Here is a 72089-nt window from a genome sequence, read left to right as displayed (position 1 = left end):
ATAGAAACGCCAGATCTGGCATTTTCGATCATGGATCTGTTACATAGACCGAAAAGGCCTTACTGACGCATAACCGGCAAGATCCCGCTAATCATGACATTAGGTGAGATGGCTATGGGCATTTTGTTAACTTTTAAACTTTTTTGTGACTGAGCTGTTTTAGTTAATCTTCAAATAGTAGGGGTGGGTAATTGTTATTTGGTAAACATTTTAGGGCAATTATGTCCGAATGGGTTTTAATTAAGGGAAAATGGGTAGAAAAATCAGTACTCGGTACTACCCCTGTTATCTTATATACTCCCGATCCAAACAGCCCCTAAAGGTAAATTGATTTAAGTTTTCATGATTGAATTGACAGTTTTTTAAAGGGTAATATTGTCTATGTACACCAGATTATGGATGAGTAATTGTTCTGTCAACTAAAATTTCAAAAACATTGTCCTCGATTGAGTTGAGCAAAGCACGCGGATGAAAAAGGAATCAACCTTCAAAAAATGTAAAATGGAAACGATGGAAAGGAAATATCTCTATCCTATCATTCCAACATTTGGCAATTGTTGTGTGAACCCAACTTCACATCCATCCCACCCTGACCCACTGCCACTGCCACTGCCACTGCCACCGCACACCGCCATTTTCACTTTCACTTTCTTTTTTGTCCAACCATCTGATGTAGATGTTTGCAACTACCAAATGGATAGCTATGTACGTTGAGATATTTATGATTTGAAGGAGAATAATAAACTAGAGTTATGAAACCAAAAGTTTCAAAATACCATTTTTTCACTCAAAGTTTATATTCGTTAATACTCAAAACACACTTCACTTTCTCAGCCGGTGATCTTTTCCAATAAAATCATCATGTAGTAATTCAACAAAGTTTGACGAGTTAGTAGGAGTTAGAATAAGGGGGTTTTTATAGAGTGGAGGCCATTGATCGAATCTTTTGTAAAACTAATTAAAAATTAAGCGATGAGCTGCGTATATCACCAAGTAGGCATGAAATCATAGAATTAAGTTTACTTCAAGTCCATTTTCCTTGAACAAGGTTCATTTTGACAGTAACATGCCATTTTCTTATTCTCTAGGGACATACCTTGGCATTTCCAGCCTTGTGATAGTACTGAAGTTGAAGTTCAGAAGTCTAGATTCATATCATATCTAAAATGCATCGACAATTGTTCTTTTTGAGATGAACATAATCTACAAGCGAACTTATATTCCACAGGTTTCATATCTATGCTCCACCGGAAGAATAGAAGCAAGCTTAGAGGAAATGTAATACCCCATTCAGAAATATGATAGGGTTATTCTATGTCATAGTGAATATATTAACTAGTTTTATAGTGGAATTCCATAAAATTTTGATAGGGCAAAATGGTCATTTCACATAGAATCACGTGTTCAAGTGGAAAGTGAGGATGATAAATATAATGTATTAGTGTGCTAGCCAGAGAATAGAGTGGTAGAAAGGTTATGGCATTACACGTGTGTGATGCCAGATAAATACATGTTTGTAAGTATGAAAGTTAGTAAGGGTAAATGGTCTTTTCACTCACCACTAGATGAAAAAATGGTGAGTGTAAGGGAGCAAAATAATGTGAAGAGATGATACAATGGGGTATAGGTAAATGATTAAAGGACATGATGAAATTTCTTAGAAAGTGCAAGGGACATGGGATATTATATATATAATATAATTATATATATTATATATATAATTATATATATATATATATATATTTTTTTTTTTTTTTTATTAGTTATAAGGCTTCAATGACAAAACCTAGCCATTCTCACCTTGGGCACGCCACCTCTATCCATTTTCTCTCAAGCTTCTTCATCAAATTTCAAAGAGAATTCATAGGGTTTAGCTTAAATTTTTGTAGTTTTCAATCCTAAAGCATCCAAGGTAAGATTCTAGCACAGAGGTGTGTATTTATTTTAAATTTTTGAATTCTTATGTTTTACATGATTTAGGTCCAAGAGAAAATAATTTTAGCAAAGGAAGGTTGAATCATTAGTGTTGTGCAAATTCAAGGTAAGTAACACAATGTAAGCTTTAATTTGAGTAGTATATGTGTATGTTGATTCTTGAGTGTTTGTGTATGATGTATGATGAGAAAGTATGGCTATTCAGATGCTTGTTTGATGGAGAATAATGTGTAGAAGTTCAGCCAGATGAGTAGTTATGTAGATGTTATGTTTTGGTGAACTTTGGATGAAATTTTGAAGTGTTGATGTTGGAATTTGAAATGTTGACATCGGCCAGAATTGAAGTTAGTTTGGTGAGTTTTTGCTCCAATTTTGGTAGAATTGGAGAGATGTGGAAGTGTGACCAACCAAGTATTGCATGTGCATATGAATTGTTTGATGAAAATTCAAAGAGAAATGCATGTGCATGAGTTTGTTAATCTTGTTGAAGAAATTGTTTGAGAAAAGAAAGAATTGGAGTGAAAGGTTAGTTAGGCTTTACCAAGTGTAAGTTTAGTATTCAAGAGTGCGATTTGTTATGCCAAATTTGAATAACATTGTTATGTTAGTTCAATGAAAGAATGACTTTTAGTGGATGGTTCAAGTTGCTGAATTTTAGCATTAGTTTGAATGAAATATTGTATTTAGTCATCAATTATGAGTTTTGAAACTTATGACTTAGAAAATGATGAAGAGTTGCATATAAATTGTTACAATAGTGTAGTATTGATGATGTAAAAGATGGGTGTTATATTATATATTACAATATGCACCGTAATTGTCAAGCTTGTATGCTTGAAATTAGAAAGACCATTCAAGAATGGCTTGGCCAAACGAGTTATGTTGTTTCTTGTTTTGAGATTAGTTATAAATAATAAGTGATTTATTGTATAAAGAATAGAAAAGCTTTCCCAAGTATAATATCAAAGATATAGAAGTTAGTTTATGTATTAAATACATGACCATTTTAGAAATTGATTGGTAGAGTATAGTTCATATCTTATATATATTACAAGCTATAGAATGTTACTAGAAGATATTGAGAATTGTTGTCTTGGCTAAAGTTTAGTTAATAATGTTAGAAAGAACTTAGAATTTAGCCAAAATATATATGTTGTGACCTATGTTAGATTAGATTTAAGATTAATATGTCAATATAGATTAATGTCTAGAATGTAGCCAAAGAAAAAGAAGAAAGAGGGCTGTATAACAATGTTGTTGGTCATGTTAAGAGAATGAAAATTTATGGCATTAAGATTGTATTTAAAAGTTGTACAAAGCATGTTTGTTCATTGAAAATATTAGAGAGTAGAATTTGTGAGGGTTAATGTACTTGTTAGTGAATTTACATGTAGCAGATAGAATGAAGAATACAGAATTAGGTAGAAATTATAAATTGCATAAGTACACACAATGCATGAATTTAGAAATAAAGAATAAAATAGAAATGTTTATTAAGGAGTTAGTAGAATAGAACTTTGGGCTTTTTAGAAAAGTATAGAATAAATGCCTTAGAATTAATAGAATAATGCTAGAGTCAGACATATTTGGGATAAATGCATGACATAACATAACATATATTTAGAAATTTTATAATAGGAAATGTCTAGCTAGTTATTTTACAGATTACAGAGCAGTGTTTCAGAGGGCTGTTGCGATGTGGAACCTGTGAGCATTCGCGGCGTTAGCTAGTGGCGATAGGATGCAAAAGTTTCCACAGCAGGCCGCCATCAGTGAGCGGCCTTAGAATAGAAAACAGAATTGTACAGTCCGCTAGAAATGCATGTGGATGAGGACTGTGCCCAGAAAGAATTTCAGAATACGCTCACACGGCCAAGGTTCCAAATCCACGCCTCAGCTTGTCCGTCGGCAAACCAGAACAGAATACAGAAAGAATTTTAGAAAGAAGAAGATAATAAGAAATAGAATATAGAAAGAATTTCAGAAAGAAAGAAAACTAGAATAAGAAATAGAAAACATAAAGATTTCAGAAAGAAAGGAAAAGAATTTCAGAAAGAATACAACCATGATCATTTGCATATGTATCAACATTTTAGTGCATTGCATCTTAGATTTATGCATAGATTAAACAGTTATTTTATTATTGTGTGTCTGACTAGTCAAGAAAGAAAATAGAAACCCATGAGAATAAGAAGTAAAGAAAATGAAGCCCGTGAGATAGAGAAGAAAAGAAAATAAACCCATGAGAATAGGAAGAAAAGAAAATATAAACCCAAGAGAATAGAGAAGAAAGAAAAAGAAGCACATGAAAAATGAGAAGAAAAGAAAATAGAAGCCTACGAGATAGAAAGAAATTAGATGTACAAGAAATAATAGAAATTGGATACATGTAGAAAAGAACAAAAAATTCAGAAAACAGACACAATGCAAGGAACTTAGTGAGTGTGAGTAGACCAAGAAACAGAAAGTATAATCTAATAGAGAAGAGAATAAATGATAAAGAATAGCACAACACTAGAAGGATTTAGAAAGATTTGTGGAAAATAGAAGACGCTAAGTAGTACACCTGGGATACAGAGAGAAAGCAAGAAATTTAGAAACAGTACAACGAAAACGGGATGACGGAGTAAGAACATAGTTAGATTTGGTTTACTTACTGAGCATTTATAGCCAACCGTTGGTTTCTTATTTTGTAGATATTAGATTGTAGTGTCGGGAGACGTCAAACTAGCAAATGATTACACATACGTCTTAGTGAAAAATTTTAATGTGGATTGATATATGTGAGAAATAGTCATTGTGTAAGTAGTTATAACTAGATTAAGATAAAAAATTTATACGAACACTTTTTTAAGCTAGTAATTTCTAGATTCTTTCTATAAGATATTCAGTGAATACTTACCTAGTGAGATATACACGAATCAAGTGTAAGTCTTTAAAGCACAGCAAAGCTACAACACCCTATCCATGACTGCTTTGTTTTGCGATGTAGCAGGTCTGGTACGTTCTACAACACCTTATCCATGACTGCTTTGTTTTGCGATGTTAGCAGGTGCTGGTACATTTTGCTGGTGAGAAAACTAACTAATAGGTGATGTTTATTTGCATCTGGTTTCAGCATCAGAAGTTTTGCAATTAGATGCGTGTGCCTTGAAGAGGTAAATTTTCAATTCCACTCAGTTCTTCATATGTATAAAGGGGTTGTTTTAGTATTCTAAAGGATTCCTCCAGAGAGCGAATCGTTTGATTTATCTTAACGTAAAATCAAAGGACAATTTTATGCTTCTAGACTTGAAATAATTTTGTAGACAACATAAATTGTGACTTGGGAATGACTTGACATTTGTGTTAGTTATGCCTGGGAAATCAAGGGTTGACGTGGAAGTCAGGATGAAGTGTGACATGCTCCATCAGAATGGTAAGCGCACATCAGGCCTGCCAGACTCTATGGAGCTCCACGTGTCCATTTCCCTGCTCAAATCGCGTGAAATCAGCTTGGGACGTGGGCAATGTGACGTAAAGCCGGATTATGTCTGACATCACACCAAACCATGGATTTAATGATGATTACATGCATTCATCTCATTATAAAAAGAGGAAGACCCCTATTAAGGGGATTCGGCCATTTTACACTTGAACTCTCTCTCTCTTGCAAACTTTGTATTTACTTCCTAATCATTTGCAAGTCAGACCGCTGTTGCGACCTGAGCCACTATACTAATACAAATCAGTGGAGTAGGACTTGCTACCTTAGCATCCGAACTACTTTAAAAAGCTCTCATTGCATTTATTCTACATTCTCTCCATAATACGTGTGTCCTGATAATCAACGTTACGCACATGTCGATTAGTGGTGTTAAAATCAAGCATCAACAGTTTGGCAAGAAGGAGGGCCTGATTTAGCATTCATCCTTCATCAGAAGAATCTCTAACCTACTGGTCACAGCAGCAAATGGCCCGCCATCTGAACCTAAGCAAGCCAACCAGCGCGCTGAGGGAGTCCCCTTGACCCAAGGGGATACCTCTTCCAGAATCTTCCAGTTCCGCAAAATTTGCGGTAGATACCCAGTAGCTTCGCAGCTTGACCCTGCCATCAGAAGCTACCTGGAGGGTTGACAACACCCTCCAAACGGTCACCAAAGGTGGACGTTTGGACCAAGGCGTGCCATCCAGAACAGTTGGGCGGTACAACCGCCAAAAACGCCTGCAGGTCACGCGAAAGAGCGGAAAGGAAAATAGCGTGCCGCAGAGCACTACAGCACGTAGACGTAAGAGTAAGCAAGTGGCAAAAAGCAAGCTACGGGCTTCAAAGGGTCAGCGAACACAAACCATGCTCCAAGCAGGGTGCCAACAAAGCTGAGACTCGGCGAAAAAGTGAATCTTGAGCTGTCCCACACCACGTCGCAGATGAACCCAAGCAAAAGTGCCGAGCGGGACGATTTATCACTGCAACAGAGCGATCCTGATCGCTATCATGGGAGGTCCCCACACCTTGCGGGGCGTTCATACCACGCGAGGGTTGTGAAAGTACCCCGCACCATCCATCACCTTACACGCCTCTAGTCAGCGTGTGTGAGAGCAGCCAGAAATGTTGGCCGGGCGAAGAGGAGTCTGACTCCGGACTTTCCTGAACCGTAATCGCGAAGGCCGGACTCACCTGGGTGAAAGCAATCCCCAATTGGCTCCGTTACGTAGATGAGGAGCTACAGCGAGTCTGGATAGGCTGAGGAGCGGCACAAACGAGCAGGCCCAGGTCGCCTCTGCATCCCCTTCTCTCCGAAGTGCTAGCTGCTCCACTCCCACTAGGGTTCAGAATGCCCGACATGCGACCGTTTGATAGGAACCATGACCTGCAGGATCATGTGATGAGTTCATCGACCTGATGGAGCTCCACCAGGTATCGGATCTTGCAAAATGCAGCTGTTTGGCCGTGACGCTGCTTCTCATGCCAAGCGGTGGTTAAGGTCGCTCCCAGCGGGATCGATCAGTCGTGGCCTTAGATGAGCATGACGTTCCGCGATTTCCAAGCAAATCGGAAGTTTTCGTGCCTTTGAGCTACCTCAGTAATATAAGGTAGAAAGAGAGAATCCTGCAATCTACATCGACCGTTTCCACAGGGAACCCACAAGGTGGCTCATGCCCCCGAAGAGTCCATCCGAACACTATAATAGCTGGAGTTCGCCGCAAACCGACCTGTGGAAAGAACTACAGGCTGAGGACAATGTTTCCCTCACCAGATTTTACAATTTGAGAAAAATATCTCCGAATAGAGAATTCATTGGCGGCACTCGCGTCGCGTCACCGACTTCAAGCAGTATGTTTGGTCGGGGAGAAAATAGGAGAGCTGATCGCAAGGAGACATTGATGATCAGCGAAAAGGGAAGAAACCCGCTACGAACACAAAAAGTCCTATGCTCCTTTCCTCGTCGCGACGGATAGAGTCATTACACTCCGCTAAACGTGTCATATCTGCAATCTGATAAATCCGAGGAGGCCAGCCTGCTTGGTGAGCCAGAACCCATGAAACCCTGCTACGGCCAGAAACAGCAAAAGTACTGCCATTTCCATCGGGATAAGGGCAAACACTGATGAATGCGAGCTCTAAAGCAGGCCATCGAAGAGCTCACCAAGAAAGGGCACTTTAAGGAGTAATGATGACTCGTCCGAAAGAGAAACCAAAGAGAGCAAAAGAAAAAGGTCGTGTGATCGCAGTGGATACAGAGTGTTAACATAATCTCGAGGCCTGCACCTCGCGAGAAATACGCGAGGTGCGTAGGAAAGGTACGCTCGTGAAGCATATCACGACCCAATCAGGGTAATGAACACTTGGCAGACCGCAAAGGCTCGAAAGGAGGAACTGATCACTTCTATGAAAAGGAAGTAGCTGCTTGCCCCCCATCACGAGGACGCCCCTGTGATCACGCCCCTGATAGGGTGAACCAAATGTCGCAGAATGCTTGTGGACAACGGAAGCGCTGTGAACATCCTGTTCAAGACCGCTTTCGAAAGAATGAACCTAGACGAGGCCGACTGAGGAGCGCCTCAAACCTCTTTACGGTTTATAGGGGACCACCTGATCCCCAAAGGAACGATCCAGCCACCAGTCACGCTCGGTGTACTACGACAAGGTGACTAGGGTTACCGATTTTTGGTCGTGGATTGCCGTCGGCCTTCAATGGATCTTGGGGGACCTCTGTTGGAAGCTTCAAGGCAGTCACTTCCATATATCACTCAAAGATGAGTTTCCCATTCCAACAGGGATAGGGAAGTGAGCGGATCGCAGAACGCCTCTCGCGAATGCTATGTAAAAGCGGGTAGATGGCAGGCAGGGCATTTGCGAGTGGGCCTCGCCAGGCTATGGCAATTAGCGGATCGAGCCACAGCTGGTCCAGCAGAGGAAACAGACCCGCGAATCCAGGAAATCCCTCCCAGCAGCCCGGTTGAAGATCTTCCAAGATTTCGATGATCCAAAAGAGCTGAGCCGAGTGTTAAGGATGGAAGCTGTCTCAACCTCAGCGCTTCCGAACGATAAGCTTCTTAAGGGAAAACATTGACGTGTTTGCCTGGTCGCATGCAGAAATGGTCGGGATCAGCCAGACATATTTTGCCATGCATTAAACGTAACAGTGAGGCCAAACGGTTCGCCAGAAAAGAGAGTAAGGATCCGGAAGCGGTACGCTGCCACTAAAATCAGAAGTGGAAAACCTCCTCCGAAATGGGTCCATCCGAGAGGCACTCTACCCGACCTGGGTTGCCACCTGGTCCTGGTAAAAAGGCCAAACGGCAAGTGGGGGACCTGCGTTGACTTTAGCGACCTCAACAAGGCTTGCCCGAAAAGATAGCTCCCTATGTCGAGAATCGACCAGCTCGTTGATGCACCTCGGGGCACAAGCTGCTAAGCTTCAGGATGCATACTGGGATACATCAAATCTGATGTATGGGCCCAAACGAGGAGCATACGTCCTTCATTAACAGACCGGGGGCTGTACTGTTACAAAGTTATGCCTTTCGGTCTCAAGAATGCCGGCGCAACCTACTATGGCTAGTTAACCGAATGTTCTCGACCAGATCGGAAAGACAATGGATGTATGTGGATGAATGCTGGTCAAATCCCAGGTCGCCCAGAACACATGCACATCTCGGAGATGTTGACATCCTCCGACTGTACATAATGAAGCTGAACCCTATCTCAGTGTTTCGTTTGGGGTATCGTCAGGAAAGTCCTAGGGTATATGGTTAATCAGCGGGGGATAGAAATAAACCCTGAGAAAATCCAAGCTCTGCTCGATATGGGGAGCCCGACAGCAAAAGCGAGGTCATGAGTCAAATAGGCGAATAGCGGCACTTAGTGCTTCATATCGAGGCTAACAGACCGCTGCTTACCATTTTATGTTCTGAGGCCAATAAGAAATTCAAATGGACTCCCGAATAAGAACAGGCGTTCCGAGTAAAAAGAACACCCGGGAAGCCACCTCTCTCTCTAAGCCTCTCCACAGGAAATCCTGCTATCTACCTGTCCGTCTCTAGGTCGTGGTCAGTGCAGCTTAGACGGGAAGAGAAAAAGGCGCAATGGTAGGTACTATGCTGACTTATCTCAGAATTTTCCTATCCCAAGCGAGCAACAGCCTAGGAAGTCATGCAGAAGTATTCAGACCTGTCGACTGGAAACTTACGTCGAAGAGTCATCGAAAGAAAAGAATGGTGCGGGTCTTTCCTTGTAAGCCCGAGGGGGCTCGAGTCATGTATGCTCCGATTCGAGTTTAAGGCGACCACAATGAGCTGAGTATTAAGCCCTCCTCGTCGGGTTGCGACTTGCCAAAGAAATGGGCGTAAAAGATTAATGTCTAGAGACCCATGCTGGTCTGTCAACCAAATTTTACGGGAATATCAAGCAAAGGAAGAAAAACATGGTCCGCTAATGAAAGAGCTAAGACCGCTCTTGGTCGTTCAAACCACTTTGAAATCACTCAGATTCCCAGAGATAGCAATTCTATAGCGGATGCCCTGCAAAGATAGCCTCATCGTTGGATCAGGGATCCAGATAACATTCCTGTTCATTTCGTTGATGCTCTAACTTCAGCTCAGCCGAAAAGGTCGTAAATGTGAACTCAACCGTTCCTGGATGCCCCATTCCAGTACCTCAAGGATGAGACTTGCCAAGCGACCAGGTCGAGGCAAGAGTCATGCGGGCAAGATCTGCTCGTTAAACATCACGGGACCAACTGTACAGGAGAGGATTCAGTGCCTTCTCCTCCGATGTGAACCAGTGAAGAAGAGAATACATCATGAGGGAAATTACGAAGGGATGCGGCAATCACACAGCTGCTCGATCTCCTGCGAAAAAGGTTGTTCGAGGGATATTATTGGCCCCGGATCCAAGAAGATAGCACAATTTGTCAAGAAATGTGACAGTGCCAGCGGTTCGTGAACATTCTACGAGCCCCTCACGAGCTGATAATGATGTCTAGCCCTGGCCATTTTCCATGTGGGGATCGACCTTAGGTCCATGCCCGTCGGAAAAGGAGGGGTCAAGTATGCCGGTCGTGGTAGATTATTTCACGAAATGGGTGGAAGCTGAACCGCTGGCCGCGATCACGACTAGAAACCTGAAAGACTTCGTTTTCAAGAACATAGTGTGCCGCTACGAAATTCCCCACACCCTCATCTCGGATAATGAAAGCAATCGATAACAAGGAGTTCAAGTAGTTCTGCGATGAGGTGGCATCATAAAAAATCACTCAGTCATCAGGCCGCAAGCAAATGGCCAAGTTGAGATGTCAACAAGACCATCAAGCACACTCTAAAGGCAAACTTGGGGCAGCCAGAGGAAATTGGGCGACGATTCTCCCAAAGTTATGGGCAAAGGACAACTCCAAGAACCTCTACTCAGACCAAACCCTTTTTGCTAGCCTATGGTGCGAAGCAATGATTCCTATAGAGGTGGGAACTGGTTCTCTTCGGAGAGATTATACACGAGGTTGAAAACGAAGCATTATGAGGGCAAGTCTGGATCTTGTGAAGAGACTGCAGCAAGGCTTCGCTAAGGATAGCAGCCATAAGCAAGTGCGAAGAGGTTCTTCGATTCAAAGGTCAAGCGAAGAGACTTCTAGGTCGGAGACCTTGTGCTAAAAGAAGTTCTCCTTGGAACCAGGGAGCCAAGTGCGGGGTACTCGGACCAACGGAAGGTCCGTACCGGGTCGACAGGTGATCAGACCGGGGACTACATCTCAAAAGTTGAACGGTTCCAAAGTACCGAGCTTGGAATGTCGAGCACCTCGCCATACTATCAGTAATGACCCGAACTCAGCTCTCAAATTAGTTTTGATTTGTTAGTTCCATCTTTGTTGTAAAGTAATTCTGTTCGCTGAAATAGTTCGCATTTATTCTGTTCGCTTGTAACAATTCGCATGTATGCCTATGTAAAAAAGAATTGTAACTGCACTTATGTATGTTTAAAGCGAACAGCAATTGAAGCAAAATGTATTTCATTTATTTACAACAAAAAATTAAGACCTATTCTAATGGAGTCGGTCTCATTGCACTATGGGCTGGTCGGGGGGATCCTTCGAAGCAAGACCCAAACCCTCTGCCTGGTCGGATCTTCAGGTGGCCGCCGCTGCTTGATCATCTTCCTCCGCCAAGATCCGCAAAGTCTCTTACCACCCCTCTGGGAGGTCGGAAATATCCAGATTGGGTTCTTTGGTCGCAGGGTATAAAGGACCTGATTGCTAGTCGAGGCCTTATCCTCGATCTCCTCTACTGGATCCACATTTCTTCAGTCAGTGAAGCACTTTTTTCCTGACTCTCATGGGTTTGGCCTCGAGAGCTAGCCTTTCCTTTTCGGAGGCCTCCCCTTTTGTTAGATCGCTGAACATAGGAGGTCGTCTGGAGCTCCTGGTCCTTTTCTCTAACCTCTAGAGAGCCTAGCGGTTGTCCTCTGAAGCTCCTTTACTTCCTCGCACGTCGTTCAACTCGCCTTTGGAAGTCTACTGTCCGCAAAGCGGCATCCTTTTGGTTCAGGTACCTATTCGCTGCTTTGAATGCTTGCATTCTTTCTGCTCTCGACGGTCTCCAGGTGTTTAAGCTTCGCGACCTCCTCCTTTAGATCACTTGCCCCCTTCGCAGTCCCCAGCGAGTCTTCTCCCATGGACATCCCATCGCAAGCAAAGCCTGCGAGCAAGAAGTGAATTAGAATGAAATGGCGTACAAACTTGAGAACAGTTCGTTTACCTTACTTAGATGTGGAACGAGTGGTCAGCAGGTCAGCTCGTATCGGCGAACTCATCATATGACTCCGATAGCCCCACATCGAGCAGAGAATAGACTATCGGCTGCAGGTATTCGGGCAGGCTCCCCAACGAGTCTAGCACTGGTGCGCCCTTCGCTTGTCGGCAGCAATCGCCTCGTCTGCGGGTTCCTTGCCCGACCTCCTTCTTAGTCCTGTCGACTTAAGGGCTCTTCCTCAGATGCGTCTCTGACTCGTCGACTGAATCTGCTTCCTCTTCTTCGACAGTTGGGTCGGAGCCTTCCGCCTCAGGCGAGCGGTGGTGGCTGAGCAACCTGTTCTGTCCTGGTCGTCCTTGTCGGGCGGGGCTGGGAAGGCGGGGTGTTCGAACCGATTGTGCCTTATGGGGTGAGCGCTTCAGCCGCCCTTTCTCTCCTTGATATCGAGGAAGACGAACGCGTGCTCGCGGGGCGGCTCAGACTTTTTCGGAGGCTATGGTCGCTGCATGCAAGTACATTAGTAAATAGACAAAAGTTATTCTGGACCAGAAGGGAGATCAGTGTAACTTACTCTGGGGGTCCAAAGACACGTTGTTACTAATGAAACCGTACTTTCGCAGTTCGCGGTCGTCACGAGCTTCCTCGCGTCCCGACTTTCCTCGGGAAGGACTCAAAAAGACACAAGCCCTGGGTCAGACGAGACGGTCTTGGTGGTCGTCTTGTTACTGCAAAAGAAGGCAGGTCGTTAAATAAAGGAACGTAAAGACAATGAACCTAGCGAAGAAGAACCTACTGGTTTCTGAAAGTGGCGTAGCCGTCTATAACAGAAAAAGAAGAACTTTGTCTCGTGGCCTCGCGTTGCTGGGATGCTATGTATCCCTTTGGCGATGGGTAGGTCGCTGGGACAAGTAAATAGGAATCCTTGTCCTTACTCTTTAAGAGAATAGGCGATACCGAGCTCCACGCCGTTAGCGCCCAAGCCATTCACGGCACGCGATGTACAGCCGACGGCGAGGACATACGCGTTGACGTCAACTGCATTGGTGCGATCCGAAGTGTCCAGGACCGACTAATGAAAGATGGAAAGAAATCATCCTCTACCCTCGAGATCTTCGGAGATCGCAGCTAGGCCTCGGAAGGATGCCGCGACGACGGGGTGTTGTCGAGGAACACCTCTGGTGGACTTCGAACTGTTTTTTATCCTATCGAACTCTTCCGGGTGAGACCGAGAAGACCTCAAAGGGATGCGTCCGCGGGGAAACGTCGCGAAGACGAACTGGCTCTTCTTTCGGGTCTGGACTGTGACGGTTCCATTTCAGAGTCTGTAACACCGACAGACAGGTCATTTAGCCATCGCCTTGTTGTCCTGATGGCGGCATGGGACAAATTCCTAAACCTAACAGTAACTGAGCCACCATCCACGGCTCGAAACCGACGACAGCGTCGGTCTCTAATGAAACACCAGGAGACCCAACGCCATGCCCACCAACCAAACACAAAAAAAAAAAAGGAGGAAGAAGGAAAAGGACCTACCTTCTGGGGCGCGGTGACTGAGGACGGATCTTGTTTGGATACCGGAGGAGATGCCAATCGGAAAAGAAGAGCTTCCGGTTTGCAAAGATTTTTTGCTCGAGGCAGAAGGGATTCTGGTGGCATATCATCTAAAATTTGGGCTTTTATAGGACTGCAAACTGCGGTTACCACCCATCGGAATCGAACAGACAGCTTCTCTCTCTCCCACATTAAATGCGCCCCGTCGCATTCAATGTTGTGATGGGGTCGTTGTTTGAATGTGTCGTGCAATTTATGCTGTCAAAACAACGCCAGGTCAGCAACAACGCAATTTTAATGCGCCTGCAGACGCTTTAAACCGTGCAGAGCGCCTGACAGCAGCGGGGAGGAATGGGCTCATGAATCTCAACAGTAAGGCACGGTAAGAAAAGTTCGATGAATCCAGGCCGCTAGGCATGATGATGTCCAGGTCATTGGGCAAAGATTGTGCGAGGTCGTGTTCGCACAAAGGCCCTGTCCGCGCTTCTTCGCATTCAGGTCGAAATTGCCAAAACTCAATCGCTGGCAGATTAGTTCCAAGGTTCGATCCTCAACCTTAAAAACTAGGGGAACTTTGTTATGCCTGGGAAATCAAGGGCTGAGTGGAAGTCACGTGATGAGAGTGTGTCGCTGCTCCGTGTCAGAAACGATAGTTAGTCAGGCCTACCAGATGCTAGAGCTCCCCAGTGTCTATTTCCCTGCTCCACAAATCGCGGATATCAGCTTGGGGGACGTGGGCAATGGTGAGTAAGGGCCGGATTGTCCTGACAATTCACCAGAACCAACCATGGATAATGATGGATACGGAGCAGTCTCTCGTTATAAAAAGGAGGAAAACCCCTTCATGTAAGGGAATGGCGAGACACGATTTTACAGCTGTGAATCTCTCTCGTTTGCAAACTTTGTATTTACTTTATCCTAATCATTGTAAGTAATGAGACTTGCTACGCTAGCTGCCGAACCACATGTAAAAAGCTCTCATTGCAGTTTATTACGACATGTGATCGTCCATAATCACCAATGTGGGTCCTCGATCAATAACGTTCGCACGTGTCGAGTTAGTTGTGTTAAAATCACCGCATCAACATGTATTAGTGATGCGTTAATAGCCAAGTGTGATTGTTTTATGCTTCGCCAACACCCATTTAATTATCGTATCGGGATGTATATCTCCTTCATGTGGAGGACAAGAGCTGAGTTGTCATCAAAAAAGTTACTCTCCGTGGGGCCAAATCGATTGGTATTGAAAAATGAGAGAATGCTACAAGTTTTATAAGAGTTCTAGAAAGTTTGTATGAACTTTGTTGGATCAGATTTAGCTATGGGATTGGCCGCATTTGAGTAGCCCATTATAAGGTGGCCCATGATGTTAAGCTTGGGCATGCTATTGGCAGCTGTTCTTGAAGCACTGCGCTGGTTGGGTGGGTCATTCCACTTGAAAAACAGGTGTTAATAGTCAAAATCCTTCTAATGTCAAATCATTTCAACTCAGCCTGTCAATTCGTAGCAATTCATTGCGCAAGTCATTCGGCGGTAAAGATCTGTTAGATTATTCTGGAGACACCTAATGGCTAGCCTAAGTTTAATTTTTGTGCCTGGTTGTATGCATGCTGGTCATTAACTGCCAACCAGGTGTCGTGGCTTCGGCTGGTCGCCGGGGTGGATCGATAAAACTGGCTGCCCATGCCTTGTAAACTGGGAGAGAGATGGTCTAATGGTTCTGTGCCGCGGCACGGTGAGTATGCTGCGCGGAGTCAATCCTAATACACTGCCCAGACCACGACCAGCGGCTCAAATATTGAAGGCTCAATGCTTCAAAACCGTCACCACTAATCAAATGGTATCAGACTATATACTACGACTGAAGCGCATTTCACCAATGTGGACTCAAGTGTCACCCCTACTTATGACCTTTTCCTTTCCCCATTTTTTCATCTCGTCACCTTACACTGGCGCACCACCACAGCCATTGCCATCTCCCAGTCCCTCTTCTAAATCTTATTAAAGAACCGAATCTAAAACCAGACAAATCACCATAAATAAGAGAATACACAAGCAAATAAATCAGCACATTTTTTATTTCTTTTCCAAAGTCAGAATTTTTGTATTTTAACTCTTCCCAAGTCTTAATGGCAAGCGTTGGGAAGTGAACACGTTTCAAACCAGCCGTGACATGACACGTTGCTAGGCAGCTAAGCGAACTGATTGATGCAACCTAATCCTCACAAACACAGAATCGCATCACAACTCTTCAACTCACAATTCACAGCCGGGTTGGAGTTGGACCAGGGCGCTGCATGGGGGTTCGATTGCGTCGAGGGGGCGGTGGCGAATGGGCGTGGAGTTTGGTTGTGCCGCCGGGTGGTGTGGGGACAAGATGGCTGGGCCAAACCGGCTTAGCGCAAGATTCTATTTAGTGAATTCAAAATATGTAAGTTTGATAACTTTAAATAAAACTATATCCGAAAGTAATAAGTACAAAAAAATATTTTGAAAAGTGGTGTAAACATATCAATTATCATTTATTAATTGTCCTATATTTAATTAACCAAATATATTAGAATGAGCGGGAGTACATCAAACCATTGGTAGGGTTGGTCATTGGCGCTAAGGTGGGGTTGTGTTGCGTGCGAGGGGTGCCAATAGGTGGAGTTGTTTTTCCCCGACGGGGGTAAAGTAGTGGGGTGTTGAGGAGAGGACGAGGGCAGTGTGGTGAGGGTTATTAATGGATGTCAATAGGATGGTGGCGATAGTTTAATTAGACTTGTAATAGTTACTTCCCATAGTGTTGCTTATGGAATCATCAAGGTCGGGTGACCACGATGGTGTTCTCCTCCATTTTGTAGCAGGACCAAAATTTTGGCCTGGACTATTTACTCTAGGACATCACACTTAATTCTTTATAACATTTGTTTACCATCTTGTTCTCTTTAATAGTTCAATTTCCCAATCTAACGCGACGTGTAGCTCCCAAGGACTACGAAACACGTCCAAGGTCAATCCCCAAATTTTTCAATGTTGTTCATCCCACTCATAATGGAGCACAATCAGCTGCTGTGGGATGCTTTTCTTCTTTTAACTGGTTTTAAATCAAGGAAAATTAAAGTAATATTTGCTTATTTCTTTTCTTCTTTAGTGGTTTCAAATCAGACAAATTTAAAGATAAGTCTGCTTCTGCTTTTTTCTCTTTAATGGTTTCAAAGATCAAGGACAAATTTAAAGAACATATCTGCTTTTGGCTCAAAAATATATTTGTATGAAACATGCTGATCTTGTCTAGACGCTCCCATGCCAATGATGCCTCATTCCTTAAAAAATAAAAAGTAACTATTTATTTTTAATATAAATGGCTAAAATTTTTATTTAATATCCTATTGACTCTTTAAATTTTACAAAGAGAAATACTTTTTTCAAGAAAGAAAGCGATTATAAATTAAAATTAGTATTACAAAAAATTTGAACTTCTAGATATAAAGAGTTAACTCATCTATCATTTATTTTTAAGAATACAATTTGTTAAATTCTTTTTTAGATTTATAAAAAGTTTGGATCCCTTTCTCTTTTAACTGTACAGTGCCTCATTAAAATACATTTCCTCGTTCATTGAGGGCATTAAAGTGGCTCCAATTGTACAGTACAGCAGTTAAATAACCAACTGTTAACTAGACCCCAATCCTCGGACGCATATAGGATCACAAAGGAAATTTTTCTATTATAAACAACTAATCTATTAACGTAGATATTCACACAGTCTTCAAAGAAACTTCCAACTATACTCTTTATAATTAATCAAGTCAAATTATCATGGCTAACCTGCTGGCTCTTCGACTGGACTGGTTTGGGAGCGTTGTGCATGGGTGAGGGTGGGTGCGCACCATTGCCCAAGCTGCATCACTTGTGCCGTGACACCAGACTCGGGACCATCATAAACTACGTCAAAACTGGCGGGGCTCTACCCCGGGCTTGCTGCGCCGGATCAAGCATTCGAGCGGCAGGCAAAGACCACGCTGACACCAGCGGCACTGCAAGCATGAAAAACGCGCTGTATCAGCCATCCCCGGCACACTACGTTATTGACAGCTGGCTTCACTGCAGATGCGGTGTCAGCATCCCTACAAGATCAGCCCATCAATGACTGCAGCACGTAAACAAATTTTTACACACAATTTTAATATATATAAGAATATTTGCCTCATATGGATTTAATCCTTTATTAATTTTTTTTTTTTTTTTTTTTGGTTTGTTATGTGCAGGCGTTAAGCTGAGTTTCGTGAAGAGAAGACATACATCTCAGAAGCAAATATTTATATGAGAGTGAGGAATAAAAGTGGTGCGAGAATCTGATAGTCTTCTCAGAATTAGGATACTTCGTAGTGTTATAATCTAAGTAATTGGGTATTTCTTCACCGTATAACCTTGTATCCACACATTATTATATTTGACTACAAAGAGGTTAGAGCAACTATATTTTATGTTATAAATGCTCTTATCTGATGTTGGTTTATATGACACATCCATTTGGGTGGGCTTGTCTACGCTTCAGTTAATAAAAGAAAAACGGATAAAAAAAATTGAAAAAGGTAAGAAATGACAAGTCATCATGGCCGCTCAATATCAATATCTTTAGAAGCTGACAGACATTCGAGTGGACTCTGAGAAAGAGATATTGGATCTAAAAAATGTGGAAGACAAAAGAAGTTACACCGTGTGTGTGTGATTTTTCCACAAGACGTCGAGTATCGCAAGGTTATAGCCAGATCGCAATAAGCTGCGACTCCACCGATTGTCCGGATCCCAGCAAAGCCGTCGCAGGCTATACGGCTTGACCTAGCACAGCTAGTTGCTGAACCAATCCTTACGGTGCTTCAATCAATGTACAGATCAACTTCCATCCTCGGATATTCGGGAAGAATCAGATCGATGGCAATGCTTTGCCCATCATAGCGCCGACTCAGTAGAATATCGAAGTTGCATGTTCAATTTAATTTTTATCCATTATTTCCGCTCTTCCTTTATATAAACTTTGTATTATAAATCCCCTTGTACGATAAGGAGGGGTTAGTAAACAATTCTAGGATTATAATTTTACCTCTGCATTCGCAAATACAAAAAACAGTAGACTACGCTCAAGGAGCATCTCAACCGAACTACTTAAAAATCTCTTTGTCATTTGCTTTATAACTGCATTATTATTCAGTTCACTGTGGTTATTCCGTAATACAACACATTTTATGCGAGACAAAAACACAGAACAACAATCCAAAGAACCAGTGCATAAGATTTGCATGAGTGCGTGAGACCACGTTAAAAATGCGTTTTCCTGGTGTGCAATGCTTTTTTTAATTTGTGTTTATCACAATCTATTGAGCCATCTATCTTCCCGATATCGCTGTTGCAAAAACATTTAAGTGAGAGAACTTTCATTTTCGGTCCCAAACAATTCTTTGAAACACGCGGTTGGGTCCTTTCCTTTGACAACACATACAGTTAAAGTATCGTAATTGAACTGAAAAGTATATTAAAAATATAAAACTCCCTTCTAACAAAAGCACTGAAAAGCATTATGCAATGTAGGTTAGTACTAAAGTCTATGGAAAAGTGGTTGGTGTGATTTACATACAGTAGGTTTGGCTATAAATTACTTAGTTCATATATGTTAAAGGGGTTTTTCATTATTGCATATACGATTAATTTTTAAGTGACAACAGGTTTGTTAAGCTAAGGGACAAAATGAATAGTATATTGAAAATTAGTATGGTTAACCTAATAGGTAGGGAAACTATGGATGAGATTGATCAAACTCCAAAAAAGCATTGAAGAGAAATGAAACTAAACATATTATTTGTGTTGATTAGGCCTTGGTCGATCAGTATCTTATAAGAATTAGATGGAGTATGCATATGCATTTCCTTGAACTTCTCACCTCAATCCTAATTCGTAGTAGCTTTTTTCATTAGTTGGCCCCCCTTGGACACTCTTTACTAACTTGATTTATTTTGAATGCGACTCTATTGGACCGAGAAAAAACGATAGTGGATCCACCAGTTGGCCACTAGCTGGATATAGTCAACAGAAAAAGTACCATCACTCGCGAGCAAGCTAAGATCATAGACACGGTAAGTGTCACTGTAGAGTGGACGAAGGGGCAAAAGATGCCCGCAACAAAGAGTGTTCCCAGCCTATCAATGTGTATCAAATGCTATCCTACAATTTACTGCATATATTCAGCACAAAAATTATAAAAATTCCCTCACCAATTAGATTTAGCTGCATTATATATGAATATAGATGACTTTAATTAGCTTCTGATCATTGTAGTTAAACTGTTGATATTTAATAGATGAATAAAGAAGTATTTGTAGTACTTTTATTATAAAAGGACTACAAATAGAAAAAAGTTTAAAAGATTCTTTTGTTAATTTTAAATCTTATGTGTTAAATAATTTTTTTTTCAAATATTATCCTTTAAAAGTAAAAATGATCAGGTTGGTGGGAGCAGTGAAATAATTACGATGATACTCTTAACTTATGGAATATGCACCCCCAACCCGAACCGTCATCAAACAAAACCCCTTGTATGGGAATGCGAACTAAAGGGAACAGGAGACGGTGTGGTGATCACACTGACACCACAATTTACTTGTTTCTATCAATTTTCACTGAACCCATCAATTACTTATTCTGTACCCAATTTCCGTCAAAGCACCGCATGCTATACCTAGTCCATCCATCACGACTTCATACTACAAACAAATGTCAAGTGGAAAACATATTTACTCCACATTGTTAAATCACAATAAATAAAGCTAAATCAGAAAATCCTTTTGTAATGAATTCAGATTGACGATGTTGTGGTGTAGACGATGGGTGGCGCGCTCATCGTGGCATAGCTGCTGTGGCCACGGGTGCACGCCCACAGAGGATAAAATTAATTTACAAAAGAAAAAACAACAAATAATAATAATAAAAGGTATATATATATATATATCATATATATATAGTATATATAGTATTATATGATATAATATAACCAAAACAAGCTTACCAGAAAGAAACATGTAAATAGGGGATCAAGGTGGGAATCTCCCTCTCAGAGGCATAGCTATTATTGGAACTTTGATATGATGAAAGGCATATAAGAGTTGAGAAAGGCATCCATGTTCAATAGCCCACTCAACTCCATGTAGCGACTGCACCCGGAAATAATAGATTGGTTTACAGAATTTTAGAAATTACATAGATTGATTAGATGTGGTTGAGGTCTTTAACGTGTCAACAAGAAAAAATAGAGCCCGCAGGAGCAAATAATATCAATCAAATACCCCTCAAAAACCAATATTGTTTACAATACACACATCACATACCACTCTAGGTATAAAGACGTGTTAATTCAAAGATAACAGTATTACATAGGCTATCATCGGTCGGACTACAAGAACCAAGAAGCATATTGGTTGGTTTAAAGTATGAATATAAAATTGCATTACATACCATATTATACAGAAGGTTCTTCAGACAACTGACAATGACCATCCTTTCGTTAAAACGTCCAAGGTTGACAGATAATTACTTCTCTTATATATGTGCCTTCATAAAACAATTGTTGTTTTTTCAAAACTACTTGCGAAAACTCAAAGCACCCACTCTGGAATCCAGTCCATTCGCTCTGGGGTGAAGTATCCACAGTTCCGCCATTGTGTCACCCCACAGATGCGACTGAAACAAAAAAAAAAAAAAAGGTATTTACAGAACCCATCATCAGTAGAAAATTCATTATTTGATGCATAACATGAAAGACAAAATTACTCCCATCTGCAAGTGCCATTGCCGTGTAAAGGAGGGATAGAAGGCTATACGGAGCAGGTTTAGACTGTAGGTGAAGCTTGTTCGCCAGGTTTCCCATGATTTAGTTGCTACATCAATTTCTTCCACTGTCCAACACATTCACACCTTAAACTAATAAGAGCTATCATATGGGGGAGGATTAAAGTGGAGAGTCAAACGTTGTAACCGATGAGGATGTACAAAATAATTGAGGATGAGGGTTTCGGAGAAGTTGAAGTTGAAGCAAGCATCTTACTTCCTCTTTAAGACAACGTTGGTTTCCCAGTAACAATTTCTTCCTGCGCAACGTGAAAAATGAACGACAGTTACGGTTGACAATAACTTTCATCTATATGTACACAAGTAGTATAAAGAGAAAATTAAAATTTGATGAGCAATATGTATACCTTACTTTGGAGTTCAGAGTCGATCAAGCTGGGACTGGGTCGCATTCGATGAATAGGTAGGGTTAAAAGAATTTAGTTTAATTACAGTTGTGACATATAGTCATTTAGACGTTTGTGTCATGTTAAATCCAATCCCACCCCGCAGTAGTCGTATTTTTCAAGGAGTAAAAGAAGCAATAACACGAACAAATAAAAGCAAAGAACGAGGAGCTTTAAAATTCGGGTTGTCCTGAATCATCTTCAGTTAAACATAAAGTTCATAGGAAAATTTAATGACCTCAACCAACATCAAAATTAGAAAGGTAAGCTCATCAACCGGATATCAGGATACTTGAGGTGACCTGACTTGCCCCACTGAAATGTCCGCTGCCGATCAAGCGTTCAAGCCTATGCTATCCCCAATTTCCTATATCTTCACCGAGAAGTTGTAACCCCCAGCCAGTTAAGTCTTATTAATTATACTATAAATCAAGAAAATGAAAAATGCAGGCGTCCAAGTGTTATATATATAGATATTCACAAATTGCATGGATGTTTAGCCTAGTGAAAAAATACCTCGTGTGAGGGGGGTAGGGGCTCATATTTTGATTTAAAGCTGTAAAGTATTCGTGGTAGGTGCTCTGCGAGTGGAATCCACTAAAATGGCAATTTGCATTATCGCAGGAGATTCTTAGAGAAAAAAGTTATTCAATGACATAGTGATCACTTGGTCTATATAATAAGCTTTACAAACAGTAGCAACTAAGAGTAAACTAAAAACAGAATTGCTCACGCCTCAATACATTGATCAACCAGTGGTTCACACAGTACTACTAGACATCTAACTCAATTACCTCTGTATCTTTAGGTGGTTGGTTTGCTTCCAGGAGCTCCAAAAAAACTATCCTTTCCGGTACCGTAATTGTGCTGCGCACAGCTGAACATATGCTCGACATAATATCAGTAGTGGCAGTTAGCAGGATGGCAAAATCGAACTAGAAATAGGCAGCATTTGCTCTTAATAGGATGGCTAACAAGTTATGTGAAAAAAAGCATCTAATTATAAACAATTCACTGGGGTTAGCGTAAGCAGAGAAAAGATTTTCACGTATAATCAAACAGGCACTCCAAACTAAAAAAGGTCGTTCCAAAATTGACTCAAACATCAGTCAATTTACCTTGGGCTACACTGGGGGTGCCCTTATAAGAGGCGCGTTAAGTAAAGGTGGCTGGTTGCATTGCACCTCCTCTCCGCCAAGCACCGCTTGATGTGTGGTAGGAATGGCGACTCAAGATTGGATTGGAGTCAAAAGGCAATATATCATGGTTCAAATTAAAAATGAGCATGGGGGGTGCCATTTGACTGGGCTGTGGGTAGTGATGTACTCACTTAATCATCTTAATTCTTAGAAACATACCTCAATGAAAAGAAATAACCATGCAATATTCCAAGCAATCCAGAAACACAACATCAACTTGTGACATGTACGTTGTTGTGTAAACATATCTCATATTCCAAACACATGCTGGTTATAACTTCATACTCCATTAAATCCACAAATCAAGTGTATACAAATTTAAACTGTGACAAGTACCTTTTCTTCTATTCTCTGAGCAATATGTGCAAAACTAATTAGATCGTATAAATTTATTCACTTGAAAAAGTTCCACAAATTCAGGGAGATGATATCGGTAGTAAAAGAAAGTGTGACTTGATATAAAAATAAAAAAATCCGTGACAGCATCGCTCTCCAAAGTTATATTAAACTGCATGAAGAATGATTATTACACTCATTGTCAAGATGAAACATCTATATGGAATGTTAACATTTATATCATAAATTCATAAACATATAAACTCTAAATAGACTTATATGAAGGAAAACAAAATTGGTAAGCTTAACAAAAAAAAAAGGTGATGTACAAATTTGGGCCTTTCAGTTGATGATGATATGTACTACCTATTTTTAGGTGAAATACGCTATCGTGGCTTAATTGCCAGACAAGGTCTAGCATCGTGTATAAGCATTGTCTCTAGCACTATGCAGCTTTTTGGAGGAAGAATATGCTATTGTAAAGCCTAATGGTTATACTGAGTTTTAGACTGTTTAATAAAGCACTTGGTTTGGGGATGCCCTCAAACATTTATCACCTGTTATAAAACGGGTATCCGATCGATGGTCCCATATGTATGAGAAAACCAACAGGTGAGGCCGATTTTTTTGTTAGGCGTGGTTTAGTGCTTTGTTCTCTTTAGTGTCCATGCAATATATATCTTGATTGTTAGATTTAGATTGTGGTTTGTTTTTATGTGTCACTTTGAGTAATAGCATGCAAGTTACGTAAAATGTAATGGTAGATACCAGATAAAAGCATAGTGTTATAGTATGGTTCTCCCTTAAACTTAAACGCTTGTGGTGTGTTGTAGGTTGAGGCTCAGGATTCATAAAGGGATAAAAAGCAACTTATGGTTGATAATGCAATATGACAATCACTTGAAGTGTTACGTTTATAAGTTTCAACCCTTTAAAGTAAAAGTGCTTTCGTTGCATCCTCTTGATGTGCTAGTATAAATCATCGTACATGTCAAGGACTTGCTGTGACACACGTACACAAATGCGAATGCATGAAGATTCAGGAAACCAAGATTCTTTAATTCATTTCACTTGTTCTTTTTTTTTTCCACCTTAGAATCTTCGTGACACACGATATTCGAAGTACAAAGGTGTTCAGCAAGGAAACAGAAACATTAATGGGTACACTTGAGTGCGTATTAGTAAACTTGATGCTACTAGTGTTAGACATTTGATGAAGGTGTTTTATGAAAAATCAAAAGCAAATGTACAAGTGCGCACGAGATCCCATGAACATTGGGATATAGAATATATATGTGTTGTGGTGTTGTGTGTGTGTGTGTTCTTTTCTTTCTTTTAATATGTCATCAGTTGGTAATAGGAACTGAAGCAAACAGACGTTATGCGCTTGAGGATTTGTCAGCTAAAGAAAGTGCAAAAAACGCTACACCGACAATGCATGACTGGTACTTATGACAACGCTTCATAATAACATGACTCGAATTATGCAATGCATGTATGATATTATTTCTATATAATATGTTTCTAGTTTTCTTAAACTCAAGACGAACACCACAACAATCCCATCTGCCACATCATATTAAATTTTATCTATTGAAGATTCTTACATACGGCTTCACTGCCTAATCCTCTCTGGAAAATAATTGCACCTGCACCCCTATTAATAATACATGAATTTTAATATTAAACGAAAAAACAATCATTTAAATTATTTAGTAATTTCTAAAAACAGTAAAACCATAGAAGCATAACTTAACCCGATAGTTCGTATGAGTTATTATTTAATATATATATATATATATATTGCGTAATAGCATATGTTTTTATGGATTGATTATAAGAGAGGTATATATAACTCTATACTTTGTGACATATTATTCCTTTTAATATGTCAATTTAAAAATACATTCAAAAAATGGATTGTAAAATTATTTTACTATAATAGGGTTGCACTGTTATTTACAACAGTGAATGAATAAATGAAACTAATGACATAAACAACACCCAATGAACAATAATGTTTGGTAATTTTACACCATGAAGTGAGTTTAGATGCTGTAGGAAGAACCTTTGAAAACACCGAGGAGCGTCTTAAACCGGAAAATTTCGATAAGCTATACTCTCGATTACGAAAAATGAAGAGCTTTGCAATTCATGCATGCCGAGATTTCAATTCTGCAGTGATCACCAGATCCAATGAAAAAAAAAATAAATAAATTTACTGAACAGGTTTGTGGTTCAGGGGAAGACAAAACAGATAGGACAGGAAAAACGAAAAAAAGCACAATGAAAATTATACAAAGAAAAAAGGCATAAAATATTGAAAGGGAGATTTAAATTTTAAGGCAACCTTGTAAGTTTCTTTAATGCAAATCTGTTTTCCTTACTACTTTTAAGTGATGATAACATAATCTTCTGTGGACATTGATTTTTGCCAGTAAACGTGCCATAGTAATGGTCTAAAGGCATTCCAGTTAAATATTGATCACAGATCTACTTGGTATTTCTCATCAATTGAAGCGAGGTATAGGTAACAGAGAGTTTGAAGGCTTTTGAGCCCATGTTGGGGAGGTGAAAATACTCGTTCCACAGAGAAAGCTATATCCTCCTCAGCGAACTTCTTAAAATCTAATCCAAAAATCAAAAGCAAGATGAAAGTAAGCGACAATTAACGTGAAATTTAATTGTAAATTTTTATATAGTGAATAGACATAGATCATAGTCAGTGACGTAAACCATCTGGCATAGCTTTCTTGGAATATTTTTACCCTTTAAAATAACATGGCAGTACTTGTTGAATGAGCCACTGGAAAATTCTAATTGAGACTATTTATTTCTGTCCAAGACAAAGAAAGACATCAGTTCCCCTAATGAAAAATAAATGAATACTATACTATATATTATATATATATATATATATATGTGTGTGTTGTGTGTCGTAGTGGTGGTGTATAAAAGCTCAGATTCAGAAAACATCAAAATCCCACCATCGCAAAAATCTAAAACAAGTAATACAAGAGAGAAGAGGACTGTTAATTTTTCCGATCAAGACCAGAAAGTGCACCATATTGAATACAAAAACACGAAAAAAAAACAAAAAAACAAAAAATGAACATGTTAAGTAATTCTAATTCATCAACCAAATCCAAAAGTCCCACATCAACCAAGGAAGAAAAAGAAAAAACACAGTGATAATAAACGTTAACAATCACAAATCCACAGAAAATCTATAGCAAAAAAATGTATAAAAGAAAGAACGTACTTGGAAAGTTGAGAACTCATACGAGTTTTGCCGCACGGCTAGAGAATATGATAAGAGCAACCTCAGCATTAACATAAAACTGAGCAGCTCCATAAGCCTGGCTAACAACATTTCTTCTCTTTGCAAAAGTCACCTGCGATTTATCGTTGGTCTCTTCCTTCTCAGCTCCACTCTTCCCCTACCCATCACTACTATTTTATCAGTACTGTTTTGTTAATTTATGAAATGTCAATTAACAAACCGAAAAAAAGAAGATTGATTTCGTATTTTAATATTTTTTTTTTCCGTCTTGGTTAGGGGCAAAGAGCATTCTGTTCTGAAGACGAGAACAGGTACTAAAGTATAAGTGTTATAAAAGGAACGAAAGAGAAAGAGACGTTTAAGGGAGATAAGTTTTTAAAGTGAGGGGATGGGGGAATTTCATTTGGCTGTGGTGTCCTCTCTCCTTCGTGCGTTTCGATACTACTATAATACTAATCTCATCATTTTTTTTTTTTGTTTTTTTGCCCCCCTGACAAAAAATCGGTGCATTTATTAGACAACCTTTAGCAGTCAATGAGTTTAAGATTTATACCCGTCGATGCCACTGCACCTCAGTACTAACTTTTCTTGGTTGGCCTATACTACTCCTTTTAATAACATTCATATTTCCATACCTTCATGGTTTGAAGTTACAAGGGATATGTTTAATTCTGTCTTAAATACGATGGAGAAAGCTTCTCCACATGTATAAGAAACATTTCTAAGTCTTTCCTAGTTTGTTTAAAACTAATGGTGAAAAAGCAAAAGAATGTTCTATGAAGTCCTAAGTTTGAGTACTATACCACACAGTAATGTAGGGGGAAGGGCATATTGAAATTTACTATACACACGACTGAACAGTTCTAGTTAAAGATCCACGTAAGAATTTAGTTGAAATGTGCACAAAATGGGTATAAAGACAACGATCGGTGATAAAAAACCAAAAAACAGAAAAAATATGTTGTGTTGTTTCACTTTCAACTAGTGTCAGAATAAACAGACGAGTAGTAACAAATCAACAAGATGAGAATGGGGAAGGGAGGTAGAGGAGGGGTCGTGACATGAAAGATGAAATAGTCAGAGATGGGAATGCAAACATTGCCCTTAATCGATTAAAGTTGACCAAGTGTCCGATAAGCCGTTGCAGTACGTCTCAACAAATAACCATATGAAAATCCAATTCATTCATGTTATCAAGTATACATACCAATATATATATTTCTTTACAACATGATATTTAAATTAATTTAGAGGTTAGTTAACGTGGATAATCATCTCGGCCCGTGAGAACGGAGCAGAATGGGTTTTTTTTTTATTTTTTTTTAATAAAAGCGCCGACAGGAGTTAAGCAGTGCAACCGTATACCACACTATCTGCGCTATAAATGGACTCTCCAAAGCTGATTGGAAACATAAGTAATAAAAAAGTAAGTTTCTTGACCCATCAGACTAACTCTTGAGATGAAACTCAGCTTGATTTCAATAAGACAATGTCTGTTTTTAGTGGGTGGCAATTGTAATTGAAAATGAAAATAATATCGCAATTAACACGGGTATAGAAATTAAATTTAACAAAAAAAAAAAATAGATGTGCAACGTGGTGCGTTCATTGCCATAAAAAGTCGTTAAGATAAAGTATTTAAAACGTAAAACGCAGAAAACCTCATATATATAGTCCGTGATACACGAGGACAATCAAAGTTTCAACCCGCTAATTTTGGTTATGTTATTCGTGATGGTGAACGTCAATCAGTTTCATTAATATAAGTTATCCTATAACGGCTGAGATCAGGGACAGGATGTAGACAAGCACATGTCTGAACTTTGAACGTCAACTAACAAACAAAATCAGAACAACAAGAACAGAGGAGTTGTGGAATCGGTTAAAAAACAATGAATATTGGATGAAGAGTATTATGGGAAAGAATAGAATACTGTTAGTGGAGTATGATATCGAATTGAACCTGTTATGTTTGAGTGATTGCTCAAGCCTGTACGCAAGAAACGATAACCAAAAGAAAAACGGAGAAAAGTACATAAAGTAGAAAGCATGCCGGTCACAATCTGAGCAGACGGAGCACAGAACCTCAAACGAAGCGTGTTCGACCTATCATTCCTTGCCTTTTAACTTGTGAAAACGAACATTAATGTTTCGCTCAGGCTTTTGCATGCTCGTGTCCACTTCTCATTTGCTACATGAGTTAAATACTTTTTCGTCCTTTGTGGTTCCAGTTAATTCAGTCAAGGACAGTTTTTTTAAATACTATAATTTTAGTCCTAGGATTTAACAGGCGTTAGGGTAAATTTAACAGGAGGTTAGCAAAGAATCAATCAAACCACCAAAACCCAACAAATACCACAAATTCAAACTCAAAAATCTATAAAACTCCAGTTTTTTTGCAGAAATACTACCATTAAAGACATCCTCCAAATTTAAAGCTCAATAGGGAAAGCCCATCATAGAACGCACACATATTTTTTCACTCTTTTCCTCCCCTCTATCCTACAAGAAAACCCATGATAGAAAATCAAACAAATGCAGTAAACTCTTCAAAGATGATCATATTGGTAAGACTTTAAGAGGGCGTTTGGATCATATAATATTTTATTATAGGGGTATATTATATTAATTAAAAGAAAGATCACCTTAAAAATTATTGAAAATCACCCCCACCCACCCCAAGCCACTGCCAACAGTCAACTACCACCGTCGACAGTCGACAAAATGGAGCATGAGTGGTTGTATATGGTCAGTCGTGTGCCGGCAAAGCCGTAAATGGCCATGGATCACAAATCCATGGCTGAAAAAGGGCCACAGATCTGGTCGTGAAACAGCCATAGAAACGCCAGATCTGGCCGTTTCCGATCATGAATCTGTGATTCATGGCTCGAAAAAGGCTTTATCGGCGCACGATCGGCAAGATCTCACTGATCATGCACCATTACGGTGACTAACGCCAATAGCTTCACATAAAACTGAGAGCTCATAAGCCTTCTTTAAAACATGTTATTCTGTTTCTGAAGAGAGTAGGTACTAAATATAAGTTTATAAAGAAAGAAAGAGAAAGATATACAGTTAAGGGACATAAGTTAAAGTGAGTAGGGGGAATTTCATTTGTGCTTTGTTGTGTCTCTCTCCTTCGTGCGTTTCAGATACTACTATTACTACTAACTCATGATCTTTTTTTCTTTTTTTTTTGTTTTACTTTTTACTCTTTGTCCTTTTTTAATTTTTTATCTAATACAATTGCTGCATTTCATTAGACAACCTCAGCATTCATGAGTTTAAGATTTTTACCTGTCGATACCACATGCCACCTCAATACTATTATTTTTCTTAGGTTGGCTATACTACCCCTTTAATAACATCATATTTCCATACCTTCATGGTGAAGTTCAAGTGGGTTTAATCTTAAATAATTGGATAAAGCTCTCCATGTATAAGAACATTTCAATTCTTTCCTGAGTTTGTTTAAAAACTAATAGTGAAAAAGTAAAATGAGGTTTCATGAGCTCTTAAGTTTGAGTCCTCCAAACATTAATAGGGATGACTATTGGGGGTTCTTACCCAACCGAGAGTTTTAAGATCCTGGAACTTTAGTTGATGTGTGCACAAAATGGTACAAACACTCTAGTGATCAAAAAACAAAAAACAAAAGTGTTTGTTTTTTTCTTTCAACTAGTCAGAATAAAGAGACAGTACAATCAACAAAGAGAGGAGTGGGGAAGGGAGGTAGAGGAGGGGTCGGGATGAAATGAAATGAAATGGCAGAGATTGAATTCCAACATTGCCCTTCATCGATAAAGTTGCCATGTTAGGCATAGCCTTCTTCTTCTCAGCAAAATGACATTTGAAATCATCATCATTGTTGATGCGTGATTTTGACTCCAACTATTCGCACGTGAGAAATGTTGAGTGGGTTCAGAAGTCACACGTGGTTATGGGAGTGTTTGATTGAGTAAGGGATGAAGAACAATGTTTAAAGTGGTTTGGATGCTCAAACAAGCGAATCCTACGTCCACTGATATTGTATTAATGAGTGAAGTCAGGTCGCGTTCAACAAATTGGTTTATAGCTTAAGAAATACAATGGGGAGAGAGAGTGTGTGTATTCTATTTCAGAGAAAAATTAGCTAATCCCACAAACGAGAGAGGAGCCCTCTATTTATAGTGGGATGAATAAAGGTAATAAAAACTAAATCTATAAGTGGGACAGATGCCGTGCAAATCCTTCTCTACGTCCCATTACTTTTCTATCCGAGTGATTTCCTCGACTTGTGCAAGGATTGGACACGTAGACTTTTTTTAGCCTTTCGCCAACCTGGCGCATACCCACTTCACTGGCAGGAGCATGCTGCTCACATCATCACGCGACGTGGCTGCATCTGAGTAGATATAGAACCTTCTTAAGCTCCAACCACCCATGCTGACAAGGCTCGAAGTCAGCCCTACTTTCTCAGACATAACAATCATGTATCAAGTATACGTACTAATATATATATATTCTTTCAAAAATCAAAAGGAGTCTAATTAATTACAATGATATTTAATTAATTTGATTAGTTAACTTAACGTGGTGAGATGCACTGCCATAACAAGTGTTAAAACAAAGTTTTAATAACAGTAAAAAAAACCCATTTATATATCCGTACAACGAGTAAATCAAAGTTTCAAACATTAGTTAAAAAGTGTTAAAACAAATTTTTTGTTTAATTTTATTCATTAAGGTACACGTCATCATTTAATTAATATAAGTAAGTTATCATAATAAAGGCCATGAGATCGAGGGACAGCGAGTCAGGAAGCACATGTCTAAACTTTGAACTTCAACTAACAAACAAAATAGAACAAAAGAACAGAGGAGTTGTGTTGTTGAAAACAATTGAATATGGATGAAATTGAATAGACCGTATGTTTGAAGTGACTGCTCAAAGCCTGTATCGCAAGAAACGATAACCAAAAAAAAAAAACGAGAAAAGACCGATGCCCAAAAACTCAACAACGTGTCGACCTATCATTCCTTGCCTTTTAACTTGTGAAAACGAACATTAATGTTTCGCTCAGGCTTTTGCATGCTCGTGTCCACTTCTCATTTGCTACATGAGTTAAATACTTTTTCGTCCTTTGTGGTTCCAGTTAATTCAGTCAAGGACAGTTTTTTTAAATACTATAATTTTAGTCCTAGGATTTNTCCTCCAAACATTAATAGGGATGACTATTGGGGATTCTTACCCGACCGAGAGTTTTAAGATCCTGGAATTTTAGTTGATGTGTGCACAAAATGGTACAAACACTCTGGTGATCAAAAAACAAAAAACAAAAGTGTTTGTTTTTTTTTTTTTTCAGCTAGTCAGAATAAAGAGACAGTACAATCAACAAAGAGAGGAATGGGGAAGGGAGGTAGAGGAGGGGTCGGGATGAAATGAAATGGCAGAGATTGAATTCCAACATTGCCCTTCATCGATAAAGTTGCCATGTTAGGCATAGCCTTCTTCTTCTCAGCAAAATGACATTTGAAATTATCATCATTGTTGATGAGTGATTTTAACACTAACTATTCGCACGTGAGAAATTTGAGCTCAGAAATCACACGTGGTTATGGGGGTGTTTGATTGAGTAAGGGATGAAGAACAATATTTAAAGTGGTTCGGATGCTCAAATAAGCGAATCCTATATCCACTGATATTGTATTAATAAGTGAAGTTAGATCGCGTTCAGTGAATTGGTTTATAGCTTAAGAAATACAATAGGGAGAGAGGGTGTGTGTATTCTATTTCAAAGAAAAATTAGCTAATCCCACAAACGGGAGAGGGGCCTTCTATTTATAGTGGAATGAATAAAGTTAATGATTACTAAATCTATGAGTGGAGCAGATGCCGTGCAAATCCTTCTTTACGTTCAATTACTCACCTGCCCGAGTAATTTCCTCGACTTGTGCAAGGATTGGATACATAGACCTTTTTTAGCCTTTCGTCAACCTGGTGCATACCCACTGCACTGGCAGGAGTATGCTGCTCAAGTCATCACGCGACGTGGCTGCATCTAAGTGGATATATAACCTTCTTAAGCTCCAACTATCCATGCTGATAAGGCTTGAAGTCAGCCCTATTTTCCCAGACATAACAATCATGTATCAAGTATACGTACCAATATATATATTCTTTCAAAAATTAAAAGGAGTCTAATTAATTACAATGATATTTAATTAATTTGATTAGTTAACGTGGTGAGATGCATTGCCATAACAAGTGTTAAAACAAAGTTTCAATAACAATAAAAAAAACCCATTTATATATCCGTACAACGAGTAAATCAAAGTTTCAAACATTAGTTAAAAAGTGTTAAAACAAATTTTTTTGTTTAATTTTATTCATTAAGGTACACGTCATCATTTAATTAATATAAGTAAGTTATCATAATAAAGGCCATGAGATCGGGGGACAGGGAGTCAGGAAGCCCATGTCTAAACTTTGAACTTCAACTAACAAACAAAATAGAACAAAAGAACAGAGGAGTTGTGTTGTTAAAAACAATTGAATATGGATGAAATTGAATAGACTGTATGTTTGAAGTGACTGCTCAAAGCCTGTATCGCAAGAAACGATAACCAAAAAAAAAAAAACGAGAAAAGACCTAATAATAGCATTGCAGTCACCATCTTGAGCAGACCGATGCCCAAAACCTCAACAACGTGTCGACCTATCATTCCTTGCCATTTAACTTGTGAAAACGAACATTAATGTTTCGCTCAGGCTTTTCCTTGCTCGTGTCCACTTCTCATTTGCTACATGAGTTAAATACTTTTTCGTCCTTTGTGGTTCCAGTTAACACAGTCAAGGACAGTTTTTTTAAATACTATAATTTTAGTCCTAGGACTTAACAGACGTTAGGGCAAATTTAACAGGAGGTTAGCAAAGAATCAATCAAACCACCAAAACCCAACAAATACCACAAAATCAAACTCAAAAATCCGTAAAACTCCAGTTTTTTGCAGAAATACTACCATTAAAGAAACCCAGACATCCTCAAAATTTAAAGCTCAATAGGGAAAACCCATCACAGAACGCACATATATTTTTTCACTCTTTTCCTTCCCTCTATCCTACAAAAAAATCCATGATAGAAAATCAAATAAAAGCAGTAAACTCTTCAAAGATAATCATATTGGTAAGACTTTAAAAAGGTGTTTGGATCATATAATGTTTTATTATAGAGGTATATTATATTAATGGAAAGAAAGATCACCTTGAAGATTACTGAGAATGTTTAGAAAATGTGTTTAATTGGTTCGAATAAATTGATAAATAATATGTTTGGTTGTGAAGATAAATTGGTGGGTATATTATATAGATTACTAAATTGCCCTCCTTTTTAAATATTAATATAAACGTATGTTTTATTATTATTGTTTGAATCATTTCTTTTAACCCCCTAAATTTGAAATTTTGCTAAAACACCCTAACCATATAAAACTTTAATTTGTAGCAAAATCACCCCCACCCACCCCAAGCCACTACCGATAGCCAGCCATCACCGCCGGCCGCCGTTGGCAATCGACAAAATGGAGCATGAGTGGTTGTACATGGCTGGCCGTGTGCCGGCAAAGCCGTAAACGGCCACAGATCTGGTCGTGAAACAGCCATAGAAACGCCAGATCTGGCCATTTTCGATCATGGATCTGTTATCCATAGCCCGAAAAGGCCTTACTGACGCATAACCGGCAAGATCCCGCTAATCATGCACCATTACGGTGAGATGGCTATGGGCATTTTGTTAACTTTTAAACTTTTTTGTGACTGAGCTGTTTTAGTTAATCTCTCAAATGTAGGGGGTTGGGTAATTGTTATTTGGTAAACATTTTAGGGCAATTATGTCCGAAATGGGTTTTAATTAAGGGCAAAATGGGTAGAAAAATCAGATTACTCCGGTACTACCCCTGTTATCTTATATACTCCCGATCCAAACAGCCCCTAAAGGTAAATTGATTTTAAGTTTTCATTGATTGAATTGCAGGTTTAAAGGGTAATATTGTCTATGTACACCAGATTATGGATGAGATAATATGTTCTGTCAACTAAAATTTCAAAACATTGTCCTCGATTGAGTTGAGCCAAAGCACGAGGATGAAAAAGGAATCAACCTTCAAAAAATGTAAAATGGAAACGATGGAAAGGAAATATCTCTATCCTATCAATTCCAACATTTTGGCCAATTGTGTTGTGTAGAACCCAACCTTCACATCCATCCCACCCTCGACCCACTGCCACTGCCACTGCCACTGCCACCGCCACCGCCATTTTCACTTTCACTTTCTTTTTTGTCCAACCATCTGATGTAGATGTTTGCAACTACCAAATGGATAGCTATGTACGTTGAGATATTTTATGATTTGAAGGAGAATAATAAACTAAGAGTTATGAAACCAAAAAGTTTCAAAATACCATTTTTTCACTCAAAGTTTATATTCCGTTAATACTCAAAACACACTTCACTTTCTCAGCCGGTGATCTTTTCCAATAAAATCATCATGTAGTAAATTCAACAAAGTTTGACGAGTTAGTAGGAGTTAGAATAAGAGGGGTTTTTATAGAGTGGAGGCCAATTGATCGAATCTTTTGTAAAACTAATTAAAAATTAAGCGATGAGCTGCGTATATCACCAAGTAGGCATGAAATCATAGAATTAAGTTTACTTCAAGTCCATTTTCCTTGAACAAGGTTCATTTTTAGAACAGTAACATGCCATTTTCTTATTCTCTAGGGACATAACCTTGGCATTTCCCAGCTTTGTGATAAGTACTGAAGTTGAAGATTCAGAAGTCTAGATTCATATCATATCTAAAATGCATCGACATTGTTTCTTTTTGAGATGAACATAATCTACAAGCGAACTTATATTCCACATGGTTTCATATCTATGCTCCACCGGAAGAATAGAAGCAAGCTTAGAGGAAATGTAATACCCACATTCAGAAATATGATAGGGATTATTCTATAGTCATAGTGAATATATTTAACTAGTTTTATAGTGGAATTCCATAAAAATTTTGATAGGGGCAAAATGGTCATTTCACATAGAATCACGTGTTCAAGTGAAAAGTGAGGATGATAAATATAATGTATTAAGTGTGCTAGCCATGAGAATAGAGTGGTAGAAAGGTTATGGACATTACACGTGATGTGATGCCAAGATAAATACATGTTTGTAAAGTAATAGAAAGAAATTAAAGAATAAGGGTAAAATGGTCTTTTCACTCACAACTAGATGAAAAAATGGTGAGTGTAAGGGAGCAAAATAATGTGAAGAAGATGATACAAATGAGGGTAATTAGGTAAATGATTAAAGGACATAGATGAAATTTCTTAGAAAGTGCAAGGGCAAAATGGGAATATTATATATATATATATATATATATCAAAGATTGAAGAGTAAAACCCTAGCCACTCTTCAACCATTTGCACGATTGAAGAGTAAAACCCTAGCCACTCTTCAACCATTTGCACGCCATTTTCACCTCCATATTCTCTCAAGTTCTTCAATTTTTCTTCAAAGGAAATTCATAGATTTTGGGTACTTTTGGATGGATTTTCAATCATAAGCATCTTTAGGTAAGATCCTTGTACTAAGAAGTGAATTTTAATTTTTAAAGTGTTGAATTTTGATGATTTATGTTCATAGGATTTAAGAGAAATGGAGTTGGATCCGAGAAGGTTTTTAAAGTGTTGGATTGCTCTTGCATAAAGTAACACACATGTAGCTTTAATTTGGAGTAGTATGTGTATGTTGATTCTTGAGTGTTTGTGATGAGTATGATGAGAAGTATTGTATTAGATGCTTGTTTGATGGAGAATAATGTGTAGAAGTTCAGCCAAGATGAGTAGTTATGTAGATGTATGTTTTGGTTGAACTTTGGATGAAATTTTGAAGTGTTGATGTTGGAATTTGAAAGTGTTGAATCCGGCCAGAATTGAAGTTAAGTTGGTGAGTTTTGCTCCAATTTGGTAGATTGGAGAGATGTGGAAGTGTGACCAACAAGTATTTGGCATGTTGCATATGAATTGTTTGATGAAAATTCAAAGAGAAATGCATGCATGAGTTTGTTAAATCTTGTTGAAGAAATTGTTTGAGAAAAGAAAGAATTGGAGTTGAAAGGTTATGTTAGGCTTTACCAAGTGTAAGTTTTAGTATTCAAGAGTGCATTTTGTTATGCCAAAATTTAGAATAACACTTAGTTATGTTAGTTCAATGAAAGGAATGACTTTTAGTGGATGGTTCAAGTTGCTTGAACTTTTAGCATTAGTTTGAATGACATATTGTATTTAGTCATTCAATTATGAGTTTTGAAACTTATGACTTTAGAAAAATGATGGCAAGAGTTGCATATTAAATTGTTACAATAGTGTAGTATTTGATGATAGTAAAAGATGGGTGATTATATTATAATATTACAATATGCCACCGTAAATTGTCAAGCTTGTATGCTTGAAATTAGAAAGACCATTCAAAGAATGGCTTGGCCAAACGAGTATATTGTTGTTTCTTGTTTTGAGATTAGTTATAAATAATAAGTGATTTTATTGTATAAAGAATAGAAAAGCTTTCCCAAGTATAAATATCAAAGATATAGAAGTTTAGTTTATGTATTAAATACATGACCATTTTAGAAATTGATTGGTATGAGTATAGTTTTCATATCTTATTATATATTACAAGCTATAGAATTGTACTAGAAGATATTGAGAATATGTTGTCTTGGCTAAAAGTTTAGTTAATAATGTTAGAAAGAACTTAGAATTTAGCCAAAATATATATGTTGTGCCATATGTTAGATTAGATTTACAATGATTAATATGTCAATATAGATTAATGTCTAGAATGTAGCCAAAAGAAAAGAAGAAAGAAGGGCATGTATAACAATGTTGTTGGTCATGTTAAGAGAATGAAAATTTATGGCATTAAGATTTGTATTTAGAAAGTTGTACAAAGCATGTTTGTTACATTAGAAAATATTAGAGAGTAGAATTTGTGAGGGTTAATGTACTTGTGTACGTGTATATTTTACATAGCATGATAGAATTGAAGAATTACAGAATTAGGTAGAAATTATAAAATTGCATAAGTACACACAATGCATAGAATTTAGAAATAAAGAATAAAATAGAAAATGTTTAATTTAAGCGAGTTAGTAGAATAGAACTTTGGGCTTTTTAGAAAAGTATAGAAATAAATGCCTTAGAATTAATAGAATACATGCTAGAGTCAGACACGTATTTTGGGATAAATGCATGACATAACATAACATATATTTCAGAAATTTTATAATTACTGGAAATGTCTAGCTAGTTATTTTGCAAATTTACAGAGCATGTTTTCAGAGGGCTGTTGCGATGTGGAACCTGTGAGCATTCGCGGCGTTAGCTAGTGGCGATAGGATGCAAAAGTTTCCCACATGCAGGCCGCCATCAGTGAGCGGCCTTAGAATAGAAAACAGAATTGTACAGTCCGCTAGAAATGCATGTGGATGAGGACTGTGCCCAGAAAGAATTTCAGAATACGCTCACACGGCCAAGGTTCCAAATCCACGCCTCAGCTTAGTCCGATCGGCAAACCAGAACAGAATACAGAAAGAATTTTAGAAAGAAAGAAGATAAAATAAGAAATAGAATATAGAAAGAATTTCAGAAAGAAAGAAAACTAGAATAAGAAATAGAAAACATAAAGAATTTCAGAAAGAAAGGAAAAGAATTTTCAGAAAGAATACAACCATGATCATTTGCATATGTATCAAACATTTTATGTGCATTGCATCTTATGCATTTATGCATAGATTAAACAGTTTATTTTATTATTGTGTGTCTGACTAGTCAAGAAAAGAAAATAGAAACCCATGAGAATAAAGAAGTAAAGAAAATAGAAGCCCGTGAGAATAGAGAAGAAAAGAAAATAGAAACCCATGAGAATAGAGAAGAAAAGAAAATATAAACCCATGAGAATAGAGAAGAAAAGAAAATAGAAGCACATGAAAATAGAGAAGAAAAGAAAATAGAAGCCTACGAGAATAGAAAAGAAATTAGGATGTACAAGAAAATAATAGAAATTGGATACATGCTAGAAAAGAACAAAAATTAGAAACATGACAAATAGCAAGGAAACTTAGTGATTTGTTGAGTAGACCAAGAAACAGAAAGTTATAATCTAATAGAGAAGAGAAATAAAATGATAAAGAATAGCACAACACTAGAAGGATTTAGAAAGATTTGTGGAAAATAGAAGACTGCTAAGTAGTACACCTGAGGATAAAGAGAGAAAGCAAGCAGAAATTTAGAAACAGTACAACGAAAACGGGGATGACGGAGTAAGAACATAGTTAGATTTGGTTTACTTACTGAGCATTTATAGCTCACCCCGTTGGTTTCTTTATTTTGTAGATATTAGATTGTAGTGATCGGGAGACGTCAAACTAGCCAAATGATTACACATACTGTCTTAGTGAAAAATTTTAATGTGGATTGATATATGTGAGAAATAGTCATTGTGTAAGAATATGTTATAACTAGATTAAAGATAAAAAATTTATACGAACACTTTTTTTTAAGCTAGTAATTTTCTAGATTCTTTCTATAAGATATTCAGTGAATACTTACCTAGTGAGATATTACACGAAATCAAGTGTAAGTCTTCTAAAGCACAGCCAAGCTACAACACCTTATCCATGACTGCTTTGTTTTGCGATGTTAGCAGGTGCTGGTACTGTTCTACAACACCTTATCCATGACTGCTTTGTTTTGCGATGTTAGCAGGTGCTGGTACTATTTTGCTGGTAGAAACTAACTGTATATAGGTGATGTTTATTTGCATCTGGTTTCAGCATCAGAAGTTTTGCAATTATGATGCTGTGTGCCTTTGAAGAGGTAAATTTTCAATTCCACTCATGTTCTTCATATGTAATAAAGGGGTTGTTTTTAGTATTCTAAAGTGATTCCTCCCAGAGTTGCAGAATCTGTTTGATTTATCTTAACGTAAAATCAAAGGACAATTTTTATGCTTCTAGACTTGAAATATATTTTTGTAGACAACATAAATTTGACTTGGGAATGACTTGACATTTGTGTTATGTTATGCCTGGGAAATCAAGGGTTGACGTGGGAAGTCACGTGATGAAGTGTGACATGCTCCCATCAGAATGGTAAGCGCACATCAGGCCTGCCAGACTCTATGGAGCTCCCACGTGTCCATTTCCCTGCTCCAAATCGCGTGAAATCAGCTTGGGACGTGGGCAATGTGACGTAAAGCCGGATTATGTCCTGACATTCACACCAACCCATGGATTTAATGATGATTACATGCATTCATCTCATTATAAAAAGAGGAAGACCCCTTCATTAAGGGGATTCGGCCATTTTACACTTGAACTCTCTCTCTCTTGCAAACTTTGTATTTACTTTTCCTAATCATTTGCAAGTCAGACCGCTGTTGCGACCTGAGCCACTATACTAATACAAATCAGTGGACGTAGGACTTGCTACCTTAGCATCCGAACTACTTTAAAAAGCTCTCATTGCATTTATTCTACATTCTCTCCATAATCACGTGTGTCCCTTGATCAATCAACGTTACGCACATGTCGATTAGTTGGTGTTAAAATCAAGCATCAACAGTTTGGCACTAGAAGGAGGGCCTGATTTAGCATTCATCCTTCATCAGAAGAATCTCTAACCTACTGGTCCTACAGCAGCAAATGGCCCGCCAATCTGAACCTAAGCAAGCCAACCAGCGCGCTGAGGGAGTCCCCTTGACCCAAGGGGATACCTCTTCCAGAATACTTCCAGTTCCGCAAAATGCTGCGGTAGATATCCCAGTAGCTTCGCAGCTTGACCCTGCCATCAGAAGCTACCTGGAGAGGTTCGACAACACCCTCCAAACGGTCAACCAAAGGCTGGACCGTTTGGACCAAGGCGTGCCATCCAGAACAGTTGGGGCGGTACAACCGCCAAAAACGCCTGCAGGTCACGCGAAAGAGCGGTAAAGGAAAATAGCCCGTGCCGCGAGCACTACAGCACGTAGACGTAAGAGTAAGCAAGTGGCAAAAAGCAAGCCTACGGGCTTCAAAGGGTCAGCGAACACAAACCATGCTCCAAGCAGGGTGCCAACAAAGCTGAGACTCGGCGAAAAAGTGAATCTTGAGCTGTCCCACACCACGTCGCAGATGAACCCAAGCAAAAGTGCCGAGCGGGACGATTCTTATCACTGCCAACAGAGCGATCCTGATCGCTATCATGCGGGAGGTCCCCACACCTTGCGGGGCGGTTCATACCACCGCGAGGGTTGTGAAAGTACCCCGCACCATCCATCACCTTCACACGCCTCTAGTCAGCGTGTGTCGAGAGCAGCCAGAAATGTTGGCCGAGGCGAAGAGGAGTCTGACCTCCGGACTTTCCTGAACCGTAATCGCGAAGGCCGGACTCACATGGGTGAAAGCAATCCCCAATTGGCTCCGTTACCGTAGATTGAGGAGCTACAGCGAGCTCTGGATAGGCTGAGAGAGCAGCAAAACGAGCAGGCCCAGGTCGCCTCTGCATCCCCCTTCTCTCCCGAAGTGCTAGCTGCTCCACTCCCACTAGGGTTCAGAATGCCCGACATGCGACCGTTTGATAGGAACCATGACCTGCAGGATCATTTGTATGAGTTCATCGACCTGATGGAGCTCCACCAGGTATCGGATCTTGCAAAATGCAGCTGTTTGGCCGTGACGCTGACTTCTCATGCCAAGCGGTGGTTAAGGTCGCTCCCAGCGGGATCGATCAGTTCGTGGCCTTAGATGAGCATGACGTTCCTGCGGCATTTCCAAGCAAATCGGAAGTTTTCGATGCCTTTGAGCTACCTCAGTAATATAAGGTAAGAAAGAGACGAATCCCTGCAATCTTACATCGACCGTTTCCACAGGGAACCCAACAAGGTGGCTCATGCCCCCGAAGAGTCCATCCGAACACTTATAATAGCTGGAGTTCGCCCGCAAACCGACCTGTGGAAAGAACTACAGGCTGAGGACAATGTTTCCCTCACCAGATTTTACAATCTTGCAGAAAAATATCTCCGAATAGAGAATTCATTGGCGGCACTCCGCCGTCGCGATCACCGCACTTCAAGCAGTATGTTTGGTCGGGGAGAAAATAGGAGAGCTGATCGCAAAGGAGACATTGATGATCAGCGAAAAGGGAAGAAACCCCGCTACGAACACAAAAAGTCCTATGCTCCTTTTCCTCGTCGCGACCGGGATAGAGCTCATTACACTCCGCTAAACGTGTCCATATCTGCAATCCTTGATAAATCCGAGGAGGCCAGCCTGCTTGGTGAGCCAGAACCCATGAAAACCCCTGCTACGGCCAGAAACAGCAAAAAGTACTGCCATTTCCATCGGGATAACGGGCATCACACTGATGAATGCCGAGCTCTAAAGCAGGCCATCGAAGAGCTCACCAAGAAAGGGCACTTTAAGGAGTATATTGATGACTCTGCTCCGAAAGAGAACCAAAGAGAGCAAAAGAAAAAGCGTCGTGATCGCAGTGGATACAGCAGTGTTAACATAATCTTCGCAGGCCTGCACCTCGCGAGAAATACGCGAGGTGCGTAGGAAAGGTACGCTCGTGAAGCATATCACGACCCAATCAGGGTAATGAACACTTTGCAGCGACCGCAAAAGGCTCGAAAGGAGGAACTGATCACCTTCTATGAAAAGGAAGTAGCTCGCTTGCGCCATCCTCACGAGGACGCCCTGGTGATCACGCCCCTGATAGGGTGCCATAATGTCTGCAGAATGCTTGTGGACAACGGAAGCGCTGTGAACATCCTGTTCAAGACCGCTTTCGAAAGAATGAACCTAGACGAGGCCGACCTGAAGGCCGCCTCAATACCTCTTTACGGTTTTATAGGGGACCACCTGATCCCCAAAGGAACGATCCAGCCACCAGTCACGCTCGGTGACTACGACAAGGTGACTAGGGTTACCGAATTTTTGGTCGTGGATTGCCCGTCGGCCTTCAATGGAATCTTGGGGCGACCTCTGTTGGAAGCTTCAAGGCAGTCACTTCCATATATCACCTCAAGATGAAGTTTCCCATTCCAACAGGGATAGGGGAAGTGAGCGGATCGCAGAACGCCTCTCGCGAATGCTATGTAAAAGCGGTGTAGATGGCAGGCAAGGGCATTTCGCGATGTGTGCCTCGCCAGGCTATGGCAATTAGCCGGATCGAGCCACAGCCTGGTCCAGCAGAGGATAACATAGACCCGCGAATCCAGGAAATCCCTCCCAGCAGCCCGGTTGAAGATCTGTCCAAGATTTCGATTGATCCAAAAGAGCTGAGCCGAGTGTTAAGGATTGGAAGCTGTCTCAACCCTCAGCTCGCTTCCGAACTGATAAGCTTCTTAAGGGAAAACATTGACGTGTTTGCCTGGTCGCATGCAGACATGGTCGGGATCAGCCCAGACATTATTTGCCATGCATTAAACGTCAACAGTGAGGCCAAACCGGTTCGCCAGAAAAGAAGAGTAATGGATCCGGAGCGGTACGCTGCACTAAAATCAGAAGTGGAAAACCTCCTCCGAAATGGGTCCATCCGAGAGGCACTCTACCCGACCTGGGTTGCCAACCTGGTCCTGGTAAAAAGGCCAAACGGCAAGTGGCGGACCTGCGTTGACTTTAGCGACCTCAACAAGGCTTGCCCGAAAGATAGCTTCCCTATGTCGAGAATCGACCAGCTCGTTGATGCCACCTCGGGGCACAAGCTGCTAAGCTTCATGGATGCATACTCGGGATACAATCAAATCCTGATGTATGGGCCAAACGAGGAGCATACGTCCTTCATTACAGACCGGGGGCTGTACTGTTACAAAGTTATGCCTTTCGGTCTCAAGAATGCCGGCGCAACCTACTAGTGGCTAGTTAACCGAATGTTCTCCGACCAGATCGGAAAGACAATGGAGGTCTATGTGGATGACATGCTGGTCAAATCCCAGGTCGCCTCAGAACACATTGCACATCTCGCTGAGATGTTTGACATCCTCCGACTGTACATAATGAAGCTGAACCCTCTCAAGTGTTCGTTTGGGGTATCGTCAGGAAAGTTCCTAGGGTATATGGTTAATCAGCGGGGGATAGAAATAAACCCTGAGAAAATCCAAGCTCTGCTCGATATGGGGAGCCCGACCAGCAAAAAGCAGGTCATGAGTCTAAATAGGCGAATAGCGGCACTTAGTCGCTTCATATCGAGGCTAACAGACCGCTGCTTACCATTTTTCTATGTTCTGAAGGCCAATAAGAAATTCAAATGGACTCCCGAATACGAACAGGCGTTCCAGAGTATAAAAGAACACCTCGGGAAGCCACCTCTCCTCTCTAAGCCTCTTCCACAGGAAATCCTGCTCATCTACCTGTCCGTCTCTTAGTTCGTGGTCAGTGCAGCTCTAGTACGGGAAGAGAAAAAGGCGCAATGGCTAGTGTACTATGCTGACTTCATCTCAGAATTTTCCTATCTCCCAAGCGAGCAACAGCCTAGCGAAGTCATGCAGGAAAGTATTCAGAACCTGTCGACCTGGAACCTCTACGTCGACGAGTCATCGAATAGGAAAAGAATCGGTGCGGGTCTTCTCCTTGTAAGCCCCGAGGGGGCTCGAGTTCATGGTATGCTCCGATTCGAGTTTAAGGCGACCAACAATGAGGCTGAGTATGAAGCCCTCCTCGTCGGGTTGCGACTTGCCAAAGAAATGGGCGTAACAACGATTAATGTCTACAGCGACTCCATGCTGGTCGTCAACCAAATTTTACGGGAATATCAAGCAAAGGAAGAAAACATGGTCCGCTACCTGAAAGAAGCTAAGACCGCTCTTGGGTCGTTCAAACACTTTGAAATCACTCAGATTCCCAGAGATAGCAATTCTATAGCGGATGCCCTTGCAAAGATAGCCTCATCGTTGGATTCAGAGGCTCCAGATAACATTCCTGTTCATTTCGTTGATGCTCTAACTATCAGCTCAGCCGAACAGGTCGTAAATGTGACTCAACCGGATTCCTGGATGACTCCCATTTTCCAGTACCTCAAGGATGAGACCTTGCCAAGCGACAAGGTCGAGGCAAGAGTCATGCGGGCAAGATCTGCTCGTTACACACTCATCGGGGACCAACTGTACAGGAGAGGATTCAGTGCCCTTCTCCTCCGATGTGTAACCAGTGAAGAAGCAGACTACATCATGAGGGAAATTCACGAAGGGATCTGCGGCAATCACACAGCTGCTCGATCTCCTGCGAACAAGGTTGTTCGTCAGGGATATTATTGGCCCCGGATCCAAGAAGATACGCACAATTTTGTCAAGAAATGTGACAAGTGCCAGCGGTTCGTGAACATTCTACGAGCCCCCTCTCACGAGCTGATAATGATGTCTAGCCCCTGGCCATTTTCCATGTGGGGGATCGACCTTATCGGTCCCATGCCAGTCGGAAAAGGAGGGGTCAAGTATGCCGGTCGTGGTAGATTATTTCACGAAATGGGTGGAAGCTGAACCGCTGGCCGCGATCACGACTAGAAACCTGAAAGACTTCGTTTTCAAGAACATAGTGTGCCGCTACGAAATTCCCCACACCCTCATCTCGGATAATGGAAAGCAATTCGATAACAAGGAGTTCAAGTAGTTCTGCGATGAGCTGGGCATCCATAAAAAATTCACCTCAGTCATCAGGCCGCAAGCAAATGGCCAAGTTGAAGCTGTCAACAAGACCATCAAGCACACTCTAAAGGCCAAACTTGGGGCAGCCAGAGGAAATTGGGCTGACGATCTCCCCAAAGTCTTATGGGCATACAGGACAACTCCAAGAACCTCTACCTCAGAAACCCCTTTTTCGCTAGCCTATGGCTGCGAAGCAATGATTCCTATAGAGGTGGGAACTGGTTCTCTTCGGAGAGACTTATACCACGAGGTTGAAAACGAAGCACTTATGAGGGCAAGTCTGGATCTTGTTGAAGAGCACTGCAGCAAGGCTTCGCTAAGGATAGCAGCCTACCAGCAACGTGCGAAGAGGTTCTTCGATTCAAAGGTCAAGCGAAGAGACTTCTAGGTCGGAGACCTTGTGCTAAAAGAAGTTCTCCTTGGAACCAGGGAGCCAAGTGCGGGGGTACTAGGACCTAACTGGGAAGGTCCGTACCGGGTCGACAAGGTGATCAGACCGGGGACTTACCATCTCAAAAGGTTGAACGGTTCCAAAGTACCCCGAGCTTGGAATGTCGAGCACCTCCGGCCATACTATCAGTAATCCCGAACTCAGCTCTCAAATTAGTTTTGATTTTGTTAGTTCCATCTTTGTTGTAAAGTATTATTCTGTTCGCTGAAATAGTTCGCATTTATTCTGTTCGCTTGTAACAATTCGCATGTAATATTGCCTATGTAAAACTGAATTGTAAACTGCACTTATGTATGATAAAGCGAACAGCAATTGAAAGCAAAATGTATTTTCATTTATTTACAACAAAAAATTAAGACCTATTCTAATGGAGTCGGTCTCATTGCACTATGGCTGGTCGGGGGGATCCTTCGAAGCAAGACCCAAACCCTCTGCCTGGTCGGATCTTCAGGTGGCCGCCGCTGCTTGATCATCTTCCTCCGCCAAGATCCGCAAAGTCTCTTACCACCCCTCTGGGAGGTCGGAAATATCCAGATCTGGGTTCTTTGGTCGCAGGGTATAAATGGACCTGATTGCCTAGTCGACGGCCTTATCCTCGATCTCCTCTTACTGGATCCACATTTCTTCAGTCAGTGAAGCAATTTTTTCCTGACTCTCCTGGAGTTTGGCCTCGAGAGCTAGCCTTTCCTTTTCGGAGGCCTCCCTTTCTTGTTTAGCTCGCTGAGCCCATATGGAAGTCGTCTGGAGCTCCTGGTCCTTTTCTCTAACCTCCTTAGAGAGCCTAGCGGTTGTCCTCTGAAGCTCCTTTACTTCCTCCGCACGTCGTTCAAGCTCCGCCTTTTGGAAGTCTACTGTCCGCAAAGCGGCATCCTTTTGGTTCAGGTACCTATTCGCTGCTTTGAATGCTTGCATTCTTTCTGCTTCGACGGTCTCCAGGCTGTTTAAGCTTCGCGACCTCCTCCTTTAGATCACTTGCCCCCTTCGCAGTCCCCAGCCGAGTCTTCTCCATGGACATCCTCATCGCAAGCAAAGCCTGCGAGCAAGAAGTGAATTAGAATGAAAATGGCGTACAAACTTTGAGAACAGTTCGTTTACCTTACTTAGATGCTGGAACGACGTGGTCATCAGGTCATCGCTCGTATCGGCGAACTCATCATATGACTCCGATAGCCCACACTCGAGCAGAGAATAGACTATCGGCTGCAGGTATTCGGGCAGGCTCCCCAACGAGTCTAGCACTGGTGCGCCCTTCGCCTTGTCGGCAGCAATCGCCTCGTCTGCGGGTTCCTTGCCCGACCTCCTTCTTGAGTCCTGTCGTGACCTTAAGGGCTCTTCCTCAGATTCGGTCTCTGACTCGTCGACCTGAATCTGCTTCCTCTTCTTCGACAGTTGGGTCGGAGCCTTCCGCCTCAGGCGAGCAGGTGGTGGCTGAGCAACCTGTTCTGTCCTGGTCGTCCCTTGCTCAGGGCGGGGCTGGGAAGGCGCGGCTGTTCGCACCGATTGTGCCTTTATGGGGTGAGCAGCTTCAGCCGCCCTTTCTCTCCTTGATCGAGGGAAGACGAACGGTGCTCGCCGGGGCTGCTCAGACTTTTTCGGAGGCATGGTCGCTGCATGCAAGTACATTAGTAACTAGACAAAAGTTATTCTGCGACCAGAAGGGAATCAGTGTAACTTACCTTCTGGGGGCTCCAAAGACACGTTGTTACTAATGAAACCGTACTTTCGCAAGTTCGCGGTCGTCACGAGCTTCCTCGCGTCCCGACTTTCCTCGGGAAGGACTCCAAAAGACACAAGCCCCTCCGGGTCAGCGAGCAGGTCTTGGCTGGTCGTCTTGTTAACTGCAAAAGAAGGCAGGTCGTTATAATAAAGGAAGCGAACAGACAATGAACCTAGCGAAGAAGAACCTACTTGGTTTCTGAAAGTGGCAGTAGCCGTCATAACAGAAAAAGAAGAACTTTGTCTCGTAGGCCTCCGCGTTGCTGGGATAGCTATGTATCCCTTTGGCGATGGTAGGTCGCTGGGACAAGTAATAGGAATCCTTGTCCTTACTCTTTTTAAGAGAATAGGCGATACCGAGCTCCACTGCCGTTAGCTCGCCCAAGCCACTCTCACGGCACGCGATGTACATCGCGACGGCGATGACATACGCGTTTGACGTCAACTGCATTGGTGCGATCCCGAAGTGATCCAGGACCGACCTAATGAAAGGATGGAAAGAAATCATCCCTCTACCCTCGAAGATCTCTTCGGAGATCGCAGCTAGGCCATCGGAAGGATGCCGCGACGACGGGGTGTTGTCGAGGAACACCTCTGCGTGGACTTCGAACTGTCTTTTTATCCTATCGAACTCTTCTCGGGTGAGAACCGAGAAGACATCAAGGGATGCGTCCGCGGGAACGTCTCGCGAAGACGAACTGGCTCCTTCCTCGGGTCTGGACGTTGACGGTTCCATTTCAGAGTCTGTAACACCGACAGACAGGTCATTTTAGCCATCGCATGTTGTCCTGCATGGCGGCATGGGACAAATTCCTTAAACCCTAACAGTAACTCGAGCCACCATCCACGGCTCGAATCCGACGACAGCGTCGCGTCTCTAATGAAACACCAGGAGACCCAACGCCATTGCCCACCAACCAAACACAAAAAAAAAAAAGAGAGGAAGAAGGAAAAGGACCTTACCTTCTGGGGCGCGTGACTGAGGACGGATCTTGTTTTGGATACCGGAGAGATGCCAATCGGAAAAGAAGAGCTTCCGGTTTGCAAAGATTTTTTGCTCGAGGCAGAAGGGATTCTGGTGGCATCATCTGAAAAATTTGGGCTTTTATATGGACTGCAAACTGACGGTTACCACCCATCGGAATCGAAACGACAGCCTTCTCTCTCTCCACATTAAATGCGCCCCACGTCGCATTCAATGTTGTGATGAGGGTCGTTGTTTTGAATGTGTCGTGCAATTAATGCTGTCAAAACAACGCCAGGTCAGCACACAACGCATTTAATGCGCCTGCCAGACGCTTTAACACGTGCAGAGCGCCTGACAGCGCGGAAATGGGCTCATTGAATCTCCAACCGTAAGGCACGGTAAGAAACGTTCGATGAATCCAGGTCGCTAGGATGATGATTGTCAGGTCATTTGGGCAAAGATTGTGCGAGGTCGTGTTCGCAAAAGGCCCTGTCCCGAGCTTCTTCCATTCAGGTCGAAATTGCCAAAACCTCCAATCGCGGCATGACTTAGTTTCCAAGGTTCGATCCTCAAACCTTAAAAACTAGGGGACTTCTGTTATGCCTGGGAAATCAAGGGCTGACGTGGGAAGTCACGTGATGAAGTGTGACCTGCTCCTGTCAGAACGATAAGTTCACGTCAGGCCTACCAGATGCTATGGAGCTCCCACGTGTCTATTTCCCTGCTCCAAATCGCGTGAAATCAGCTTGGGACGTGGGCAATGTGACGTAAAGCCGGATTATGTCCTGACATTCACACCAACCCATGGATTTAATGATGATTACATGCATTCATCTCGTTATAAAAAGAGGAAAACCCCTTCATTAAGGGGATTCGACCATTTTACACTTGAACTCTCTCTCTCTTGCAAACTTTGTATTTACTTTTCCTAATCATTTGTAAGTCATAGGACTTGCTACCTTAGCATCCGAACCACTTTAAAAAGCTCTCATTGCATTTATTCTACATTCTCTCCATAATCACATGTGTCCCTCGATCAATCAACGTTACGCACGTGTCGATTAGTTGGTGTTAAAATCACGCATCAACATGTTATTAGTTGATGCCGTATAATACAAGTGTGATGTTTTATGCTCGCCAACCCCATTTCATTATCGGTATCGGGATGTAGTATCTCCTTCATGTGGAAGACAGGAGCTGATGTTGCATCCAAAAATGTTCTCCTCCTGGCCAAAATGTATTGATAAAAGATTAGAATGCTACAAGTTTTATGAAGGTTCTAAAAGTTTTATGAACTTTGATTGGATCTAGATTTAGCTTATGGTTGGCCCAATTTGAGTAGCCCATATATAAGGTGGCCCATGATGTTAAGTTGGGCATGTATTAGCGCAGCTGTCTTTGAAGCCATGCTCTGGTTGGTGTGGTCCATTCCACTTGAAAACAGGTGTTAATATTCAAAATCCTTCTAAATTGTTCAAATCCATTTCAAACTCAAGCCTGTCAATTCTTCATTCATTAGTCAAGTCATTCGGTAAAGAGTCTGTTTAGATTATTCTGGAGAATCCTAATGGCTAGCCTAAAGTTTAATTTTTGTGCCTTGGTTGTATGCATGCTGGTCATAACTGCAACAAGGGTTCATGGCTTCGGCTGTCGCCGGGTGATCGATAAACTGGCTCCATGCCTTTGGTAACTGGAGAGAGATGGTAATGGTTCTGTGCCGGCGGCGGTGAGTTGCTGCGCCGGAGTCAAGGTCCTAAACTACACTGCCCAGACCACCGCGGCTCAAATATTGACTTGCCAATGCTTTCAAACCGTCACCAACTCAATCAATGGTATCAACTATAGTACTCTACTGAAGCTGGCCTTTCTACCAAATGTGGACTCAATGTCACCCCTCTTATGCCCTTTCCTTTCTCCTCATTTTCTTCATCTCGCACCTTACACTGCCGCCACCACCCCACCATTGCCATCTCTCCAGTTCCACTCTTCTAAATCTTATTAAAGAACCAAATCTAAACCACAAAATCAACCATAAATGAGAATACAACAAGCAATAAATCAGCCACATTTTTATTTCTTTTGTCCAAATTCAGAATTTTTTTTTACTTCTTCTCCAAGTTCTTAATGGCAGCGGTTGGAGTCACGTTTCGAAACCCAGCCGTGACATTGAACGTTGCTAGGCAGCTAAGCGAACTGATTGATGCAACCTAATCCCTCAAAAACACAGAATCGCATCACAACTCTTCCATCACAATTCACAGCCGTGGTTGGGGTTGGTCACCGGGCGCTGCAGGTGGGGTTCGATTGCGTGCGAGGGGTGGCGATGGGCGTGGAGTTTGGTTGTGCACGACCGGGTGGTGATGGGGAGCAAGATTGGCTGGGCACAACCGGTAGCCAAGATTTCTAGTTAGTGAATTCAAAATATGTAAGTTGATAACTTTAAAATAAAATATATACCGAAGTAATAAGTATAAGCAAAAATATTTTTAAAAGTTAAACATATCAAATTATCAATTTTATAATTGTCATATATTTAATTAACCAATATATTAGAATTTACATCACAACCATGGTTAGGGTTGGTCATTGGGCGCTACAGGTGGGGTTTGGTTGCGTGCGAGGGGTGACAATGAGGATGGAGTTTGTTTTTCCACGACGGGGTGATGTTGGAGGAGGAGGACGAGGGAGTGTGGGAGGGTTATTAATGGATTTCAAATAGATGATGGCGTAGTTTAATTAAACTTGTAATAGTTACTACCATAGTGTGATTATGAAATATCAAGGGTGGTAACTGATTTTCTCTCAATTTTGTAAGCATGGACCATAAATTTGGCCTGGACATTTATCTCTAGGCATCAAAATTAATTACTTATTAACATTTGTTTACCAGCTTGTTCTCTTTAATAATTCAATTTCCATTAACGGACTTGTAAAGCTCCAAGGAATTAACGTCAAAGGAATCCCCAAATTTTAATTTGTTCATCCAAACTCATTAATATAGAGCACATCAGCTGCTTTGGATGCTTTTTCTTCTTTTAATGGTTTTAAATCAAGGACAAATTTAAAGATAATATTTGCTTATGCTTTTTCTTCTTTTAGTGGTTTCAAATCAAGGGACAAATTTAAAGATAATATTGTTCTGCTTTTTCTTTTTTAATGGTTTCAAATCAAGGACAATTTAAAGATATATCTGCTTTTGGCTCCAACAAATATATTTTCGTATGAACATGCTGATCATTCGTCTTAGAGCATCTCCAGCCAATGATGCTCATTCATATAATAAAAAAGTAACTTTATTTATTTTTAAATATAAAGGATAAATTTTATTTAAATCCTATTGACTCTTTAAATTTTAAAAGAGATAATTTTTTTCAAGAAAGAAAGAGAATTAATAAATAAATTAGATTACAAAAATTAACTTCTAGATATAAAGGTTAAACTCAGTCTTAATTTATATTTAAAGAATAAAAAGTTTGTTAAATTCTTATTTTTATAGATTTATAAAAAGTTTGGATCCTATCTCTTATTAACCTGTAATTTGCCTCATTAAATACATTTCCATCGTTCATTGAGAGCATTAAAGTGGCTCAATTGTGACAACGTAAGTAAATTAATCCAACTGTTAACTAGACCCAATCTCGGACAATAGGATCCTAAAGAAATTTTCTATTAAACACCTTAATCTATTACGATAATTCTCACACTCATCTTCAAAGAAACTTCACCTCTTCTTATAATTTAATCAAGTCAAATTATCATGGCTACACTCTGGCTCTTCGACTGGCTGGTTTGGTGCTGTTGTCATGGTGGTGGTGCGCCATTGCCCAAGCTGCCATACTTGTGGTCAAGTGACAACCAGACTCGGGCCATGCATAAACTACGTCAAAACTGGCGGGGCTCTACCCGGGCTTGCTGCGCCGGGATCAAAGCACTTCGAGCGGCGGCCAAGACCACAGCTGACACCAGGGGCTGCAAGTGATAAAAGCGCTGTATCAGCCATCCCCGGCATCAACTACGGTATTGCAGCTGGGCTTCCTGGCAAGTGCGGTGTCAGCATCCCTTACAAGATCAGCCCATCAACTGACTGCAGCAGTAAACAAAATTTTTACACACAATTGTGAATATATATATATATTGCCTCATTATGGATTTTAATCCTTTATTAATTTTTTTTTTTTTTTTTGGTTGATGTGCAGCGTTAAGTACTGAGTTCGTGAAGAGAAGAATACTTCTCAGAAGCAAAATATATTATATGGATGGAATAAAGTGGGTGCGAAGAATCTGTATCTTCTCATCTAGGAGTACTCGTAGTGTTAATCTAAGTAATTGTATTTCTTTCCCTATCCTGTATCCCACATTTTATATTTGACTACAAGAGTAGACTACTTATTTTATGTATAAATGATCTTATCTTGATTTGGTTTATATTGAACATCCATTTGGCTGGTGCATTGTCTAGCTTCAGTTTAAAAAAGAAAAAAGGATAAAAAAAAATTGAAAAAAGGTAAAGAAATATCAATCATACCTGGCGCTCATATACAGATATACTTTTAGAAGCTAGACAGAGTGCTCATGAGAAAGGATATGGCTCTAAAAATTGTGGAAGACAAGAAGTTACACAAGTGTTGTGTGTGATTTTCACAAGCTCGAGTATCGCAAGGTTATAGCCAGATCCAGAATAAGCTCGACTCCACCGATTGTCGACCACGCATAAGCTCGTCGAGCTATAGCTTACCTAGCACAAGCTAGTTGCGACCAATCCTTACGGTCGTTCAATCAATTTACAGATAACTTCAAATCTCGGATATCGGAAGAATCAGATCGATGGCAATCTTTGCCCAATCATAGCGCCAATCGTGAGAATATCGAAGTTGCATTTCAATTTAATTTTAATCCATTTATTTTCGCTCTTCCTTTTATAAACTTTGTATATAAATCCCCTTACGATAAGGAAGGGGTTAGAAAACATTTCTAGGATTATAATTTAACCTCTTGCAGCAAATACAAAAAACAGTAGACGTACGCTCAAGAGCATCTCACCGAACTACTTTAAAAACTCTTTGTCATTGCTTTATACTGACATTATTATTCATTCATGTTGGTTATCCGTAATCACACACATTTATGCGCAGCAAAAACAAAGAAAACAATACAAGAACAATGGACATAAGATTTGCATTGAGTCTGAACCACTTTAAAAATCGTTTTCCTTGTGCAAGCTGTTTATTTGTGTTTATCATCAATCTATGATCATCTATGCTTCCAGATATCGATGTTGCAAAACATATTAAAGTGAGGGAATTTCATTTTCGTCCCAACAATTTCATTGAACACGAGTGTTTTGGTCCTTCCTTTGACACAACACATACAGTTAAGTATCGTTAATTGACTGAAAATTATTAAAATATAAAAATACCCTTCTAAAAAGCACTGAAAATGCATTATGCAAGTATGTATTTACTAAACTTCTATGGAAATGGTTTGTGTTTACATCAGTATTGTTTGTATAATGTACTTTTCATATATTTTAAATGGGTATTTTCATTATTTCAATACGATTAATTTTAAGTTGACAACGGTTTGTTAAGCTAAGGGACCAAAATAATAGTATTTGAAATGATGGTTAAAAATAGGTGGAAACTATAGGGATGAGATTGATCAACTCAAAGCATTGAATGTAGACATGAAAACTAAAATATTATTGTGTTGATTAGGCCTTGGTCGATCTTATCTTATAAGAAATTAGATTGGAGTATGCATATGCATTTCCTTGAACTTTCTCACATCAACTCATATTCGTATGTAGCTTTTTGTCATAGTTGCCCCCCCTTGGACACTCTTTACTAACTATTTATTTTATCGACTCTATTTGACCTAGAAAAACAGATAGTGGATCCACCATTGGCCACTGCTGGATAGTCAACAGAAAAATCTACCAATCACTCCCGAGAGCAAGCTAAATATAACCCGTGTAAGTGTCCACTGTAGAGTGCTACGAGGGGAAAAAGATGGTCCCGACAAGAGTGTTCATCCCCTATCAATTTGTCTCAATGCTATCCTTACAATTTTGCTATATCAAGCAAAAAATTTATAAAATTCATCACCATTGTTAGCTGATTATTGAATATGATGACTTTAATTATCTTCTGATATGTAGGTATGTGATATTTGGAATAAGAGTATTTTTATTAATTTTATTAAAGTTAACAATAAAAAATTTAAAGATCTTTGTAATTTAAATTTTTGGTAATATTTTTTTTAAATATATCCTTAAAGTAAAAGTCAGTGCGTGGGCCCGTGATAATTCACGCTACTTTACTTTGGGATCACCACCTAATATCTTATATCATCAACACCCCTGTATGGGAGCGACTAACAGCTAATCACCAAGAGAACAGGGAGGTGTGTGATCACACTGACACCACATACTTGTTTCTATTAATTTTCATTCTGAACCCTCAATTATTATTCTTTCCCACATTTCCGGTAAAGCACCGACATAGTATAACCTAGCCACCTCACACCACTTAATACTAACAAACAAATTCAGTGGAAACATATTACTCCACACTTTTTTAATCACAATAAATAATAAATCAGGAAATCCTTTGTAAGAGTTCATCGATTGACGCTGTTGTGGTGTAGATCGATGGGTGGCGCGCATCGTGGCTAAGCTGCTGTGCCACGCAGGTGGCACGACCACGAGATAAAAATTAATTACAAAAAAAAACACAACAAATAATAATAATAAAAGTTATATATAATATATATTATTATAATATATATTATATATATTATTATATATATAACCAAACCAAGCCTTACAAAAGAAACATGTAAATATGGATCAAGGTGGAATCTCACCTCAGAGGCATAGCATTATTGTAAATTATGATGATGAAAGATAATAAGAGTTGATAAGGCATCCCATGTTCTCAACTCCACTCAACTCCATGGTAGCGACTGCCACCGGAAATAGATTTGTGTTACAGAATTTTAGAAATTCCATTAGATTAGATTAGATTTGGTTGGGTCTTTAAAGTGTAAAACAAGAAAAATAGAGCTCCGCAGGAGCAAATCATATCAATCAAACTCCCTCAAAATCCAATATGTGTTCAATACACACATCACATACCACTCTATTATAAAGAGCTGTATTCAAAGATAACAGTAATTAAAGGTACAATGTAGACTACAAGAACAAGAAGCATATTGGTTGTTTTAAGTATGAATATAATTGCATTTACATACCATTTATTACAGAAGGTTCTTCAGCAACTGCCTTACCATCCTTTCGTAACAACAGTCAAGGTTGACAGATACTTATTCTTTTATTATTTGCTTTCATAAACATGTTGATTTTTCAACACTACTTGCAAACTCAAAGCACCCACTGAATCAGTCCATTCGCATCTTGGGGGAAGTAGCCACAGTTCCCTCATGTGTAACCCCACCAGAACTGCGACTGAACAAAAAAAAAAAAAGGTATTTAAGAACCCAGTCATCAGTAGAAATTCATTATTGATGCAAACATGAAAGACAAATTACCCCATCTGCAATGTGCCATTGCCGTGTAAAGGATGGATAGAAGGCTCATATGAGCAGTTTATGGCTGTAGGTGAAGCTTTGTTCGCCAGTTTCCCATGATTTAAGCACATCAATTTCTTCCAACTGTCCAACATTCACTTAACTAATAGAGCTAATCATATGGGGGAGAATTAAAAGTGGAGAGTAAACGTTTGATACCGATGAGGATTACAAATATGATGTGATGGGTTAGTAGAAGTTGAAGGTAGAGTTGTACAATAGTTGAGCAAGCATCTTACCTTCCTCTTAAGACAACGTTGGTTCCATTAACATTTCTTCTGCGCAAGTGAAAAGAAAGACAGTTTACGGTTGACAATAACTTTCATCTATATGTACACAAGTATGTAATAAGAGAAATAAAATTTTGATGAGCATATGTATAACTTCCTTGGAGTCGAAAGTCGATCAAGCTGGGACTGGGTCTGCATTCGATGATGTAGGGTAAAGAACTTAGTTAATACAGTCTGTCTACATATAGGGCATTTAAGATCGTTTGTGTCATGTTAAATCTCAAATAGCATGTAGTCTTATTTTTCAAGGAGTAAAAGAAGCAATAACACGAACAAATAAAAGCAAGAACGAGGGAGCTTTAAAATTCTGGTTGTTGTCTTGAATCATCTTCAGTTAAACATAAGTTCAATAGAAAATTTAATGACCTCAACCCACATAAAATAAAATGTCAAGCTCATCAACGGATATCAGGGTACCTTGAGTGACCTGATTGCCCCATGAAATGTCCAGCTGCCGCTCAAGCCGTTCAAGCTCTGCTATCCCCAGTTTCCTATATCTTCACCGAGAAGTGTCTACACAAAGCCAGTTAAGTCTTATAATTATATATAAATCAGAAAATAAAATGCAGGCGTCCAAGTGTTATATATATATATATTCACAATTGCTGGATGTTTAGCATAGTGAAATACCTTGGTGAGTGTTGTAGGTGCTCATATTTTGATTTAAGCTGTAAGTATCGTGGTAGTTGCTCTGCGAGATGGAATACACTAAAATTTGTCAATTTCATTATCGCAGGAGATTCTTAGAAAAAGTATAATCATATGAAATAGTGATCACTTAGTTATAATAAGCTTTACAAAAAGTAGAAACTAAGAGTAAACTAAAAAGAATTATTCACTGCATCAATACATTGCTAAACAGTGTGTTCACCAGTACTACTAGACATAACTCAATTACCTCTGTATCTTAGGTGGTTGGTTGCTTCCAGAGCTCCAAAACTAACTTTTCGTACTTGTCAATTGTCTGGCAACACTGAAAATAATGTAGACATAAAATCAGTAGTAGGCAGTTAGCATGATGCAAAATCTAACTAGAAAGGCGCATTTGTCTTAATAAAATGATAACAAGTTATGTGAAAAAAGCATCTAATAATAAAAATTCACACTGGGTAGCTTAGCAGAAAAGATTTTCACGTCTAATCAAACCAGGCACTCCAACTAAAAGGTTCCAAAATGACTTCAAACATCAAGTTAAATTTACCTTGGTTCTACACTGGGGTGCCCATAAGAGGCGCGTTAAGTAAAGGTGCGTTGCATTGCACCTCCTCTCCGCCAGGCACCGCTTGATGTGTGGTAGGGAATGGCGACTCAAGATTGGATTGGAGTCAAAAGCATATATTATGGTTCAACTTACAAATGAGCATTGGGGTGCCATTGACTGTGCTGGGGCGTAGTAATGTACTACCTAATCATCTTAATTCTTAAACATACCTCAATGAAAGAAATAAGCAATATTCCAATCATCCGAAACACAACATCAACTTGTTGAATGTACGTTGTAAACATACTTCATATCCAACACAATGCTGGTTATACTTCATACTCCATTAAATCCAAAACTCAAGTTTATACATAATTTAAACTTGACAATTACTTTCTCTATTCTTGAGCAATATGTGCAACATTAATTCGTATAAGATTTATTATAACTTGAAAAATTTCCACAAATCATGGCTAGATATCCGATAGTAAAGAAGTGTGATGATATTAAAATAAATCATTACAGCTCAGCTCTCCAAAGTTTTAATTAAACTGCATGAAGAATGATATCCACTCACGTCAAGATTAAACATCTATATTTAATTGTTAACATCTTATATCATAAATTCATAAATCCTATAAACTAAATAGACTTATATGAAGGAAAACAAAATTGTGTAAAGCTTAAAAAAAAAAAAGGCTGATGGTACAATTTGGGCCTTTTCAGGTTGAATTGATGATATGGTACTACCTATTTTAGGTGAAATACGCTATCGTGAGCCTAATTGCCATACCAAGTTCTAGCATAGTTTATAAGCATTGGTCCTAGCAGCTATGCAACCTATTTTGGATGAAGAATATGCTATTGTAAACCTAATGGTTATACTGAGTTTTAGACTTTGTTTATAAGCCTTGGTTTGGTGGATTGACCTCAAACATTTATAACTGTTATCAAAACGGGTTTACGATCCGATGGTATGATATGAGAAACCACCAGGTGAGGCCGAGGCTTGGTTTATGAGCCTTAGTCCCATTCAAATAAGCAACTGTGATGCACTTTGAGTAAAGCATGCAAGTTTACGTAAATGTAATGGTCAGATCCAGATAAAAGCATAGTTTATAAGTATTGGTTCCCTTAAACTAAACAGCTTGATGGTTTATGTAGGTTGAGCTCAGGTACTTATAATAGGTATAAAAGCAAACTTATGGTATGATAATACAATATGACAATCACGTAATGTTTAGTTTTATAAGTTTTCAACCCTTTAAAGTAAAAGATGCTTTCGTTGATCCTCTTGCATGTGCTAGTTTATAAATTAATCAGTACAGTTGTAAGGACTTGCTGTGAACAAGTTACACAAATGCATGTAATCTAAGATTCATGGAACCAGATTCTTTCATTCACTTTACTTTTGTTTTTTTCACCTAGAATCTTTGACACACGAATATGAAGTATCCAAAGGGTTCAGCAAGGAAACAGAACAATTTAATGGTACAATGTGACGTATTTTAGTAAACTTGATGATATAGTGTTAGACATTTGGATGAAGGATGCTTTTATGAAACTCAAAAGCAAATATACAAGTGCGAAGTCCCACTGAACATTTGGATTGATATATATATGTGTGTGTGTGTGTGTTTCTTTTCTTTCTTTTAACTTGTCTCAGTTTGGGAATTATGGTATATGGACTGAAGCCAACAGACGTTATGCGTTAAGATTTTGTCAGCTGAAGAAAGTTCAAATAAAGCTACAAGACAATGCATGACTGTATTATGACACGTTCATAATAACATGTACATAATTATGCAATGCATTATGTAATTTATTTTATATATANTTCTGCTTTTTCTTCTTTTAATGGTTTCAAATCAAGGACAAATTTAAAGATAATATCTGCTTTTGGCTCCAACAAATATATTTTCGTATGAACATGCTGATCATTCGTCTTAGAGCATCTCCAATGCCAATGATGCTCATTCATATAAATAAAAAAGTAACTTTATTTATTTTTAAATATAAAGGATAAATTTTTTATTTAAATCCTATTGACTCTTTAAATTTTAAAAGAGATAATACTTTTTTTCAAGAAAGAGAGAGAATTAATAAATAAAATGTATAGCAACTTGTAATATATTAATTAAAATTAGAATTAAGAAAAAAAATTAACTTTCTAGATATTGAGAGCTAAACTCACTCTTTAATTTATATTTAAACAATAAAAAGTTTGTTAAATTCTTATTTTTATAGATTTATAAAAGGTTTGGATCCTTTCAAAAGTAGATGCTCTTATAAACCTGATAATTTGCCTCATTAAATACATTTCCATCGTTCATTGAGAGCATTTAAAGTGGCTCAATTGTGACAACGTAAGCATTAAATTAATCCAATGTTAACTAGACCCCAATTCCTCGGACGCATATAGGATCCTATAAGGAATATTTTCTATATAAACACCTTAATCTATTACGATAATTCTCACACTCATCTTCAAAAGAAACTTCCAACTCTCTCTTATAATTTAATCAAGTCAAATTATCATGGCTAACCCTCTGGCTCTTCGACTGGCTGGTTTGGTGCTGTTGTGCATGGTGGTGGGTGCGCCCATTGCCCAAGCTGCCATCACTTGTGGTCAAGTGACAACCAGACTCGGGCCATGCATAAACTACGTCAAAACTGGCGGGGCTCTACCCCGGGCTTGCTGCGCCGGGATCAAAGCACTTCGAGCGGCGGCCAAGACCACAGCTGACACCCAGGCGGCCTGCAAGTGCATTAAAAGCGCTGTATCAGCCATCCCCGGCATCAACTACGGTATTGCAGCTGGGCTTCCTGGCAAGTGCGGTGTCAGCATCCCTTACAAGATCAGCCCATCAACTGACTGCAGCACGTAAACAAAATTTTTACACACAATTGTGAATATATATATATATATTGCCTCATTATGGATTTTAATCCTTTATTAATTTTTTTTTTTTTTTTTTTTTTGGTTGTTATGTGCAGCGTTAAGTACTGAGTTCGTGAAGAGAAGAAATACTTCTCAGAAGCAAAATATATTATATGGATGGAATAAAGTGGGTGCGAAGAATCTGTATCTTCTCATCTAGGGAGTACTCGTAGTGTTAATCTAAGTAATTGTATTTCTTTCCCTATACCTTGTATCCCACATTTTATATTTGACTACAAGAGGTAGACTACTTATTTTATGTATAAATGATCTTATCTTGATTTGGTTTATATTGAACATCCATTTGGCTGGTGCATTGTCTAGCTTCAAGTTTAATAAAAGAAAAAAGGATAAAAAAAAATTGAAAAAAGGTAAAGAAATATCAATCATACATGGCCGCTCATATACAGATATACTTTTAGAAGCTAGACAGAGTGCTCATGAGAAAGGATATTGGCTCTAAAAATTGTGGAAGACAAAAGAAGTTACACAAGTGTTGTGTGTGATTTTTCCACCAAGCTCGAGTATCGCAAGGTTATAGCCAGATCCAGAATAAGCTCGACTCCACCGATTGTCCGACCCAGCATAAGCTCGTCGAGCTATAGCTTGACCTAGCACAAGCTAGTTGCGACCAATCCTTACGGTCGTTCAATCAATTTACAGATAACTTCAAATCTCGGATATCTCGGGAAGAATCAGATCGATGGCAATCTTTGCCCAATCATAGCGCCCAATCGTGAGAATATCGAAGTTGCATTTCAATTTAATTTTAATCCATTTATTTTCGCTCTTTCCTTTATATAAACTTTGTATATAAATCCCCTTAAACGATAAGGAAGGGGTTAGAAAACATTTCTAGGATTATAATTTTAACCTCTTGCAGCAAATACAAAAAACAGTAGACGTACGCTCAAGAGCATCTCACCGAACTACTTTAAAAATCTCTTTGTCATTTGCTTTATACTGCATTTATTATTCATTCACTGTTGGTTATCCGTAATCACACACATTTATGCGCAGCAAAAACAAAGAAAACAATACAAGAACAATGGACATAAGATTTGCATTGAGTCTGAACCACTTTAAAAATCGTTTTCCTTGTGCAATTGCTTGTTTTAATTTGTGTTTATCATCAATCTATTGATCCATCTATGCTTCCAGATATCGATGTTGCAAAACATATTAAAGTGAGAGAATTTCATTTTCGTCCCAACAATTTCATTTGAAACACGAGTGTTTTGGTCCTTTCCTTTGACACAACACATACAGTTAAGTATCGTTAATTGACTGAAAATTATATTAAAAATATAAAAATACCCTTCTAAAAAGCACTGAAAATGCATTATGCAAGTATGTTTATTTACTAAACTTCTATGGAAATGGTTTGTGTTTACATCAGTATTGTTTGTATAATGTACTTTTCATTATATTTTAAATGGGTATTTTCATTATTTCAATACGATTAATTTTTAAGTTGACAACGGTTTGTTAAGCTAAGGGACCAAAATAATAGTATTTGAAATTAGTATGGTTAACATAATAGGTGGAAACTATAGGGATGAGATTGATCAACTCAAAGCATTGAATGTAGACATGAAAACTAAAATATTATTTGTGTTGATTAGGCCTTGGTCGATCTTATCTTATAAGAAATTAGATTGGAGATATGCATATGCATTTCCTTGAACTTTCTCACATCAACTCATATTCGTATGTAGCTTTTTGTCATTAGTTGCCCCCCCTTGGACACTCTTTACTAACATTATTTATTTTTATCGACTCTATTTGACCTAGAAAAACAGATAGTGGATCCACCATTGGCCACTGCTGGATATGTCAACAGAAAAATCTACCAATCACTCCCGAGAGCAAGCTAAATATAACACGTGTAAGTGTCCACTGTAGAGTGCTACGAGGGGCCAAAAAGATGGTCCCGCAAAAGAGTGTTCATCATCCTATCAATTTGTCTCAAATGCTATCCTTACAATTTAATGCATATATTCAAGCAAAAAATTTATAAAATTCCATCACCAATTAGATTTAGCTGATTATATATGAATATGATGACTTTAATTATCTTCTGATAATTGTAGTTAACTGTTGATATTTAATAGATGAATAAGAGTATTTTTATTAATTTTATTATAAAAGTATAACAAATAAAAAAAATTTAAAAGATTTCTTTTGTTAATTTTTAAATTTTATGTGTAATAATTTTTTTTTAAAATATTATCCTTAAAAGTATAAAATGATCAGGTTGCGTGGGAGCCACGTGAAATAATTACACTGCTACTTTAACTTTGGAAGATGCCCACCCCACCCTGAACCGTCATCAATCAAAACCCCTTGTATGGGAATGCGACTAAAGGGAACAGGAGAGGTGTGGTGATCACACTGACACCACATTTACTTGTTTCTATCAATTTTCACTGAACCCCTCAATTATTATTCTTTACCACAATTTCCGTCAAAGCACCGCATGATATACCTAGCCACCATCACCACTTAATACTAACAAACAAATTCAAGTGGAAACATATTACTCCACACTTTTTTAAATCACAATAAATAAATAAATCAGGAAATCCTTTGTAATTGAAGTTCATCGATTGACGCTGTTTGTGGTGTAGATCGATGGGTGGCGCGCTCATCGTGGCCTAAGCTGCTGTGGCCACGCAGGTGGCACGACCACAGATGATAAAATTAATTTACAAAAAAAACACCAAATATAATAATAAAAGTTATATATATATATATATATAATATATATATATATATATAATATATATATATAACCAACACCTTACAAAAGAACATGTAAATATGATCAAGGTGGAATCTCACTCTCAGAGGCAATAGCATTATTGTAAATTATGATATGATAAAGGAATAATAGAGTTGATAAGGCATCCATGTTCTCAACTCCACTCACTCCATGGTAGCGACTGCCACCCGGAAATAGATTTGTGTTTACAGAATTTTAGAAATCCTTAGATTAATTAATTTGGTTGGTCTTAAAGTGTAAAACAAGAAAAATAGAGCTCCGCAGGAGCAAATCATATCAATCAAACTCCCCTCAAAATCCATATTGGTTCAATACACACTCACATACCACTCTATTATAAAGCTGTTATTCAAAGATAACAGAATTACATAGGTACTATGTAGACTACAAGAAAGAAGCATATTGGTTGTTTTAATTATGATATAATTGCATTTACATACCATTTATTACAGAAGTTCTTCAGCAACTGCCAATTACCATCCTTTCGTAACAACAGTCAGGTTGACAATACTTATTCTCTATATTATTTGCTTTCATAAACATTGTTGATTTTTCAACACTACTTGCAAACCAAAGCACCCCACTGGAATCAGTCCATTCGCATCTTGGGGTGAAGTAGCCACAGTTCCCTCATGTGTAACCCCACCAGAACTGCGACTGAAACAAAAAAAAAAAAGGTATTTAAGAACCCAGTCATCAGTAGAAATTCATTATTTGATGCATAACATGAAAGACAAATTACCCCATCTGCAATGTGCCATTGCCGTGTAAAGGATGGATAGAAGGCTCATACTGCAGTTTTATGGCTGTAGGTGAGCTTTGTTCGCCAGTTTCCCATGATTTAAGTCTGACATCAATTTCTTCCAACTGTCCAACATTCACCTTAACTAATAAGAGCTAATCATATGGGGGAGAATTAAAAGTGGAGAGTAAACGTTTGATAACCGATGAGGATGTACAAATAATTGATGATGAGGGTTAGTAGAAGTTGAAGTTGAGCAAGCTCTTACCTTCCTCTTTAGACAACGTTGGTTTCCATTAACATTTCTTCCTCGCAAGTGAAAAATGAAAGACAGTTTACGGTTGACAATAACTTTCATCTATATGTACACAAGTATGTATATAAGAGAAATTAAAATTTTGATGAGCATAGTATACCTTCCTTTGGAGTTCAGAAAGTCGATCAAGCTGGGACTGGGTCTGCTTCGTAATAGTAGGGTAAAGAACTTAGTTTAATACAGTCTGTCTACATATAGGTCATTTAAGATCGTTTGTGTCATGTTAAATCTCAATAGCAGTATCTATTTTTTCAAGGAGTAAAAGAAGCAATAACACGAACAATAACAAGAACGAGGGAGCTTTAAAATTCTGGGTTTGTCTTGAATCATCTTCAGTTAAACATAAGTTCAATAGAAATTTAATGACCTCAACCCACATCAAAATATAACATGTCAAGCTCATCAACCGGATATCAGGATACCTTGAGTGACCTGACTTGCCCCACTGAAATGTCACTGCCGCTCAACGTTCAAGCTCTGCTATCCCCAGTTTCCTATATCTTCACCGAGAAGTTGTCTAACACAAGCCAGTTAATCTTTATATTATACTATAAATCGAAAATAAAATGCAGGCCGTCCAGTGTTATATATATATATATTCACATTGCTGGATGTTTAGCATGTGAATACCCTCTGTGAGTGTTGTAGTGCTCATATTTTGATTTAAGCTGTAAGTATTCGTGGTAGTTGCTCTGCGAGATGGAATACACTAAAATTTGTCAATTTTCATTATCGCAGGAGTTCTTAGAAAAAGTATAATCATATGACAAGTGATCACTTAGTTATATAATAAGCTTTCAAAAAGTAGAACTAAGAGTAAACTAAAAAAAGAATTTATTCACTGCTCAATACATTGCTAAACAGTGTGTTCACCAGTACTACTAGACATTAACTCAATTACCTCTGTATCTTTAGGTGGTTGGTTTGCTTCCAGAGCTCCAAAACTATCTTTCGTACTTGTCATTGTCTTGGCAACACTGAAATTAATTAGACATAAAATCAGTAGTAGGCAGTTAGCATGGATCAAAATCTAACTAGAAAGGCAGCATTTTGCTCTTAATAAATGATAACAAGTTATGTGAAAAAAGCATCTAATTAAAAAACATTCACTGGGTTAGCTTAAGCAGAAAGATTTTCCGTCTAATCAAACCAGGCACTCCAACTAAAAGGTTCCAAAATGACTTCAAACATCAAGTTAAATTACCCTTGTTCTACACTGGGGTGCCCTATAAGGCGCGTTAAGAAAGGTGGTTGCATTGCACCTCCTCTCCGCCAAGCACCGCTTGATGTGTGGTAGGGAATGGCGACTCAAGATTGGATTGGAGTCAAAAGCATATATCTATGGTTCACCTTACAATGAGCATTGGGGTGCCATTGACTGTGCTGGGGCGTAGTTAATGTACCACTTAATCATCTTAATTCTTAACAACCTCATGAAAGAATAATATGCAATATTCCAATCAATCCAGAAACACAACATCAACTTGTTGAAATGTACGTTGTAAACATACTTCATATCCAACACAATGCTGGTTATAACTTCATACTCCATTAAATCCAAAACTCAAGTTTATACATAATTTAACTTGACAATTACTTTCTCTATTCTCTGAGCAATATGTGCAACTAATTTATCGTATAAGATTTATTATAACTTGAAAATTTCCACAAATTCATGGCTATATCCGAATATAAGAAGTTTTGACTTGATATTAAAATAATCCATTACAGCTCAGCTCTCCAAAGTTTTATATTAAACTGCATGAGAATATTACACTCATGTCAAGATTAACATCTATATTAATTGTTACATCTTATATCATAAATTCATAAATCCTATAAACTAAATAGACTATATGAAGGAAAACAAAATTGTGTAAAGCTTAAAAAAAAAAAGGCTGATGGTACAATTTGGGCCTTTCAGTTAATTGATGATATGGTACTACCTATTTTAGGTGAAATACGCTATCGTGAGCCTAATTGCCATACCAAGTTCTAGCATAGTTTATAAGCATTGGTCCTAGCAGCTATGCAGCCTATTTTGGATGAAGAATATCTATTGTAAGCCTAATGGTTATACTGAGTTTTAGACTTTGTTTATAAGCCTTGGTTTGGTGGATTGACCTCAAACATTTATACTGTTATCAAACGGGTTTACGATCCGATGGTATGATATGAGAAACCACCAGTGAGGCCGAGGCTTGGTTTATGACCTTAGTCCCATTCAAATAAGCAACTGTGATGCACTTTGAGTAAAGCATGCAAGTTTACGTAAATGTGGGTCAGATCCAGATAAAAGCATAGTTTATAAGTATTGGTTCCCTTAAACTAACAGCTTGATGGTTTTGTAGGTTGAGCTCAGGTACTTATAATAGGTATAAAAGCAAACTTATGGTATGATAATACAATATGACAATCACGTAATGTTTAGTTTATAAGTTTTCAACCCTTTAAAGTAAAAGATCTTTCGTTGATCTCTTGCATGTGCTAGTTTATAAATTATCAGTACAGTTTAAGGACTTGCTGTGAACAAGTTACACAATGCATGAATCTAAGATTCATGGAACCAGATTCTTTCATTCACTTTCTTTTGTTTTTTCACCTAGAATCTTTGACACACGAATATGAAGTATCCAAAGGGTTCAGCAGGAAACAGAACAATTTAATGGTACAATGTGACGTATTTTAGTAAACTTGATGATATAGTGTTAGACATTTGGATGAAGGATGCTTTTATGAAACTCAAAGCAAATAACAAGTGCGAGTCCCACTGAACATTTGGATAGATATATATATATGTGTGTGTGTGTGTGTTTTTCTTTCTTTCTTTTAACTTGTCTCAGTTTGGTATATGGACTGAAGCCAACAGCGTTATGCGTTGAGATTTTGCAGCTGAAGAAAGTTCAAATAAAGCTACAAGACAATGCATGACTGTATTATGACCCGTTCATATAACATGTACAAATTATGCAATGCATTATGTAATTTATTTTATATATACATATTGTTTCTCATTTTTCTTAACTCAGAACGAACACCACAACAATCCCATCTGCCACCTCATTACTTAAACTTTTATCTATTTAAGAATTCTACTTACGGGTTCATGCCCTAATCTCTCTGGAAAATATTGCACCTGCACCCCATACTTAATATACTTAATTTAATATTAAGAAAAAATCATTTAAATTCATTTCAATTTCTAAAACAGTAAACCATAAAGCATAACTTACTAGTATAGTTAGTTTTTGAATTATATATATATTTGAACATTGATTATTAAATAGGTTTATATATATATACTTTGTGTACATAATTTTCCTTTTATTTCCAATTTAAAATACATTAAAAAATGGATTTTAAATTTTTTACTATATAGGTTTCACTTGTTAACTATGAATGAATTCAAATGAACTAATGACATAATACACACAATGAACCACAATTTTGGTAATTTTATAGCACCATTGAAGTGATTTTAGATGCTTAGAAGAACCTTTGAAAACCGAGACTTAAACCGGAAAATTTCTAGTCTAATACTCTACGATTACAAAAATGAAGAGCTTTGATTCATGCATGCCGATTTCAATTCCTCAGTGATCACCAGATCCAATGAAAAAATAAATAAATTTACTGAACATGGTTTTTGGTTCAGGAAGACAAAAAAGACAGGAAAGGAAACGAAAAACAATGAAAACAAAAGAAAAAAGGCATAAATATGAAAGGGAGATTTAAATTCTTATGCAACCTTGTAATTCTAATGCATCTGTTCCTTTACTACTATTGATCTTTTCATTACTGATTATTTTATGTATTAAATCTCTTGACATAGATTTTTGCCATAAAATCCTGCTAGTATATGGCTAAATGCATTCCAGTTAAATATTGATCAAATTACTTGGTATTTTATCATCATTGAAGCGGGTATAGGTAACAGATTTGAAGCTTTTGAGCCAATGAGTGAAATACTTCTTTCCACAGAGAAAGCTATAATCCTCCTCAGCACTTCTTAAAATCAAAATCAAAATCAAAGAGAAAGTAAGCAATAAAGTTGAAACTTTAATTTGTAAATTTTTATATATGAATAGACATAGATCATCAAGTACGTAAACATCTGGAATAGCTTTCTTTGGATATTTTACCTTTTTAAAATAAATGGCAGTACTTTGAATGAGCCACTGGAAATTCTAATTTAGACTATTTATTTCTGTCCAAGACAAAGAAGACATCACGTTCCCCTAATAGAAATAATAATGAATATATATATATATATATATATATATATATATATGTGTGTGTGTGTGTGTGTGTGTGTATAAAAGCTCAGATCTCAGAAAACATCAAAATCCCACATCAAAATCTAAACAAGTAATACAAGAGAGAAGAGACTGTTAATTTTTTTTCCGATCAAAGACCAGAAAGTGCACCATATTAATCAAAAAACGAAAAACAAAAAACAAAAATGACATGTTAAGTAATTCTAATTCATCAACCAATCAAAGTACCCACATCACCAAGAAAAAAAAAAACACAGTGATAATAACGTTAACAATCAACAAATCCACACGAAATCTTAGCAAAATAGATGTATACAAAGAAAGAACGTACTTGGAAATGCTTGAGAACTCATAGAGTTTGCCACGGCTAGAGAATATGATAAGAGCAACCTCAGCTCACATAAAACTGAGAGCTCATAAGCCTTCTTTAACAATCCATTTCTTCTCTTTGCAAAAGTCACCTGCCGATTTATCTTGTTCTCTTCCTTCTCAGCTCCACTCTTCCCCCCCCCATCACTACATTTTTATCAGTTACTTGTTTTTTTTAATTATAAATCAATTGTAACAACCAAAAAGAAGGATTTGATCTTCTTTTTAATATTTTTTTTTTCCGCTTCTTGGTTGGCAAGAAGCTATTCTGTTTCTGAAGAGAGAAGGTACTAAATATAAGTTTATAAAGAAAGAAAGAGAAAGAGAGACAGTTAAGGGAGATAATTAAAGTGGTGGGGGGAATTTCATTTGTGCTTTGTTGTGTCTCTCTCCTTCGTGCGTTTCAGATACTACTATACTACTAACTCATCACACTTTTTTTTTTTTTTTTTTTTTTGCCCCCCTGACAAATCGTGCATTTCATTAGACAACCTTGCATCATGAGTTTAAGATTTTTACCCGTCGATGCCACATGCCACCTCAGTACTATTATTTTTCTTAGGTTGGCTATACTACTCCTTTAATAACATCATATTTCCATACCTTCATGGTGAAGTTCAAGTGGATTTAATCTTAAATAATTGGATAAAGCTCTCCATGTATAAGAACATTTCAATTCTTTCCTAAGTTTGTTTAAAAACTAATGGTGAAAAAGCAAAAGAATGTTCTATAAGCTCCTAAGTTTGAGTCTTCCAAACATTAATAGGGATGACTATTGGAATTCTTACCCGACTGACAGTTTTAAGATCCTAGAACTTTAGTTGAAATGTGCACAAAATGGTAAAGACACTCGGTGATAAAAAAACAAAAAACAAAAATGTTTGTTTTTTCTTTCAACTAGTCAGAATAAAGAGATAGTACAATCAACAAAGAGAGAATGGGGAAGGGAGGTAGAGGAGGGGTCGTGATGAAATGAAATATCAGAGATTGGATTCCAACATTGCCCTTCATCGATAAAGTTGCCATGTCCCATAGCCTTCTTCTTCTCAACAAAATAACATTTGAAATCATCATCATGTATCAAGTATACATACCAATATATATATTCTTTCAACAATGATATTTAATTAATTTGATTAGTTAACTGGATAATCATATATCATGTTGGACAGAGCAGAATTGGTTTTTTTTTTTTTTTTTAATAACCGAAGTGTTTATGTCAAGTCGCACGTATCCAAACTAATCTTGCGATAAATGACTCTCCAGCTGATTTGAACATAATAAGTCAATAAAAAAAGTAAGTTTTCTTGACCATCAGACTAACTCCTTGAGATTGAACAGCTTGATTTCAATAAGACAATGTCTTTTTTTCTTGGGTGGCAATTGTAATTTGAAAATGAAAATAATATCCAAATTAACAAGGGTATGAAATTAATTAATAGATTGTGCAACGTGGTGAGATGCATTGCCATAAAAAGTGTTAAAATAAAGTTTTAATAACAGTAAAAAAACCTCATTTTATATATCCGTACAACGAGTAAATCAAAGTTTCAAACGCTAATTTTTGGTTTAATTTTATTCATTATGGTGAACGTCATCATTTAATTAATATAAGTTATCATAATAAAGGCCATGAGATCGAGGGACAGGGAGTCAGCAAGCACATGTCTGAACTTTGAACTTCAACTAACAAACAAAATAGAACAAAAGAACAGAGGAGTTGTGTGGTTAAAAACAATTGAATATGGATGAAGATTATTATTGGGAAAGAATAGAATACTGTTAGTGATTATGATATCGAATTGACTGTATGTTTGAAGTGACTGCTCAAAGCCTGTATCGCAAGAAACGATAACCAAAAGAAAAACGAGAAAAGACCTAAAGATAAAAGCATTGCGGTCACAATCTTGAGCAGACCGATGCCCAGAACCTCAACAACGTGTCGACCTATCATTCCTTGCCTTTTAACTTCTGAAAACGAACATTAATGTTTCGCTCAGGCTTTTCCTTGCTCGTGTCCACTTCTCATTTACTACTTGAGCTAAATACTTTTTCGTCCTTTGTTTTCCCAGTCAACATAGTCAAGGACAGTTTTTTTAAATACTATAATTTTAGTCCTAGGATTTAACAGGCGTTAGGGTAAATTTAACAGGAGGTTAGCAAAGAATCAATCAAACCACCAAAACCCAACAAATACCACAAATTCAAACTCAAAAATCTATAAAACTCCAGTTTTTTTGCAGAAATACTACCATTAAAGACATCCTCCAAATTTAAAGCTCAATAGGGAAAGCCCATCATAGAACGCACACATATTTTTTCACTCTTTTCCTCCCCTCTATCCTACAAGAAAACCCATGATAGAAAATCAAACAAATGCAGTAAACTCTTCAAAGATGATCATATTGGTAAGACTTTAAGAGGGCGTTTGGATCATATAATATTTTATTATAGGGGTATATTATATTAATTAAAAGAAAGATCACCTTAAAAATTATTGAAAATCACCCCCACCCACCCCAAGCCACTGCCAACAGTCAACTACCACCGTCGACAGTCGACAAAATGGAGCATGAGTGGTTGTATATGGTCAGTCGTGTGCCGGCAAAGCCGTAAATGGCCATGGATCACAAATCCATGGCTGAAAAAGGGCCACAGATCTGGTCGTGAAACAGCCATAGAAACGCCAGATCTGGCCGTTTCCGATCATGAATCTGTGATTCATGGCTCGAAAAAGGCTTTATCGGCGCACGATCGGCAAGATCTCACTGATCATGCACCATTACGGTGACTAACGCCAATAGCTTCACATAAAACTGAGAGCTCATAAGCCTTCTTTAAAACATGTTATTCTGTTTCTGAAGAGAGTAGGTACTAAATATAAGTTTATAAAGAAAGAAAGAGAAAGAGAGACAGTTAAGGAACATAAGTTA

At 38.8% G+C, this 72089-nt stretch overlaps 1 protein-coding gene and 2 pseudogenes across 1 annotated transcript; 2 read left to right on the top strand and 1 right to left on the bottom strand.

Moving 5' to 3' along the window:
- Nucleotides 1-48922: 48922 nt before the first annotated feature.
- LOC116130485 lies at nucleotides 48923-53017 on the top strand (annotated as a pseudogene).
- A 7118-nt stretch (nucleotides 53018-60135) lies between these two features.
- Nucleotides 60136-60957, top strand: LOC116130510 (non-specific lipid-transfer protein 1-like). The gene is made up of 2 exons (XM_031416245.1): nucleotides 60136-60610; nucleotides 60724-60957. The coding sequence occupies exons 1-2, from the start codon at nucleotides 60264-60266 to the stop codon at nucleotides 60734-60736; spliced, it is 360 nt and encodes a 119-aa protein (XP_031272105.1). The 5' UTR covers nucleotides 60136-60263; the 3' UTR covers nucleotides 60737-60957.
- A 3028-nt stretch (nucleotides 60958-63985) lies between these two features.
- LOC116130514 lies at nucleotides 63986-69301 on the bottom strand (annotated as a pseudogene).
- Between the last annotated feature and the right edge of the window lie 2788 nt (nucleotides 69302-72089).

This window comes from Pistacia vera, unplaced genomic scaffold (genome assembly GCF_008641045.1).
Source record: "Pistacia vera cultivar Batoury unplaced genomic scaffold, PisVer_v2 Contig222, whole genome shotgun sequence".
NCBI classification, from domain to species: domain Eukaryota; kingdom Viridiplantae; phylum Streptophyta; class Magnoliopsida; order Sapindales; family Anacardiaceae; genus Pistacia; species Pistacia vera.
This window is presented reverse-complemented; position numbering and strand designations above follow the sequence as displayed.

Bases quoted from the DNA above. Each gene is read 5' to 3' on its own strand.
- LOC116130510 (XM_031416245.1), top strand. From the start codon at position 60,264: ATGGCTAACCCTCTGGCTCTTCGACTGGCTGGTTTGGTGCTGTTGTGC.